We start from the raw sequence: 72,089 nt of genomic DNA, 5'->3' as shown, positions 1-72,089 counted from the left end.
TGCAGCCACTCACTCACAAACCATAAGGTTGCGAGTTCAAGACCAACCAAGGGCTCAGGCTCGACTCAAACTTGCATCCTTCCTTAGGACGCTAAAATGGGTGCCCAGATTGTTTAGGGCAATTAGCTTACAGTTGTAAACTGCTTAGACTCCTTAGGTGGTATGATGCGGTATAATATGGTAAATGGAGCCGGGCTATTGCCTTTCTCCAGGTGATGGTTCCTTTTGTGAAATAAGAGTTAAAGTACAGTACTTGCACTGAACCATGGATAAGTTGAACCATCATTTGAAGGGAGTGTTAGTGTTTGGACCAAAATTTACAGACTTATACATGAATATATATATATATATATATATATATATATATATATATATATATATATATTACATTATATTATTATATTATATTGTATGTATATAAATATAAATTAATGGTTATTAATGATGCTCAAAATAGAGGAGATCTGGGAATTCCTCCTGGACAGAAAGTGGAAATGTAGGCTGTGTCTTGGATGAGGGGGACATCTGGTCACCTTGCGAACCCCTTTCTTTGGAGGTTTTCACAGAGAGGCCATCTGTCAGAGGTGCTTTGATTGTGATTTCCTGCATGGACTGGATGTCCCTTGGTGTTTTATTCCATCTTATTATAGCAGAATCAAACAAACAGTGATACCTTTATTGGTCAAACAAAATGTCTTATCAAACAACAACAGCCATTGTTTTATATCCTGCCTTTTCCTGAAGGATCAAGGTAATAACAATAATAATAATAATAGTTATACTGTACTGTATATTTATATTCTGCCTTTTCCCGAAGGAATCAAAGAGGATTGCAGAACAAAACAACAATAAAATGCAATAGGGAATAAAGGCAGGTTACATAAAATAGGTGAAATACATCATGCAAGACAATCAGAATTATATACCCCGATCCTTTCCCTAAACTAAAATAACAACATTATGATTATATTAACCGCTGAATTAACCACATTATAAATACAAATTAAAACTCAGCAAACAGCGATAGTAGTTTTATTGGCCAGCCAAAAATGCCAATAAAGAAAGGCCCAACACACACACACACAGCTAAAACAGTGAAGGTTTCCATGACAACGCCTGCGAGTCCCAAGAGCCCTTGCGCCACCTCAACCGACGGCGCATGCGCCATCACGGACCCGGAAAGGGTGAAAAAGGGTCCGCCTCCCAGCTGTCCCGCTTCTTGCCGCTAGGGGCGCTCTAACTAGAGCGGACGGAACCATTCGCCGAGGCGGCAAAGAGAGGAAGCAAACGGCCACGCCCCTCTACTTCCGGTTTGGCTTTGATTGGCGCCGCGTCGGGGCCAGAGGCCGGCGGGCTTGTCTCGCTCAGAGGCGCGGCTGTCATCTTCGCGGTCGGAGCGGGTGAGATGGCGGCCGCCTCCTCCTCCTCCTCTTCGGCTGCCTCCACCGCCGCCTCCTCCTCCTCCTCCTCGGCGGGGCCTTCGGGCAGCGGAATGGCCCAGAAGACGTGGGAGCTGGCCAACAACATGCAGGAGGCGCAGAGCATCGACGAGATCTACAAGTACGACCGCAAGCAGCAGCAGGAGATCCTGGCCGCCAAGCCCTGGACCAAGGAGTAAGCTTCTGGGCCTTGGACTCACTTGGGCTGCATCCGCACTGGAGACATAACCCGCTTTGGCACCGCTTTAACTCTTTGTCTCACTCTTTGCTATGGAATTCTGGGAGTTGGAGTTTGTTGTGGGGCCTGGGCCCCACAACAAACTCCAACTCCCAGAATTCCATAGCCTTGAGCCAGACAAAGAGTCAAAGCGTATAGTCCACTGTTCCTATTGTAATAAGATATTTGCTCTTTTCTTTACAGCCACCACTATTTCAAGTACTGCAAAATCTCTGCTCTGGCTCTTCTGAAGATGGTCATGCATGCTAGATCAGGAGGCAATTTGGAAGTGATGGGCTTAATGCTTGGGAAAGTGGATGGTGAAACCATGATTATCATGGATAGCTTTGCTCTACCAGTGGAAGGCACAGAAACAAGAGTTAACGCTCAGGCTGCTGCATATGAATATATGGCTGCATATATCGAAAACGCAAAGCAGGTAAGAAGAGAGTCTTAATTTCCTTCTAGCAACTTAACATTTGGCAAAATAGTTTTGCAATCTCATTGGAATCATGGATACTTATGTTTTTAACTTCTAAACAGTTAGTATTGTGCTTGAAACTTCAGCTGGTATCACTAATACTACTATACATTGGCTCTAAATTTGCATAAAGCGGCATTGAAAGTTGTTTTTTTTCCTAAATTTCTCAGGAAGGTGTTTTGTGTTTGTTGTAGTTGCTTCAACTCCTTTTTATGCATACATTTATTTGCTGCCTTGTTTCCATTTTATGCACATCGTAACTGTTTTGATAATTTGGGGGGACATAGGCAATTTTTCAGTTAATGTCTGCATTTGACAAGTGCATAATGAGTTCAATCTTACTAACTACATACACAGTAACATACATATGAATAGCACATGAGTCCTCCTCAGATTCTTATAGGCATGTGGTGCGCCTCTCTCTGCCCTTCCTTCCAAATATGCTGTACTAAGGGTGCATCCAGAGTGGTTTAAAGAACTGGAAAGTCCCAAATGTGGTTCCTGCTCTTTCTGATTTTATTTTGGCGATGCATATACATTTTGCTTATCCCAGAATATTTTCTGTCAGATCAAAGATTTTTGTATAAGCTGACCAGATCACTTTATATTGAGCCAGTAAAAATGTGAAAAGGACAGGAACGAAATCGGGCTTTTTCTGTCAGTCTGAATGTAATCTAACTTTTTGCCTGGGCCAACGTACATGATCTATTTTGAAATAAAATCTGCAGTTTACTAACTGTCCCAAAGAGGAGAAGGTAACATAGATTGTATTTTTTATAACAACCTGCTTTCTCCCCCTTCTCCATCTAAAAAAACCCACACTTCCTTTAGGTTGGTCGCCTAGAAAATGCAATTGGCTGGTATCACAGCCACCCTGGCTATGGCTGTTGGCTTTCAGGAATTGATGTCAGCACTCAGATGCTTAACCAGCAGTTTCAAGAACCGTTTGTGGCTGTTGTTGTGAGTATAGCCCTGGAATTTGTGCATTAAACTTGAATAGAACAATGACAAATACTGTATAATCTGCTTTTGTTGTGAAAACAGTGTATTTCATTTTACTGGTTTTTCTATAAGCAAGTAAATCCCATTAAAAATGTATACATACTGACTTTAGATCTCTCTGGTTTTCTTCAGAATGTTACTTTCAAAGTTTGTTTCTTTTGCTGTAAACTCAGCTGTACTTTTCAACTGATTATGAGTGATTCAAGTCAGTTCTTGTAGGATTGCTTCTCAACATAAGTACATTGTTTTTATGCTGGCATGTCTTATCACAGGATAAAAAATTTCCCCTTGGTCCACTTTAGTTTAACAAATGGCCTTACGTTAGGGTGACCTGTGTTGCAGCAATTGTGGTGAACTTCCCCAGAAATCACGCTTATGTGCCTTCCATGAGCAGAAACAATGACAGAAGGCAGATTCTGATTCCAACCTGGCATATTTTTAATTGGAGTTTTAAAGTATGATTACAAAGAAAGCAAAAGCAAAATAAAAGCGGGGAAGTGGAAACTATCATAGTGTATCAACAAGGACTAGGCATCTACATTAATATAAGCTGACCACATTTTGAAAATACATTTTCATAAAGAAAAGCACATTCATGGCTAGTTAAAGCAGTGAAATCTTTTGAATAAGATGGTGAATGCTTGACTTTCTAACCTTCAAATACCAGTCTTTTGGGAACAGTAAGATCATCTATGGTCTAACCATGCTGACCATTAGTTAAATTCCACATCAGAGATATGTAACTTTAAAAGAATGTGTGTATGTTTGAGCAATGTATGTCTACAAATTACAGTACAAAGATTTTTTTCCAATACAAAATACATTGTAACACATTTAACCAAAAAGGTGTAGCCACTAACCTTAATTCATTATATGATATGGGGAAAACATTATACATTGTATCATTAATTCTCAATCATGTTGAACAATACAGGAGTTTAAGGAGAGGCAATAAAGAAGATGACTTTGATTAAAGAGGCATAGCCACTATCTCTTTTGCCATGTTTGACAGCACTATAGTCTGTTGTTCTGCTTCCCAGGTTGTCTCAGTGTGCAACAGAGTTTGCAGGATTGGAAATAATTTGTTAAAAATTGATTTATTATTCCTAGTTCTTTAATTTTAAAGAATATTAAAATTAGTTTTCATTCTTAAATACAGCAATGTGAATTTTAATAACAAAATTTCTTATTACTTAAATTAATTACTGGCCAATTTTAGTGATTTGATTAGAGTGTGTGTGTATGTGTGTGTGTATAATTAATTAAAAAATAGTAAACTCATTTTAAATGTTTTTCTCCCCATTTGGTCATTGATGTATTATTTTTGTTAGTTTGCTTGTAGAGGATAAGCGAATTTTGAAATATGCTTTACAGATTGATCCAACAAGGACAATATCTGCAGGAAAGGTGAATCTTGGAGCTTTTAGGACGTATCCTAAGGTAATTTTAATTGCATAATCAAGGTGACAGTTGCATAAGATTGTCACTAAATAGAATTATAGCCCACTACCATTATAAGTGGAACAATAATATGCACTGTACTGTAGATTTAGTTTTTGTCATAACTTGCTATTCCATTTATATTTTACATTGAGCCTTCCATGAATTATAATTAAAAATATCTAGAAATGAATTGTGGCTCTTGGTCAAATGAGAGAGTCATGTTTAATAATTTTGTTTAGAAAACTGATATATTTGAGTTTATGTGCCATTGCATTCTATCAGTTGGACAGATGATGGAGCAGCATCACTAAGGTTTTCTGTGTGCTTGAAGTTTATTAGGGAAACCTTCTGTTTATTGTTTTTGATAAAGGAATTGTGTCTGGAGCTTATCAGTTAAGCATTGTATTTCACATATTCCTTCTTTTAGTATTGGAATATGCCTATTATACTTTAAAGGAAGGAACACTGAATTGTCATTTCAGCAAAGAACCAAAAGTACTACATTTTTCATAAAATAAATTATAAAGAATCAGGACATAGCTATATTTAAATCTTTTAACAAGTTTCCATACAAGAGTGTAAGATTTCCTTCTCAGGGTGGAAAGACAAATCTGGCAAGCTACAGGAACACCTACTACAAGCCTTTACCAACTGTATGTTAAAAATACAAAACAACAGTGCCATATAGAAGCATTCCTTTATTTGAGGACAGGATTCAGAAAGCATGGTTTTGACAATATTGACATAAGAAAGCAAGCATAGTGTGTGCCTTTCATGGGTCAAATATAAATGATAAGTGAAAAAAGTTGATGCAAGCATCAGTTTTTGAATCAAAATGCTGCAACTTGCTTCCCATAAACTTCTAACCCGCCATCTAAAATTGAGGTAATCCATCTAAAATTGAAGTAATCCTAACAATATTTTAAGATTTGCTGTTTTATAAGTTCATCTTCTTGTTTCTTTATCCTTTAGGGTTACAAGCCTCCTGATGAGGGCCCTTCTGAATATCAGACTATCCCACTTAATAAAATAGAAGACTTTGGTGTGCACTGTAAACAGTAAGGAATTAATTTTTTAATGCAGAAATCTTAGTACGTTTGCTAGCTTAAAAAGATATGTGTAGAGTTAGAACCATATAGAAACCTACAGAAGAGGGAAGGTTCTTTCTCTCCCTCCCATTTCCCAGGTCTTTGTGCAGTTTCCTCCTCTCTGCCTCATTCCACTATATCACCTCTGATCTGCAGGGGCTGTACCCCATTAATAAAGAGATTGCAAACCGCATTGGGACCCATATTTTTGTTTTTGGATTTCTCTAGGGTTTTTGTTGATCTTTTGTGCATGAGTGTGTTCTCATTTTGTTCTAATTTAAAGTTTATTGCCCTGTACAGAGAGGTTTATTGTGATATTTCTGTATGATTGTAGGTAATGCAAAACATCTCTTCCTACTATTTTTTAATTTCTTAGGTTTGTCTTACATATCTACTTGTCATACTCCATTTTTCCCATACCTCAAAACTTGTCCCCACTCTTTTCTGTGATGTTTACTGCACGGCTAGTTTTATAAGGAATTTTGATAGGACAGTCACATTAGTGTATTCAGTACCTGTCTATTTAGAAGAGTTTTACACGTGTAATACTTATAATATCTTCATTTAGGAGCTCATTTTAAAAGTTTTTCATAATCTTTTCCTTATGAAATAGGTATTATGCTTTAGAAGTCTCCTATTTTAAATCCTCTTTGGATCGCAAGTTACTTGAACTTCTGTGGAATAAATATTGGGTGAACACTCTTAGTTCTTCTAGTTTGCTTACTGTAAGTATGATTGTGGGTTTTGCTAAATTAAGGGTGGGCAATCGCTTTCAACCAGAGAGCCAAATTAAGTTTCAGAAACATTATTAGGAATTGTATTCCAGCAGTTCGTAGCACCAAAGGCTTTGTTCCCCAAAATGCCAGCATAATTTAGTTTTAAGCTCTTACTGCCAATTACTACAGTTTAGGAATGGTATTTCAGCCTCTTAGAATGGAGATGAGGAGGAACATAACAAAAGCTGGCAGACCAGCAAATGATGGAAGGAGACATGGCAATATGAGTCACTTCAGAGGGCCAGATTATACCCCAGTGACTGAGATGCTCCATTCCTCTACTAACTACAGACCCATAAGGTACTCAGAAGTAACACACAATGTCTGAAGCACTATAGACTTCAGTATCAAAGGAAGCAGGAAAGAATATGGTAAAAGGGAGCAAACAAAAAAAAGGAACTTGGGAGAAAGATACATTGTATACATGCTAATGCACTACAGGAAGTAATCTTATTCTCTAGCACAAAAAACCAGTCCACAAAGTTTACTTTTTACTTATTTTTATTTATTTAAATCCCACCTTTCTGCTGGTATAAGGACTCAAGGCAGCTAACAAAATTTAAAACTTTGTAAGTTAAAAAGCATTAAAACGTAGATAGAAAGTTTAAAAACAATTAAACAATTTTAAGAAGTTAAAAACATTACACTATGTGAGACAGGACACTTAAGAGCGATTGTGTCAACTTCCCTAGCCATTTCTCCATTCCAGAGATCAACCAGGGCTGCAACAGGATCACCTGCCAAAGCAGCAGGAAATTCCCCAGGAGCCATTAGGAATCCATCTGGACGCATAAGCCTCCTGGGTCCCCCACCTCTGCAAAGATTCTGAGTTCCACCATGTCTAAACCTGACCATGAAGTGATCTGTCCATGAAAATGAAACAATAGAAAGTGCCTCCATTCCCAGTTGACCATCATCCTCTGATCACTATCATCCCCCACTGTACAGACCACAAACTGAATGTGTGCATAAAGTAACAAAATAACATCTATGAAGCCTAGTCAGGCCAGGAGCAGATGAACAGGAACAAATGGCTCAAGGCCACTCCAGCCACAAGCAGGACATGCCTGTGGCAACTGCATGGCCCACTGCCACTAGCCCCAACCTGCACTGCCAGGAGCTGGATTATTTTGGCTCCTTTTTGTTCTAGTCCAGAGGACCAGAGTATGCAATTTGGGCCACTTTGGGGGCGTGTGTCATGTAAAGGCCTCACTCCCAAAGCAGCTGGAAGCTGCTTCTTTTGACCCGTCTATTCCAGACCTTTGTCTCATAAGCAGTTCATTAGTTTCATCACATGTCAGACTTTTAATCAATTGGAGCTAGTCTGAATGAGTTCCAGTAGTATTAGATTAATAGAGAGGGGGTTGTCTTCTGCAGTTTCTTCTCCTTTCTCCTGGGCCATCACTCACTACTCCAGATGATTTGGGAACAGCTCTGGAATATTATGGAGGAATCACAAAAATAACAAATCTGCCCCTTTCCTTTCACAGGGAGAGTCTGCTGGATCTCAGTTTCCTCCACAAATGGAAAGTGTTTTTTCTATTTCTGGAGGGCAAGCCTAGATCCAACCCAATGTATTTACTACCTTGTAGATTTTTTTCTTTATGCACTTTTAAATACCTATATACATGCATTTTGGCTCTGTTATATTATTTTCACATTTCTGTGTTTAAAAGGTAGAAGTCTCATAAATTTTAGAAATTGAACTTCCCCTTGATAATTACCATTGAGTTGTGTGATACACAAAATAAATAAATTTGGAAATGGTTTAATGTTGGTAAAGATGTGTTGTATAGCAGAATTTATGGCAGATCTATAACTGTTACATATTTTTGAAATGCAGAATGCGGACTACACTACTGGGCAAGTATTTGATCTTTCTGAAAAATTAGAGCAGTCGGAAGCTCAGCTAGGCAGAGGAAGCTTCATGTTGGGTTTAGAGTCTCATGACAGAAAATCAGAGGACAAGCTAGCCAAAGCAACAAGGGACAGGTAAGATCATTTCTATTCTAGAATTTGTTTTAGAATACTGTAAGTTGTGACCTGGGGGTAGTTGACTTGCTCCCATCTTTAGGAATGAAGTGGGTGATGGAAATTAACTATTTACTGAGTTAATGGATTTTCTTTTTGAATTTTCTAAATCCTCATCTGACTGTCTCAGATGTTTTCCTCATGTCCTTTCATACCATGATATTTTAATCTGGGCTACAGAGGCCTGTTACAGACAGCCAAAATAAAGCTGCTTCGAGTCACATTGAGGTATGGTGTTTCAATGATGCATGCGTCCTAAGAGTCCAGAAGCCACACCAAGCCCCACTCCAGCCCTTAGGCTGGAGCGGGGCTCTTGGTGCAACTTCTGGACTCTAGGACGCATGCATCATTGAAACACCATACTTCCACTGTGACTCGAAGCAGCTTTATTTTGGCTGTCTGTACACAGGCCAGGAAACCAAAAAATGGCATAATGCCTGGTCTAATGCAGCACATGGATTTTCTTCCATGTGTGCTGAAGGCACTAGCGATTTTTTCTCCTCAGTGACCATTTGCCATACTTCAAAGAGTACTTCTTTAAAAAGGCTCCTACAGATTTTTAAAGGGTTCTTTGTGGGATGAACGAGTTTGCCACTAGGTAAATGTAATAATGCATCTTCTAGCCTTTGAATTTCAAACTACATGAATTTGACATGTAATAATCAGAAACAACAGGATGTGGTGGTTAGGAGTTAAGATGCCATTCTGATAATCAGAAGATCAGAAGTTGGCGTTCAAGGCCCAAGTTCGCATGATGGAGGGAGCTCTTGTCACTAGTCCCAGTTTCTGCCAAACTAGTAGTTGTGAAGCATGTAAATGCAAGTAGATAAATAGGTTCCACTTTGGTGGGAAAGTAACAGGGTTTGGCGCAGTTGTGCTGGCTACATGACCAACAGAGTCATCTTTGGACAGCTGTTCTCTTCTGCTTTAGTTTCAGAGATGAGCACCGCCCCTACGGTCAGTTACAACTAGATATCATGTCAAGGGACTACTTTACCTTACCTTTTTAATAAACAGAAACAGGAACCTTGGTGTGGATGTTGGGTACTAAAAGCAATGTTCAGCATTTTGTAGCTTTATTTCCAATAGACCTTTTAAATCAGATTCTAAACTTTACTGTATTGTGTTATATTTGTTTACTAACTACCCTGCTTTCTTCAGATCAGTTTATACATATAGTTACCAGCCAGTCTTCCATCCTGGCTATATGTTTCCGCATGCTATGTTTAAATGCTGAGTTGGTACTTGCATGATTACAGAAGCTTAATATTGTCTGTCCTGAATAGCAGCAGCTTTCTAGGGTTTTACACTGTCTGGAGATGTCAGGGAATAAATCTGGATCTTTCTGCATGCAGTTTATATGTGTCATTGAATTATGGCCCCTACAGACTATTGTCTTTTGTTACAGGCATAAGCAGATGCAGAAAGTACAGTGAGAATGAATCAAGAATCGTATCTGACATTTGTCCCTTTTGTACGTGGTGGTATGCATAAATAAAGGATTTTAAATATTGAGCATCTGGGATTATTCAGTCTTGCAATGAACGAGAAGCAGTAAAGAGGAAGGTGAAGGCAAATAAATGGGAAAAGAAACATACATTATTTCAGTGGTACTGAAATGAAAGTGCATTAGACAGGGGAAGAGTATGTTATTTTGTTCGTGGATTTAGGCTATTCTTTGGTACCTAACATGCACTTTATTGATACAATAGTCAAATGAACGTCTTCCTGGTTGTAGTGTAGATTACACTCATACCTGTAATTTCTGCACTGTGCCTTTAGTACAAAGATTGTTTTGTTTACTTTAAAGCCATGGTTTTTGTTTGTTGGTGAATTGTTGTGCCTGTCTTTTCAAACTGGACGCCTGTATCACTTCATGGTGTTATGGGCACCGTGAGCCCTCAGGCGTTTGAATCACTACTATGCAGTGACAGAGTTGAATTTAGCCAACTTAAATTTATGTTTTTATTTTTCTCTCAGCTGCAAGACCACCATAGAAGCAATACATGGATGATGTCTCAGGTTATAAGGACAAACTTTTAATCAAATTAACATTGCTTGAAGTATATCACCAACTGATATGTATCTCAGGATGGAGAAAGACAATACCTCTTGGACTTATTCAGTTTGTAACATGAAGCCCAGAATGGAAATCTTCAGTTAATTGTAGTACTTTAAATCATTCTGCCACCTCTTTGCCCAGTTTTAAAAACCTTGCTCCAAAATTTTGTAACTCTGTCTTTACCATAAAGTTTTTGTCTTGCTTCAAAAGGAACAGTAATGTGACAGTTTCTGCGATGAAAAGTTTAGAATTTATCTCTTTGTCAATCTGCAATAAAGCTCTCTTAAAATGGCCAGCTGCTTTTTTCATTTTGCTTTGTTTAATTTTATCTTTAATTTCATCATTCATTCTTTCCTCTTGCAGAACTCTGAGCCAGAAATCGTAAATTGTTGCTGAACTAGACCCACCAGATTTAATTCTCCAAATACAGACAATACTGCATATTCTCTGCAGTGCATAATGTGCTCTTTGTAACAATCCAGGAAACTGGAAGTTTCTTTCCTAAAACCTAAACTTCTCTAATCTACACATAAAAACACAGAGAAAATCTGTGTATTTTTTAGTTATGGTTTTCTCACAACCACTTTGGTTCTTGTCTTGACTTCTTAGGCCAGTATTTTCCACAATATTGCTCAGTCACTTCTAGTGATCCACCAATCTGCAAAAGTTCACAGTGATGCGGTTAAAACCTCCAATAAAGGAGAGTTATGACGCCCAGGCAATCTCTTCCAGGTGTAAAACACTTATGATCAGGGATTCCTGTGTTTATTTGAATCTCCTTTATTATATTTGAACCCACTGGTTCAAATTCTACCCTCTGACAGCGCAGAAAACAGCATATCCTATCTTCCATGTCACAGCCTTACAGATTTTAAAGAGCTATCATATCACCTCACTCTTGTCCCCCAGCTAACTATGACCATAGCATTACTGTGGTTGCTTCTTTATATTGGCATTCCAATTCCACCAGAGTCCTCCCTCAACTAGATGTGCCAGCTGCTGTTCCATCAGAGTAAGACCAGCTCTACATGGCGTGCCTAATGTCAGGTAATGTAGACTGAGGACAGTCTTCCACCAGGATCATCAGAGGTCTCAGCAAATGATTTCCTCGTCTTGTCCATCTTTGGGAAGTTAGCCAGATGCTCTTTGATCCCCTGTACCCCAAACCAGCACTAGAATGGGAACAGCTTTGGCAGAGAGATGCTGAGTCCAAGGGGAGGGAGCTTTGGCCATTGTGAAAAGAAGGAGGGCATATCAGCCTCTGTAACAAGACAAAAAAGATATGCAAACAAAAGTGAAAATTACCCTTGCTTGCATCACTAACAGGATGCTGATCTATAATGGAATGCTAGAAATAGGCACTTTAATGGATCTGCTGAAAAGCCAGTTCAATGGTCGCTCCCCTGAACTACCTACACATTCAAGCAATTGTTACAAGAAAGAACTACACACTTCCAGAACTAGTGTCTGAGATTTTTATGTTTTTGTCTTCCCTCATCTTTTTTTCAGAAGTCTTTTAGATTATAATCCTGCCACCGCAGATGTTGTTTTATTGATTCAAGTAACCACTTCAGTAGCCCTATTTTAACTGACGGTCAGAATATAACTACTTATATCAATTCCTATAGGAACTGCAGATTTGATGGAATGGTATGCTTTAGAGGTGTTACACTGTTGTGACTGAGTAGACGGCTTTGGATATTTCTTGCATTCTGATCTGTCACCATACATGAGCTAGAAGGATTCTTCTGGACATCCATGAGTTGGACGGATACATTATCTACATTGTATCTAAAACAAATAACTTCAGTCTGCGAAATACATGGTTGACCAGTCAAAACTGCTTATGAAAACACCAAGTAAGTTGCATTTGTGTATAGCTCTAATCAGTTCACTTCATTGAAATTTATGTTTACTTTTGATGTATACATCGTTTATGGCATCATTTTATTGGCAATGAATATACTTGCTCAGGGAGACCAGGTTGAATCCTTGCTTTGCCATGGTGACCACTAGATAACCTTGGGCAAGCCACATTCTCTCAGCCTTAAAAGAAAGACAATGGCAAACCTCAAATCAATCTTGTCAAGAAAACCCTATATGGATGCCATAAATCAGATTCAACTTAAAGGCACATAGCAACTCAAAGTTGCTGTCTGCTTGGGACACTGTCTGCAACGTTTAATAGTTTTTATAATGGAAATAGAAACTCTTAGATTTTTAGGGCCCTGGATGCATTCAGCCATTACACTTCCTCTTGACCTTTTCCTCTTGCTTTTCCTATGAACCATCTTATTTTGTTCTACCCAAGGTTGCAGGTATTTGTCCATAATACCAGTTTTGCTGAACACTCTTCTCCATTCTTCATAAGGCGCTGATGGCTCATTGAACCATGTTTTCTTTGAGCTCCATTTTGCTCAGCAAGGGACTTTTCAAAAACTATGCCAATTCTGTACTCTTAAACGTGCCGACTTACTTTTGAATTCGTGATTGGTATATTATGGAGATACTCCAACTTTAACAATTTTGACAATGCATTTTCACAGATTGATCTATTCCTTTCATCTAGGTTATATAAGTAACATAAATAAAATGTCTAGCAAATTATTATTTGCTGAACATCCACAAGATTACACAAAGCATAATACAATGAAATTCAGTGAAGCTTTTTGAAAATAAGAGAAGACCCACAGAACATGGAACCATTCTGTCAGGTTTTGCAATATAAATGTGGTATGCTACAGAGGGTTTCAGGAAAACTGCCTGTGATGATAAGATGCCGACCTTGGAATCATGCATACACAGGATTCATTTATGCTTCTGAAGTCTGCACTGTGTCTCTGAATTCATTATATAAACTTAGAGGAAAAACATACTGTTTACCTTTCAGCATTCTCTTGTATTTCTGGGATTGTATAAAAGTAGTTAAACTGCTATGGTAACACTGTGAACAAGGGGGATGGCTTTCCTAGGTACCCAGTTACATAAAACAGTGCTTAGAATTGCATGTTGTTCCATTCATACCTAACATACATTAAAAATGAATGTGGGTTTGCACATATAGATGATAAAGTAAATTAGAACTGCAATGGATTTGCTTATCAGATCAATTTCATCTCCCTTCCCCTCCAACTTCAATCAGTGTTTACACTACACTTGATTAAAATGCGGGGGGAGGTTATCTCTGCTCTCAGATCTGGTTGTGGTAGGTAATTGTGTATCAACCTTGCTGACAGATCCTGCTGTAGGTTTTTGTTGAATTCAACTGAGTGAAGGGATGCAAAATTATTTGGAACACTTCCTGTATCTCACTGATCTGTCTGTTTTTCACGTTTTGGTCTTCTGCAGTGAATGTAGATCTGGATGCCCTTAGGGGAGATTGAACATTTCAGGCGATTGTACAAAGATAGGTGCACACACTCCGTGGTGTGCTGCCATAACTATTGTTTAAATTCAATTAAAATTAAACAGCCCTTTTACATTGTTTTAAATATATATATTGTTCAATAAAAGGTTAAGACAATAATAAAAAGATTGTAAAGGACTTTTGGAATTGTTACAATATCTGAATAAAATGGTCATTAAAAAAAATCCACTACATATATTTGGCAAGTTAAACTGACTTAGGTTGTAATGCATGGAAATCTATGTGAGAGTAAATCTCACTAATACATGGTGTATACATCCAAGTAAACATTGTAAGTTGTACTATAAGACTATCCTGACAAAATTAGAATTGGTTTGCCTCATGTGTGTGCAGGTATTTACTAAAGTTGAACTAAACTGAGTAATGCCTTTTTCATTATCCTACCTCTGGTCATAATCAATACTGTATTGGCATGTGGAGTGAGAAAGGAAGGATGGATGATGGATTAGATAAATAGTGACAGATGGAAGATGATTAACAAACAGAATATTAAATTAAAATAGAATATAAACACGTAATATTTATTCAGTTATATGTACAGTATATACATGTATGCATTTACTCATGTAGTATTTATAGCACAGTAAGAGCTTGTATCTTACTTTACACAAATATAATAAAGTTCAAATTTTATCCAGCATTTTATATAGAATGCTTGCCTGTACCTATCCTGCCCTTTGGCTTTTGGGTAGCCGTGGAAGAGTGTCTCTTCAAGACTACTATAACAAACAACAAAAACAACAATATATTTATTTATATCCTGCCTTTCCCTTTCGGGATCTAGTATGATTCAGTCCTACAACATAAAAACAGCTTTGTAATGAATGACTTAATATTCATTCAGGTGTGATCACTTCTTACAACTGCTTTCTTGTCCTGTATGATGGTTTGGCATAGCCTTCAATAACTGAAACAAATAAAAAATATCCAGACAGGCAGGACCACTCTTTCCCCAGGTATTTCAATCCTGTATAAACTGCTTATCTTCTGAGTTGTGTTTGTTTTCAATTCTGATAACTGATTTAATGCTAACACTCTTTTTATTTTGTTGTTTTCTGGTGTGAATCTTTCTTATTGTAATTTTAACTTTTGAAATCAGCCTGGGAACTGGTATGGAGGTGCAAATAATCACATAAATATTAGTTAGATATGTTTCCAAGCCAGACTAATAACAAAATGTTTGAAGGATTTAAGTAATATGTTTGATCTTATCAATGATTAATGATTGCAGACTTCCCTTTTTTGCCAAGGCATGGCCGAAAACTGTCATTGGGAGTCTCTTGTAGTTAAGCAACATTCAATTTATTTTGGAATAAGCATTGTTACTGAAGTTTATAATGACCTAACACAAATGGAAGCAATTCCTTCAGGGCACCTTTTGATATTAACTTACTATTACAATTTTCAAGGAGTGCATGCACAAAGGAAGTGGTTCCATTTGCTTTTCTTCCCTTTTATCATAAAGGAGGCAAATTAAATGCTTTGTTTGCTCTACTTTATTACTAATGGACTGATGTTTTCCTATGTTTTAGCAACCACTAGAAAATAGAGCTGCTTAGGCCACCTAGAATATGGGCCCAGTAGATCCTCTCTACAAATATACCCTCTCCGCAAAATCAATGCTTTATGAGAGTTTCACTTCCTTGACTTTTTCATATTTGTTGTGTATATGTGTACATGCCTGGATCCAAAAATTGATTTATTGACACTGTTCTGTCGCACAAGAACTCAACCTAGAAAGTGTAATTTCAATGTAGTACACAGTAAACAAAACAAAACTGACACTGTGCATTGCTTAAGTACGTGGATTCTGTTCTATGGATGCACAAGTCCCATTATACGTGGCATAGCAAAATATATAATTTATATAAAATGGAAAATAAGTTGCTATTGGAATTATATTTTTAAAATATATTCAAAAACATCAACATTTTAACGAATCTTCACATGCATATGTAATACATTTAGATTGTGCATATGATGTTGTAATTTGCAGTATATTTATGTTGCTAGTTGTTATGTCACAGCTTTAGCATTACATTCATGGTATATGGGAAAGAATATGATTTACAAGTAACGTTAGTGCAAAAAAGCAATACTAGGTTCTTTGGGTGGAATGAGGAGGAGGTCAATGCGGGGGAGACCCATGGTTACTGCACAAGTGACACCAATCTTAGTGACATCACTGGTTTGTGCTATGGGCAATTTCTCCTATCTCAAGTTGCAAATCTCTCCACTCTTTCAGTTACATGCCCTGTTACTTACCTCTTAAATCAATGCCTCCTTACCTGGTTACTGTTTTGTTAGGCAGTTTCTCTAGGCAAAGCCATGAAGGAGCAGAAGCCCAAAACAAGAGTCTTTTAAGCCAGTTCTGCACGGCTTGGGGGATGGTGTTAGATTACGCATGTTTGTCCATTTTGCTAATAGATTATCAGTGTTCTAGGGGATGCTCATAGTTGGGACAGTTTTTTAAACAACCAATCCTGATTGTGCTTCTGCACATTTCCTTGGTTTGTTTTGATAGCTCCTAGTCTTATGATACTGTTGTTTACATTGCATTCACGTCCAACACACTCTGGGGAATTGCAGATACAAGTACAGTTGACCTTCCATATCCACGGCTCTTTATCTGGATTCAACCATCCAGTCTTGAAAATATTGTTTAAAACACAAATAAATATATTCCAAGCAACAAATCTTGATTTTGCTATTTTATATAAGGGATACCAATCTCACTCTGTGTCATTGATTAATGGGACTTGAGAGCTAGGATTTTGGTTTGCACAGGGAATCCTGGAACCAAACCCCAGCAAACACCTGAAATCATGTGGCACTGGAATTGCACACAGGTGGACTCCATTCAACTATTTATGTAACTTCTGCTATAAAATTCTGGGAATTATAGTTTGCAATTTGATAGTAATTGTGTGATTTTCACAGGATAAACCCCATTTAAACTTCCAATTTTCCTTCGTGTGATAAACTCTCCAGTAAAATTATGTGTGAATACAGCGTTAGATCATAAAGGAGAGGCAGTGCATGAACCCTTCAAGAGGAAATTATATATATTGTTTTAGAAACTTTAATTTTTACTGAAACCTCTGTTCAGCTCCTATGTAATTCATCTATCATTTCCTGTGTAAATTTCTCTGTTTATTTTAGACCTAGTTACCTTAGGGCTTGTGTATAGCAGCAACTGCATTACTGTTAAAAAGGAAATTAATCTATATGCCTGCATGCAGTCTTTTATAATTACAACCATCTGCATTTTCCTAGTTGTTGAAAGCAACTTTCATTCATCTGATGTATCACTTGAGTCAGGATTTAAACAGATCTGGTTTTACCTCTTGTTGTGAATGAAAGGCATTTGACTATATCCATTAAATATTACCAACATTTTAATGGAAATTGCTATATTAAAAATGCTCACAATGTGGAACCATCTTGAAATTCACTGTGCCAACTAATTATCTTGATAAATGTTGCTTTTCATATTTTAAATATATTATAAAACATATGAATGTTGAATCTAAGTCATACTTAAAGCAGACCCACCTGAAGTCACTGGGACATACAATATGACTAATTTATTCACTTATTCCCAACCCATTATTCACTTTTATTAAAACTAATGTATTGTTAAGATGACTGTAGGTTTTTCAAAGATTGAAATTAATCTCTTGTAGTATATGCCTTTATTACTCTTCTTAGGCAAAGAGAGTAAGACAAGTGTTATCACTACAGGGCTTTTTGTTGAAGATACATCATTATGACAGTATTTTTTGACAATACTGTATAACTGCTTCTTAGTGGTCATACATTGAATACTACATGATATGCTTGATGTTCAAGATGTATTTCTATGCTACGCATCAATTTACAGTGTGAAGCTGTGGGGAAACCACAACTTTTAAAAATGTGAGCAAAACTGCATCAGTTTATAACTAGACAAATGTATAATGTTTAGCCAAAAATTATTAAAATATTTCAAAAGCATCGCCTTAGCCAAAAAGAACTAGATTGGGAGGATAAAATACTGCATAAGCAAAACTGCAGCAAATTAAAATATCCTAAGAAAATTGAGAGACCCTAAATATAATGCTAAGCATTAGAAAACCATAAAGCCAGGGAAATTTTGTCATCTTCACATATTATTTATGTAGGTTAAAAAGTATATTTTTATAAAGATTGACAATTTGCAAGTTACATGGCACAATGAGTTCTTGGCACCATGCAATCCTATAGAATGTCCAGAAATAACAGGAAAATTTCCCATCCTTTTTTCAAGAAAACTTATGGGTAGTGTAGATTTGTATTTGTCTCTCCCAGTAATGGTAACAAAAAGGTACATGCACTGCTGCACAGAATTAGCAAGAGAATTCTGCCATGGATTAATCTTTCTGGTTTTCTCATTGTCTCCACCTGCAGACTGAACAGTCTTTGCCACTCTTCAGGTTTCTCAAAGGCAATCAGAAAAGTATCACAGAAGGAAATGGATACCATGGCCAGCTACAGATTTGAGAGGACTGTTGAACCCACTCTTCAGAAGCAAAAGGGTATTTTTTAAAAAATAAATGCTGCAATGTACTGTTCTGTCTACTTCTACCATATCCTGAAACATTTATTTATTTTCAGTTTTGGCAAAATCCTTAACATCCAGAGCAAACACTGAACAAACATTTTTTTACCAGGATGTAAAATTAGTTGATTAAGGCCTAATCTGCACAGCAGAATTAATACAGTTCAGCACTGCTTTAACTGCCATGGCTCAATGCTATGTAAATCTGGGATCTGTAGTTTTGGGAAATATATAGCCTTTGCTATCAGAAAGCTCCGGAGCCACAACAAACTACAAATCTCAGGATTCCCTAGTATGGTGCCATGACAGTTAAAGCTCCAGAGGAGAGGATCAAAATTCAGAATAACCTTTATGGATTAGAAAGCTGGGCCAAAACTAACAAAATGAAGTTTAACATGGAGAAATACAAGGTGCTGCACTTAGGTAGAAAATAATGAAATACACAGATATAGGATAAGGGACAATTGGTTTAATATGTGAAAGGGATCTAAGAATCCTAGTAGAGCACAAGTTGAACATGAGTCAACAGTGTGATGTGGCAGTAAAAAAAAGTGAATGCGATTCTAGTCTGCATCAATACAAATATAGTGTCTAGACTGAGGGAAGTTATCGTGCCACTCTATTCTGCTTTGGTCAGGCCTCACCTGGAATATTATCTCCACCACAATTCAAAAAGGATGTTGACAAGCTGGAGCATGTCCAGAGGAGGGCGACCAAAATGGTGAAGATTCTGGAGACCATGCCCTATGAGGAGAGACTTAGGTTGCTAGGTATATTTAGCTTGGAGAAGAGAAGGTTAAGAGGTGATATGATAGTCCTGTTTAAATACAGTGGGCCCTTGGTATCTGCTGGGGTTTGGGTTCATGATCCCCCATGGATACCAATTTGAATTGATGCTCAAATCCCATTAAATACAGTGGCACAGTAAAATGGTGTCCCTTACATGAAATGGCAAAATCAAGGTTTGCTTTTAGAAATTTATACATTTTTGAATATTTTCAAGCCGTGGATGCTTGACTATGTGGATAAAGAAAATGTGGATATGGAGGGCCAACTGTATTTGAAGGGGTTGTCATATTGGGGATGGAGCAAGCTTGTTTTCTGCTGCTTCAGAGAATAAGACTCAGAACAATGGATGCAAGCTACAGGAAGTTACATTAGGAAGTCCTGGTACTAAGAGCTGTCCGACAGTGGAACACACTCCATTGGAGTGTGGTAAAGTCTCCCTCTTTGGAGGCTTTTAAACAGAGCCTGGATGGCCATCTGTTGAGAATGCTTTGACTGTGTGTTCCTTCATTGCAGAATGCGATTGGACTATAATTTTATAATTCTGTGAATATGTCAGCTATATTCAACCATCTATTGCTCCTCAGAATGCTATGATTAAAAAACTTACTGGGGGCTTCAGAGAAGGCATGAATAGGTCATGCCAGGCTTCCACAGCCTGGCAAATGACAAAGATGACAAATACTAACACTAACTTTGTCTGAACTAATTTATCTGGACAAGGTTCCACAGAGAATAAACTGGATATAAGCTTTGATTATAGTTTAAAGTTTTCAAACATTTTCTTAAACACAAAGGTGTACATCATGTTGTTTGTCCTGATAAGGTAGACCAAGTGAATCAATGTGACTGAGCTATTCAATTAAGAGGATTTACTTTACCAGGGAGTATCCACCAGGATAACTGCCAATCTTCTTTTTTCTAATGCAATAAAAACACATAAGACAATTGGCCAAATGTTCTTTGCAACTAGGTAAGGATCCTATTTCAAATCTTCATGAACAAATATTTTCCCTTAAAACTTCTCACGATTTCTGTTTTAACGAAATTAGTAACAGATACAACTTTAGACACCTGCAAAATCTGCAGCTATGAACAGGTCTGAAGTTCAGGGGCAAGCTAAGTCCAAAATGAAGTTTATTAATATAAATCTATTTTTAATAGATATAGAATTCCCAGAACAAAAAATGTTAGGGGAAAGTCCGTTTGGATTGTAAACTGAAATACAGAAATAAAGTCATCTTGTGGCATTTTCTGTCATTCGATAAATTGACAGAAGAAATTTTCAAATTTGGAAGATTGAAGTTTTAAATCCCAGTCAAATACAAAGAAGAGCAGGAAGTATGAGTGTTAATCTCTATTTATTGTAGCAAAGAACCGGCAAAACCATCCCTGGGTATTCCTTGCCTAAGAAAATCTTATGAAATTAATGAGATCACCATAAGTTGACAGGTGACTTGAAGACACATCTCGATACACAGGAACTGGAATCTGTTAACTGGTTTCTGAAGATTTAGCCTCTGCTGTTCTGCTTTCTTTGTAAGAGGAAACCTTTTTGTTTGTCAACTACGTACCAATAACCATTTTCCAAAATACACAGCATGATAGCTCTTCCCTTTATAATATATTTTTTTAAATGGCCCACCCCCCAATTATATGACTATAGTTGACTTCCTAGGATACCAAAGTCTTCAATGTCCATTCTTGGGCATATTCAGCTCTGCAACTATGGCAAATGATGCATGGATAGTTTGTTATATGAATAGTGCAGCATTCCAGCAGAGATGAAAAATGTGGCAGAACTTAGTCATCAGCTCCTGACTGACATGATGTATTTATTAAATAAATGTTTTGAAATAAATATTTTAAATATGTCTATACCACATTTCCAGGCAAAGCTTCCCTGAGATGTCTCACAAAATAAAACTTCAAAGCACTATAATACAGCTAATTAAATTAAATAGGTAAAATAGCCATAATGGAATAACATAAAAATAAGAACTTTTAATCAATTTGAAACACAATTAGAAAAAGACTAATATTTAAGGACCATTTAGAAACATGTATACATCCTAGTGGTGCTTTCCTTAAGAATGCTGAAAACTGCATCTCTGTTGCTAAAAAGCATATTAATAGCTACTAGCTATGTTCTCCGTGAACAAATCAAGCCTGGATTCACTCTGTAAGCCAAACTGATTAAACTGAAGCTATCATACTTTGGACATATCATGACATGACAGCCTCATGTGCACTGCAGAAATAATGCAGTTTGATGCCACTTTAACTGCCATAGCTCAATGATATGCAATCCTGGGATTTGTCGTTTGTTGTGGCACCAGAGCTCTCTGATAGAGATGGCTAAATATCTCACGAAACTACAAATCCCAGAATCTCATAGCACTGAGCCATGGCAGTTAAAACAGTGTCAAACCACAATATTTCTGTCGTGCAGATGAAGCTGACATGAAAAGATAATGCTCTCTAAAGTTTAAGGAAGTAGGGAAAGAGGAAGAGCAAATTACAGGTGGATGTACTCAATAAAGGGAGCCATAGCCCTGAGTTTGCAACGTCTTAACAGGGCTATCAATAACAGACCATTTTAGACGTCTCTCATTCACAGGGTCACCATGAGTCCAAGCCAACAATCGACAAGAAGCCATGTTGACCAGATATTTTCTCCAGGATCTAAACAGCATGAATACCATCTATTAGGAGGACACACAAGCAAGAGAGTTATTCTGCTCATATTCTGCTTGTGAGCTTTCCACAGATATCAGTACTAGATAGGCCTTCGGTATGATCCAGAAGGGGAGTATTATGTTCTTAAAAGAAAAACAGTCCAGTTTAACTGAGGCACTAAATCTTGTGAGGTGTTACACTTCACATCTGCAGGCTGGGTTCCCATGTTCATGTACAGTACAGTATTATTTTAATGGAAGGACCTTCAGTTACATGAGCTCCTTACATGGAGTCTTAAGTGAAACCGAAGTTTACCACCTCAAGGTCCACTGAGCTGACTGTTGAGCATTTCAAAGTAAATGTGCATACCACACGCTGCATACCCTGAGCACTGTGTAAACATGCATACCACACCTCAAACGATTTGGCTGTCTTTGTCCAGTCTCTGCCCTTGACTTTCCAATAAGAGATTAAACTCTTAAATCAAAACAGAGGCACAGAATTTGGATAATCCACAAGAGTTGAGAGGATTTCTCTTGCTCAGTTATACAATAACCTCAGTAAGCTATTCAAAACCATAGTGTTTAGGCTCAGACCCAAAATAAACATTAGAATGCAAATCTGATTCCACTATTTTATTAATTTACCAGTGCACAATTAAAAATTAATACGGAATTATGTCCTGCTGCTTATTAATAATGAATGCCAGGAGCTGTAGACTATATTTCAGAGGGAGGAACTGGCAAAACCAACTTGAGTCTTCCTAAAGGAAAATGATGGTCAAAATTCTACATCAAAGACTTTTATCATATATGGAGTGATAAACGTCAGATACTTGAGACTGTCACACTTTAGACTATCTTTTTCCACTAGAAAAAGATAGAAGGAAAATATCATATGAAGAGTACACTTAGATTTAGAAGGAGGAGGAGTAAAGATAGTAAAGATAGGAGGAAGGAACATCAACAATGTAATATATACAGATAACACCATACTACTGTTGTTGTTGTTCCTTGCCTCAATCCATGGGGAGAGGCTGCTAAGAAATTATATTATTATTATTATTATTATTATTACTACTACTACTACTACTATGTAAAAAAGGTTTTTTAGATTGTAAGCCTGAGGGCAGGGAACCATCTAATTAAAAATAAATAACAAGTGTAAGCTGCTCTGAGAGCCTTTGTGGCTGAGAGGGGTATAAATACTGTAAAATAAAATAATATTATAATACAATAATAATAATAGTATAATGCTAAAAAAATTATATAATTAACTAATAATGTTAAATAATATATTTAACTAATAATAACAACTAATAATAATAAATAATTAAATTGTAATACAATTATAATATGTAATATAAATAATGATAATACTATAATAATAATAACAACAATATAATACTATAATAATAATACTATATTAAAATACTATTATTGTATAAATGGTAATTAGTAATTAATTAATAATTAAATATATAAAAGTATATAGTTATTTATAAAACTAGTAATAATTAATATATTTAATATAATCAATATAATTAATAATTAAATATATTAATTATATATCATATAAATAAGATGATAACAATAACATAATGCTATAATAATTTTTATAGTATTATATAATTATATTAAATAATTACATAATTAATTAGTAATTAATTAATAATTAAATATATACAATTATATAATTAATAATAATAAATATAATTAATATTTAAAAATAAGTAAATATAATACAATTATAATATATACTATAAATAATAAGATGATTATAATAATATAATATATAATAATATATTACTATTAAATATATATATATATATATATAATATATATATATATATATATATTTATTATTATTAATATATTTTATTATTATACTTTAATATATTATCATTATTATTATTTCCTTCAAACACTATAATTATATCCTCTTTGGGCTTTTTTCCTTGAGCAAGTTCGGCCGCGCGCATGCGCGCACGCGTCCCCTTTCCAAGGGCCGTGGTGGCATGTACCGTCCTTCTCGCTTAGGCAACGAGTACGGAGCACAAGTGCGCATGCGCTCCCGTCCTCCTTCTCTTCCCCTCCCCTCCCCTCTCGGCGGCGCGTTCCAAAAGGCTTGGCGCGCGATCTCGCTCTCAAGGTGTAGAAGAGAAGACCGTTACTAGCCCTATGCTTCCACTTCCCTCCCATGGCAGCGTTTTGATAGGCGGATTCCTATCTCCATGGCAACGCGTTGGCTGCTTCTCTCTCTATTCTCCAGGAGGCGGGAAGAAGAGTGGAGCTGCGGCTGCTGGTGCCTCTCTCAGAGGCGCCTCCTCCTCCTCTTTCTCTCCGCCTGAAGCAGGAGGCGACGACACTTCGAAATAAGGAGCAGCAGCGGTCAGCCACGTCGGTTCTCTGGAGAAACAATGCAGCTTGGCATCACTTTTACTGCCATGGCTCCATGCTGTGGAATTCTGGGAATGGTGCCCCAACAAACGACCATACCCAGAATTCCACAGCATGGAGCCATGGCAGTGAGCAGTGATGCCAAGCTGCATTGTTTCTCCAGTCTGTAGAATCATTACATAGAAAGATCTTGTAGCCCCTTTGAGACCTTGGCAGCATGAGCTTTCCTAAGACTTCGGTCCACTTCCTCAGATGCATCTCAGGAAGTAGACCAAAGTCTAGGAAAAAGCTCATGCACCAATTTCTTTCTTTCAGTGAGTCTCAAAGGGGCTACAAGATCTCCCTCTAAGACTGGCACGGCTGTATCTTTGTATTGTTATTATTATTATTATGCTTTATTTATATAGTAGATTTACACAGCGCTCTACATACAAACAATAATGTTTGTGGGGAAGAGGGAGTTGTGTGTCGCCTTGTTGTGTGATAAGCAGCACCTGTCGAAGTTCCCACTTTTTGCACAGCCGTTAAGGAGTTAGGATCTCCCTCCAGTTTTCATCCCTGTTCTTCGTTGTTGTGTTTGTGCGACACGGTCGTTTCCGATTTAGGGGCCCAAAACACACTGGAGGAATAGTCCAGTTTGGGATGATGGCGGCATCAAGGGACATCGTCTGAAAACAATCCCGCTTTTGTGGGATATTACCGGATCTAATCCCTGTTTATTCACAGGATTTGGACGCTTTGCCTCCCGTGTGATAAACTCCTCTAAGTCTTTGGATTCTGCATGTCCATAGTATGGGAAGGATGGCATAGAGCGGAATTGTAGCCGAATCAAGACGAGAGGAAATGTGGAGCTAAAACGCTTTTAACTTCCCCCTTCCAAAAATAAAATAAATCCAGAGACACTTAATGCTAACAAATAAATAAATCAAATTTTACAAAAGGGCATAAAACAGAACTAGAAACCCTGCTACCACAGAAGGTAGTAGTTCATGGAGTTCAAGTTGGTTTCATATTTCACTCACTAATTTCAAAAGGCCTATTATTCTGTGATTCTATGTTTCTATGCAAAGAGCCAGTTCAAACTTATTCAGATGAGCAATCTCTTTGTTTTTTTGCCTGGCAGTCCACTAAACAACAAGGAAGACTGAAAGATAAGAGTCCTATGTACTGGGGGAAACGATGGGATATAAATTAAATGAGAGAAAAGGTGATGTCTGAAAAGAAAGAAGGATATAGCCCTCCCTACTTTGAATTTTAGCCCCATCCCCAACAGAGTAACCCACAGGGAATGACGCCTGTAATAAATCAATACATTCCCTACTTTGAGCCTGTACAGACAGGCCAAAATAAAGCTGTTTATGGTCACTTTGGAGGTATGCTCTTTAAATGATGCATGCGTCCTAAGAGGCCGGAAGCTGTGCCAAAGCCATGCTCCAGTCCTAAGGAGCACAGCTTTGGTGCAGCTTTTGGCTTCTTAGGACACATGCATAACTTAAGCAGCATACCTCCAAAGTGACCCGAAGCAGCTTTATTTTGGCCTGTCTGTATGGGCTCTTTGTTTGCAAACAGAAATACGAAAGGAAATACATATGTACAGAATTGTTAAAAATCTTAAATGAGCTCTCATCAAGGGAAAAGAAAAATGGAAACGTTCCCAGAATTTTACAGAAACATCAAATCCGTTTTTTAAAAGGCCCATTCCAACAAATACTAGAAATTGTTGACATCTATTTCCAAAGGTATGAGGTGGGTAAGCGAGATACATAGAACTGATCCAGCTAAGTTCATTTCTATATGGGTGAATTAGTTCCCCTACTACAGTTGGACTGTGATGAAAATCCAAGGCACTCATGCATAGGAGTGTCTGCAGGGGCAAAATTCCCAGAGCAATCCTATGCTTGATGACTCCATAGTAAACCTCACAAAGTTCAGCATGCCTTATTTTAGGGGAAATGTACTATATGTAGGATTGCAGTGCTAGCAGTTTTCCAATACACAAACAAATTGAAGAAAAATACCTGTTCTGTGAGGATTTATTTTTCTTTCAGTCAAGAGTCCTATTTTTGCTAGCGTTTGTTTCTGCAGTGCTGTATTGTAATAAAGTAATGTGACGAATCAAGACTATCCAGAAATGAGTCCCATTAAATAGGATTTCCAAGTTAGGGCTACAAGGTTAAATTGATTATTCAGTCAAATAAAGGACTGAACATAGTTGTCTACAATATTGTTAAAAGCAGTACATGCAAATGTAATTTTAACAAGAAATAATAATTTGCAGGAACCCTATATGACAAGTGCCATTTGGAGGCCTTTCCTGTACAATACAGGAATGTTTCTACTGAGATGCTGCAGCTGTTTTATTAATAAACAAACAAACAAACAAGCTTCATTTATATACAGCTTCATACCGCCTAAGCAGTGTCTAAGCGGTTTACAACTGTATGCTAATAATCTGAAATACTTTTAATACTGTATGCAAATATCTACGGATTTAAACAATTTCTCAGTCAGATGTTACCTCTTCTAGGTAAATTTAGTGTGGACTGTATGTGATTTATATGATAGAACTATAGTATATAGAATATTTGAAGTGATATATCTCCATGGAAATGTTATTTGTAAGAAAAATCCAGTAAATAAATAACATATTTCCAACTATTTAACCTAAGATTATAGAAATAGATGGAATAAATAGGTGGAAATTTATTTATTCTTTGTTTATTGCATTTATATCCTGCCTTCTCCCAAATGGGATTTATATGGGGAAAGGAACTAGGAAATAATGCTGTGATGATTTAAAGATTCTTCATAATGAAATATTTTGTAACTGCTTGTTTTTATTTTTAGGGTACTGTATGAAAGGAAAAGAATACCTGTCTGTCAAATTCTTTGACTGGAAAACTGAATTTATTGCAAAACTATGGTTCGGCTGACATTGGAACTGATCGTTAAAAACCTCAGTCAGAAGAATCGCAGGGATGAGTCTTTGGCCCAGCACCTGAGAAAAATAACTCATCTCAAGTTATCTAACAAAAATATAGATATAATAGTAAGAATGTTATCATTATCTGACAATGCAACTTTATTTGAATATCCAACTGATACTTGCTTTGATTATATATTATTAGCAAAAGCATAGGAAAGAAATGTATATTTCTCACCATTACGTTAATTATCATGAAATATATTTATGAATTTATAATATTTAGTTTAGTAATATTTAGTTCAGTAAAAGTGATCATATTTAGTTTGGTAAAATTACTCTTGTTTTCAGAAAAACTCTTTCTGTGTTTATGACTGAAAACAATTACCGTAACTTCCAATGTTTATGGATACAGTAGTAGTGAATATCTGCTTTTCCAAGATTTGCTTGAAGTTTGCAAAGAGAAGTATATGAGTCAAAATAACTACATTCTGAAATCATTTACACTTCTAATATATTTACAGACCAAAAATATAGGCTGAAATCCAAAAGATCTAGTTTAGGTATAGATAAGGGCTATCACAAAATGTAGTGCTTATGAAGGTTTTTTTGTTCATTTTTACACAGAGGTAGCTTGCTATGTGACCCAGGAGACAGAAGATCTGTTTGAAAAGCACAGTGTCAGTGCTGTCTTGAGTCCTGGAAATCAGTTGTGCTATTTTTGTATCCCAGCCCAGCTAAATATACATAATTTCATTAATGTATTTACAAATATATTTCCCAGTGATGATAGTGTTAACATTTTCTGAAAGCATAACTGTTCATACAGCGGGGCAGAGACTGTACCTGGAAAATTTTGCATGTTCAGTCCACTGCTCTGAAGTGAACTTAAATAACAGATTTTAATTCTCTCTCTTAGGATGACCTCTCGTTGTGCAAAAACCTTAATGTTCTTTACTTGTATGATAACCAAATTAGACAAATACATAATCTGGACTTCGCTTCAAACCTAAGACACCTCTATCTGCAGAACAATTGCATTACGCGGATTGAAAATCTAGCATCGTTAATAAAACTTCAAAAATTGTAAGTGAAAATATTTTTACAGGTTTTATATGTAAATTGGTGTAAGAAATACAATAATAAATTAAGTATATGAAAGATAGTATGTACCAAAAATGATGAAATGTTGCACAAACTCTATTGTGATTTTAGTTTCATCTTTTATAAATACAATAGCAGAAGCAAGCCATGATAGCATTTTGAGGATCCATTGATTTCAGTGGATAAGTTAAGCACTCTCATTTAAATTTCTGTAGGTTACAGGCATTACTTTTAACCAGATGATGCCTCCAATTAGTAATTGATAGTATTTTAAATATATGTTTTTCTTTCCAGTTTTCAATAACAATGTATATTTTATATTTTTAAAATGTATATAAATTAGTCATTTTGGCCTAAATTGAATGTTCTGCCTGTGGTAGCATCAGGATTTCCATCCTTTCCTTCTGCAGTTTACATAAATACATACATATAGCAAGTTTTAATAAAAACAAACACTCTGCCCTGATATTAAGAGTTCCCAGATCTCAGAACCTTGCTGCTCTTTTTCAGTCCTCAAGTTGAAGGGACGAGGTTTCAGGATAAGAACAGTACGTTGAAAATATTTTTTTAATGTGATATGCAGGCTATTACTGCTGCAAGCTGCTATAAATATTCAAAGAGGGTTGCCTGACCCCTCCCCTCCCTTTCATCTTCCCATCATGGTCAGCACCAGGAATCAGTGAGGGACAGCTAAGCTACCTGTATGCAGTCACTCTCAGGAATCATTTTATGGTACAGTAGACCCTTGTTATACACTGGGGTTTGTTTCCAAGATCCCCCGTGGATAACAAAATCCGTGGATGCTCAAGTCCCATTAAATATAATGACATAGCAAAATGGTGTCCCTTATAAAAAATGGAAAATCAAGGTTTGATATTTGAAATTTATACTTTTTTTAACATTTTCAAACCGTGAATACTTAAATCCGTGTATAAAAAATCATTGTATAAGAAGGGCCGACTGTACTAGAGGATTCTTGCTTTTTCTGTTTTACTGTTAACTTTCCCAAATCTACTCCCACCTTCCCCAGCCTCACCGAAGTTGTTGAAGCAACAGTACAGTTTCTCTTCTTGATCTGAAAGGTACACACATTGCACTATTGTTAACAAAAAGTGCTGCTGTTTCTTCACCTTTATTTGCATTAAAAATTATTTTTCTTTTAATTACTGAATTCTATTTTTTTCTCCTTCTCTGCTCCCCCAATTTGCAGCTAAAAGTCTTTTTCTTTCTCTCTCTCTCATTCTCTTTCTCTTTTTCTTCTGCTGCCTCCTCAGTTCTCTGCTTACATATGTCTTCTTCGCAGTACCATCACTAGGGGGTGCACACTGCACCAGGTGACACCATGGAAGGGTGGTGACAGCCTATGAGCACCCCCAACCTCCCTGCTGTGAGCCATGGCGTGTGGCAGGGGGTGGAGGACCTGGTGTCCCCAGTCCCTGCCCTGCGAGGCTTGATTTCCAAGCCTTGCAAGGCAGGGAGGTGGAGGACCCAGACTCCCCAGTCCCTGCTGTACGAGGCTTGGAAATCAAGCCTCGCAGGGCAGGGAGGGAAAGGGCCTGGCATCCCTAGTCCTTGACCCTGTCTGTGGCTTTACTTTAGAGTAAAGCTGCGCAGAGCAGAGACGGGGAGAGCCCCATGCGTGGCTTTAGTCTAAAGTAAAGCCACGCAGGGCAAGGAGGGAGGGGCCCTTTTGGTTCCCCTGAAGCCCCACCTCCGAAGCCCCGTTCCCCACACTGGGTGAAACCCTGGTGCGGAATGCTGCTGCTTCTTGGTCCTCCCCCAATCCTTTATCTTTTTTTCTCCATCTGTCCCCACTTCTCCTAGGTGCACTTATCCTCTTCTCTTTCCTTTCCTTTTGTATATTTCCAGCTTGCTCTACTTTGCTCTGTCACCAAAGAATACCTTGAAACCATGCAGATTATCAAACGGGAGGAATTTCTTTTAAATTCGAATGAAAAGAAAGTGGGGCCAGAACGCATTCACTTAAAGTCTCTAGTTTAGCGCAATTACATGAATGCGCATTGCATTCGAACTGGCTTACCATTGCCCGAAAATAGCATGCCATTGCCTGAATTTGTGTGTGGCAGTCTATCATGCAATAACGTGAAACCCCATGATTGCGTTCGGACTGACTTCCCATTGCCCGAATTTGCGTGTAGTGGGTTATCACGCAATAACGTTAAACCCCAGGATTGCGTTCAGATTGCCATTGGTTTATATTTCCAATTTCCCTTGTCTGATAAACTCCCATGACTGAGATACATTAGGTTCTCAAGATTTCCATTAAACTTAGTAGTACATTCTACTCAGTAAACCAACATAGCTAGGATTGCTTTGCTGGTCTGTCATCATCTGTGATTACCACCACCATTTCATCTCTGCCTCCTTGCAATTTTTGGTCATTATTGCAATATTAGCATTATTATAATTATGATTATTTTGGAGATAAAGGAGGATTCTGCAACCTACTGTTTAATAAAATATGCTAAGGTGACTAGTGAAGGACACTGGTTAGTGGAAGTAAGCAATTTAAAGTATAGTTTGATAATTCCTTTTTGCTTGGGAACATTTATTTGGTTGAACTATAAGTTCTGTATGCTTTTAAAAGTATTGCCTACTAAAGTATTAAAAAAAGGCCTGGGAGAAATTTGTTGATTTCTCTTCAAAGCAGAATGCATGTATTGTTAAAAGCAGTACATGCAAAGAAGGTCAAAGCATCTTTAGATTTTGTTTCTTCTGTTCAATATCGATCCTGGAAAACATATCCTACATGTTATTATTTTGTCATTTAATAAGACTCAAATATGCTGTTTTGCTTTCAGAAATAGTGGGTCTGTATTTTTATGCAGATTGCAAAACTATGGCTTGCTTTATATTTTTCTCTTTCTAGGTATCTGGGTGGCAATTACATCACTGTAGTGGAAGGCTTAGAGACTTTAGAAGAGCTGAGGGAATTACATGTTGAAAGCCAGCAACTTCCCCTAGGAGAAAAACTTTTATTTGACCCAAGAAGCCTTCATTCATTGGCAGTAAGAATATTAAATATAGATGACATTAGTGATAGATGACTGTTTTCCTTCCCCCCCCCCTTTTTTTTTTAAAAGTTATAAGCACGATTATGGATGTTTTGTTGTTGTTGTGTGCCTTCAAGTTGTTTCCAACATATGGCGACTCTAACGCATACAGTTACTTTATTTCTGTTACTCAAAGATCTCTGCTCCTGTATGACATAGAATCATAGAGTTGGAAGAGATCACAAGTACCATCCAGTACAACCTCCTGCTTTATACATAGGCTTATATATTTGGCTTCTCTGGCATTAAATACAATCTTGAATATCATTTTGTAACAATTTTCTTTCAAATTATGTGATAACTTAAATTTCATACCCTTTGACCTCATTATTTCCCAACTACTTGAATATTATGTCCAAAATTTTGCACTCACTTGTTTTCTTCATATTTTGTATTGGTCCTATTTCTTCAAGGTCAGTTAGTAACACTCTTTTATTATGAAATAGCTATACAAAGGACTAACCATCAGTTTCTGACAAAGTGCCTCAGAATGAGGTGTTGATAAGATTTACAGTTGTGCTGTGCATTGTTATTCATCTTTCTCACTTCATTCACTTGGGCTTATTTTTAAGCAATTGCATATGACTGTAACCTTTGATTTTGCTTTTGTTAATTTATTTTTTTCTTTGCAGAAGTCTTTATCAGTTTTAAATATCAGCAATAATAATATTGATGAACTCAGTGATTTAGCAATTCTGGAGAATATTTCCCACCTCATAGCTGTTGACAACCAGATTCACCATATAAAGGTAATAAAAAAGAGGTGGGGATTGATAAGTAGCAAAGGAATTAAGTAATACTCAGTTTCTCAGTATCTGAAGTTATTTTCTTAGAAACAGATAAAGTTAATGTGTGCGTGAATATAGGATGTCTTTTGAGTGATTCAAAGGGCTAATGTTTCTTTTCACCATGTGATTTACAATATTGTTAATCTTATCTTAATATTTTTCTGAGGGAACTTGACAAATTAATGGAGTATGAGATTATTGGCAATTAATATTTGCCTACCGTATATACTCGACTATAAGTAAACTTCATGTATAAGTCTAGGCCAGGTTTTGGGGCCAAACTTACAAATTCTGAAATGACCTGTGGATAAGTCAATGATAAAATTCAGGGGCATGAAGCAAAGGATTTAAAGGATGAAGCAAAGGAATACAATGCAAAAGAACTTACAAAATTCCAGCAGGCATAACATTTTGTGTTAACACTAAAGGCTGGATAGATGAGAAAATAAGGGGGGAGTGTCATTGCTTCCAGGACTGATACGCTTTTGCCTTTCACCAGGGGATGGTTCCTCTTTAAGTAGGAGTTAAAATACAGTACCTACATTGACCTGTGGATAAGTCGACTTAGGGTTTTTTAAGTCTATTTTTGACTAAAATTTCTAGACTTATACATGAGTATATACAGTACAGTGCACCTGTGTCATACGCAGGTGCACCATATGCAGCTTTCAGCTTATGCTGAAAGCCGTGTGGCAAACAGTTAATAGCGTGCATGCTGCATTGCATGCACAACCCCATTAGTTTCAGTGGGGCTCAAGCACACGCAGAACTTGCCTTACGCAATGGGGTCCGGAAAAGATCCCCGCGTAATGCAAGGGCGCACTGTATATCTGCCCAATGGCATTGTATATTTAAGCATAAAAAACATAAGAATTTGGAGTGTAACATTTGCAGGCAAGAAAATAAAAAGCAGGTGACTAACAAGTACAGCTGTAACTCTCTTTCTCACTGTTTCCTCTTCTCGATTGCTATAGGTACAACAATTCAAGTATATGTTGTGATTCAGAACACTGAGTAACATTTTAAAAGATCCAAAGAACAATGAGGTTTTCATCAGTCAGCATAATAAAGATAAACAAGCTGTCAGTTGAGCCTCTTTGAGGAGGGCATTTCACAAACAGTTTGCCACCACCAAAAAGCTATCCACAGTAGCCACTCATTTCATATGTTATCTCTAAGAGCAGAAAGAACATGTCTCCAAATATCTGTTGTTGGGGAACAACAGTGTGAGAGAGCTGTAGACCTCGTGTTTTCCTTGTGGCTTTCCTTTGCCATCCAGTTGGCCAACATGGACTAAGTGCTGTACTAAATGGGCAGTCTTTGTGTGATCTGAATTACTTCATTTGCTGCCTACTGTCCTGACAGAAACACTGTGCAGCAGATGAAACAGGTACATGACATGACCAGTATCTAGTGTGCTGGAAAAGCCACTTTGCTTATTGCTTGGCTCTTCAGTTAGGATGATGAATAATGGGCAAATGCCTTTTGGCATAACTTTTTATGGGGAAAGCATACTGAATTGGAGGGCATTAGAAGGCAGGGCTTCACGGGGAAAGTTTCCCCAAGAGGCAGTGTTCTATGGGGCCAAGCTTCTTCCCCAGCCATTGCTTGTAGGTTCAGGTTGTTAAGACTGACACTTTAATATATCTATAGCAGTACAAATCCTGTTTATTTCAGAACTGTTTGAGCTGGTTCAGTGTTCTGAAGATATAGTTGTAAATCTTTAATTTATTCAACCTTTGGCCATTATTGATTATGACAACAAGATATCAAAAAGATGAATTCCTTCACTTCACAATTCAGTCAGGAACAAGAGAAAAAATATAGATTTCTTGAAACAGATAATGACAGACCGTCAAAGTGATGATAAATTGCTGTCTACAGCTATAGTTAGGGCACTTCAGCTAGACACGGCCAATAAAAATTGGAGCATACTGGTCAAATGCAGGTTCTTAAATGACTATCATTAATTGGGAAGAGGGCTACAATCAGTACTACAGATGTCATCTGAGGCTTTCACTGCCACCACCCCCCAGTGTCTCTAGAATATAATTTGCTCTTTAGTATTTTGTAGCAGACCTCTAAGTGAAAGCATGACATGATCATTTATCAAATAGAAACTGCCCCCAAAAAGTGTCTAGTCCCTTTGGTACAGCTTATTGAAAGGGTGTAAAATGAAAGCACTTTATTAGAGACAGGAAGGCAATGAACAACTAGAGCGTATCCAAGAGGTGATCATATTTCAGCATGGGATTAGTACATTCTTAGATAAACATACACTGTTGTGAGCATGTTCTGGATCATTTATCAACTGAGTACTAGTCAACAAAAATTACAAAATTCTGTGGGTGCCTTCATGAAAGTTTGTCTGTATACTTTTCAGGGTTCCAGTAAAAAATATATATATTGTTTGGAATTTCCAAAATCCAGTTTGTGTCATATAAGAGCAGAGCTCTTTGCAAAATAGAAATAAATTTACTTATTAATTAAAGGAAACGCAAAGTGCAAATGCTTACATTTAAAATAAATAGAACTACAGTTGGCCTTCCATTTTTGCAGGGATCTGTTTCGGACCCTCCCATGAAAACAGAGACTTACCAATATTCAAAACCCATAGGCTTGAATGGAGTGCATGCCCACAAGCTTGCGCAGGTTGCACACCATGGAGACGCACCCCATTGAAAATAGCTCACTCCACTGTGAATATTGCAGCCCACGGGCCTCAAGTCCACAAGAAAGGAGGGACGGCTGTATAGATAAATTTAGTTATAATATTTGGATAAATAAGTAAAAGTAATGATGCACCTTTATCTGGTATTTTAGGACCTGGAGCTTGTTCTAGGTGTATGGACCAAGCTTTGCAAAGTAGAGCTGAATGGGAATCCTGTTTGCCACAAACCCAAGTTCCGAGACCGGGTCATACTACAGTCAAAATCTCTTGGTAAAATAATTGTATTGTCAGAATACAATTTCCTTTACAAAAAAATGCTTATAATATGAATATATTGGTGTTACATCATACAAATAATATTTATTGTTTCAGAAAACCATCCCTTACCAGAGTATCTTGATTATATACGTCCACAAGAGTTATCAGTTCACATGGAGTATGTGTGTGTGTGTGTGTTTTAATTGTATGCTGTATACACAAAGTATAGTTCCTATGGTGCATGGCCCACTCATGCATATGGGTAAAATTCCTTCCCAGCCTATCAGCCATGCATAGTGATCAGTAATGAAAATTGGGGGTCCCATGGAGATGTCAGGGATGGTAATGGTCAAAGCTACATGTACCTCCATAGTGAACCAGGGAAAGAAAAGCCTGCCATTAACTCCAAGAAGAATCCAGTGCTGTCAAAGTCCCTGGATGACTCTCATTTGGGAGGTTTTTGGGACACCTATCTTGCCACCAAAAAGGGACACAAGGAATAAGCTACCTCCTTTCCCACACATGGTGGCACAAATGCAACCCTGGTAAATAGGGACCTGGGTTTATGCTGGCACAAGGTCATCCACAGGCTAGTTCTCTTGGCTTGAATATATATAAATAGAAAGCAAGAGAAAGATAATGTATCTCCAGCTTTCTATTAGAAACAAAACCCAAAGGATTAATTCCAGAATCCATCATCTACAAAATGAAGGGCTCCATCCATTTGTAGAGGAAACAGGGACCCAACAGTACCTCTCTGCTGAAGCTAAACCATTTAGAAAGGCAGACTTTATTATTTCCTCTTTCCTCCAGTGACAGTGATCAGTGAGCTTCCCAACCCTCCAAAGAGATTTAAGGGGCCTCCAAGTTGCAGAGAGAATTGGCCAGAGGGGAAAAAAACCTGATCATGGGTCGAGATCAACTCGAGGGCAGTTAACAACAACAAAACCCTTTACCTGCAGGATCATCCTGTTTCCCAATTCTATTACTTGCAACTCTGAAGCTTGCTCAAGATCAAAATACATAATCAAGTCTTCAAAACAAAGGCTAAATTAGCACATACAAACAAGACTAAGATGAAAAATAAGAAATTTAGCAAGAGTATAAAAGTATATTAAAAAAATTAATGAAACTCACTAAAATAAATTGATCTTGAAAGTGAGCAGTAATGGAGCTAGGCAAAATCCTTTAGGAGGCTATTCCACATCAAACATGCTCCTATGTTTCTGATTAAAGATATGAAAACTCCCTCAGAATGGGCAGGCAAACAAACGAAAAATCCTGTCCCATCCCACTCCCTACAGCCCATGGGGAAAATGCTTTTTCCCAATTTTATCCAGAATTTCACATTTCTTGTTTCTGATGAACAATGAAGTTCGTAGGCAAGTTCATATAGGGAGGGGGCAATATTGATGCCTTCATGTATAGTCATTGGTGACTGCAGAGTTCTGCTGACATGACTACTCCATCTGTCTGTAGAATGGAGGCCAAGGTGTTTGCATTGTCACTCTCTCCCCCTTGATAGCATTGCTAGATTCCCCAGAGCACTGGCAGAGCAGCACTAATGGGTTTAGCAAGGTTCACATCGCTGAAGCAAGGAGATGAAGTGTTCTCTTGTGATAAAAAAATAACGATTGTTTAAAAATAAATATGCTACTTTTAAGACTATTTATAATTAATAGAAATAATACAATCTAATACCATGCTGGAAGGCAGAACAGCAAATAGATTACTATTATCAGTAAATTGGATCATCTGACTCTAAATTTGGTTGCTAGAAATTTTGGTTTTAGAATGTAATGTATCTGTATTTAAATGCATAGATAATGCTTCATTCTTATTTTACTGGACCCTGTGTAGCAAACAATATTTTGTTTAAGACTGAGTTGAAGACAGGTTTACAAGTTTCCAATTGAATTTCCAATTGTATTTTGTATTCTTTTCTTGTTCATTGTCTCATCCTCGTCCCATCCTTTCCTCTGCCATGCAATAACCATATTCCTGTTATGTTGTTTCATCCTATACCCAATGCACTGTGGAAGTTAGATCAAACACAGATCTCGTATTGTACTAGAGTTTGATCAAGGAAACAATAAAATGTAACAGCATTGATGGTGAAACAGCAATGCCTGTGGAGTCAAAGGCTTCTCTATGGCATTCCTAAGAATGCCAGAGCTGTGCAAACAACTGGATAATGCAGAGTAAACCTAACTTTTATTGATTTAGATATTACAAAACTTTCCCCTCAGAATTCCTTGATGGAAAAGAAATAAAAGAATTGGAGAGACAATTCCTGATGAACTGGAAAGCATCAAGAGATGCCAGAAAGAAAAACAGGACAGAAACCGTGACAAATGAGCATTCATCATATTCACATTTTGGTAAACACATTATATTTTCATGATTGTTTACAGGTTCAGTATCAAGAGAACATGTTTGAGACAAAAGATGTCAGTAGAAAATTAACAAAATCCATACCATTTTGAAGATTATCGCTGTGGTGTATATATATATATATATAGTATTTTGGTGTGCTAAAAATTGCTTTCCAATAATACAAAAGAAACACAGACAACTTCAAATAATCTTCAAAATAATTTTTATTAGCATATTTATAACTATAATGAAAATTTAGGTAGTTTTATTGTGTCCCATTGAACAGTGTTCCCATGGCTGGAATGTTGCAAATTCAGCTAATGTATGAATATGGTTTTAGTACAGTTTTCATGAACTACTAATTTGTATGAATTTCTACAATTTAGTTGTGAAAAAACCCGCAAGTAATATGGAATATGTTTTCTGCCTTTTCTGGTAATACTAATTGGATAATGTTCTCAGGAACCTGGACCTGCTTTTTTAATAATGTACATTCATATACTGTCAGTAATTTTGTAAAGTTAAATTTCCACAATAGCTAGTTATTCCACAATTTCTGGATATTTCCTTATCTACTTTGGGATAGTTTTCTGAATAATAAATGCTTCCTATATCTTTGCATTCTCCAGATGATAATGAGTCAGAACATACCCATTTTCCTGTTTACTACTTCCCAATGGCTAAAGAAAAACGAAAATTTGGTGTTATGACTGATGTCGATAGATCTGCTCACAATGAAGAATCCCAACCAACAACCTATGAAGAAGACAGAGTTGCTGAAAACATCAGGTATGTTACCTTTCAAACATCTTTCATGACTGCTCTTAGTGAATTATTATTTTTTGAGGTTTAGAAATATGCTTTTTAGCAAGTTGACAGCCTCTTTAAAGTTCATAGAGATTTAGCAAACCAATTTCCAAAAGAAGATTTTAAAATCTTCCAGTATATCTTCCAGTATAGGAATGGAAAGAATATTCATAATTATTTGTTGAAAAAAAAGTTCCCAGCAGTGGGAAACCCTTTGGGAAGAATAATAAACAAGCAAGAATTTTGTGCAATTGTTTTCCTGCTTATTAAAACATCCCAAAGTATTGTGGGGGGGAACTTTTTTTGCACAAAAATCACTGCAGGATGTTTGATTACAGAGAGAATACTGAATAGGAATATTTGTTTGCTCCTGCAGTGGGAAGAAATCTACTATAGAAGTCACAGATTTATATCCTTGTTGCATTGTATAGAGTATAAATGTTTATCATCATTTAGGTAAAACTAGATGAGAGTCATGTTATTCTGATGATGTGAGTGTGAGGGAGCTCTCACCTCTTTTACTATTCCAGAGCATGCTCATGCTAACCTTTCTCCATGGAATTTTAATTTCACACTTGGTATTTGGCAAGAAAAACTCTAGGAGAATGATTTGGATTAAGGAACAGGAGAATGAGAAATGGTTAATCCTGCTGGCTCATGTGCCAATTTCTTTATTTATTTAGTCTCAAAGGTGCTACGAGATCTCTCTACATACTGATTCTACAGACTAACACGGCTATATCTTTTAATTCTGGCTGTTCTCCAGTCCCAGTTGTTTCTCTAGAAATAGTATTCCTAAATTGAAAAGGGCTGATTCGGTGATGTCAACATGTATCTGTATGTAATCTGCAATTTGGTCATTCAGTTTTTTTCTTTACCACTAGCATATTGATGTATGCAGTACGTGCAATGAAATAGTATGTGGAAACATGCAGCTAATATTTTATTATCAGAAAATAAAACCAACTAGAACAGTTATACTTTGCTATTAAGTGGCTATAAAGCTTTATACATGTTATATGTATATGGGGCACGCTAGATGAAAAGCAGGAAACCTGTGTACATCTGTTTGACTTCGTGAAAGTCATGAGAAGCTTCCAGTTTCAGCAGAAAATTATAAGCAGTGAGGGTGCTTAACACTTTTCCTAAAGTAACAATAAAAGATATGAGGGTCCATATATGCTATAAGTAACTTGCAGGACAAAACTCTTGGACAAAAGATGGCTGAATAAGTACATGCAGTGTGCACCTGTGTCTCCTAACCATGTAGTGTACTGTTCTGGATAGTTTTTTCAAAAGACAACTGGGATATAGAAAAATTATTATTGTTATTATTACTCATAAATGATAGCCTGTATGCTGTATTCCATGTGCATCCAATATTCCATGGATGTTTCAGGTATACAACAGTAATGTAAACGTCAAATACCCATGGAATCAAATCAAGATGGATAATGTGTAGTTAATTCAGTGATGGAAAGATGAGTTGGAAGTATTTGGGAAATGGTTTAAAAAATTGTTTCTTGAGCATTGAGAATCCCTGATAAGGAAAATCTTGGACTGACAAAAAATTTCAAAGTGTGGGACTTCTTTTGTGCAAAATTTACACATGGTTTGTTTTGCAAGGAAACAGCATTTTGCCCTTTTTCTTTCTCAGACAATGCTTCTTTTTCCCTGCACAAAAAAAAACAAAGGTAAATTTGCACATAGTAATTCCCCAACTACAACAATGTTCACATTAGAAACAGTATTTTCTGCACAGAAAATAGCATTTATCCACAGAATTATTATTTTCTGTGGTTTCCTGCACACACAATGTTGTTTTCGATGAAGAAAAAAAGTCCATGTGCACATTTAGCACATAATTAGTTTCAAACTGTGAATAGTTGATTTCTTGGAGTGGGACAGTGTGGAAAATGTCATGAGTACACAGTACAATATGAAAGCCCATCAAAAAGGTATAAAGCTTAAGTGGAAAATGCATGCACCAGAGACAGCTAAGACGGAAAATACCATAGAATCATAGAGTTGGAAGAGACCACAAGGGCCATCCAGTCCAACCCCCTGCCATGCAGGAAATCCCAATCAAAGCATCCCTGACAGATGGCCATCCGGCCTCTGCTTAAAGACCTCCAAGGAGGGAGATTTCACCACTCTCCAAGGGAGTGTGTTCCACTGTCCAACAGCCCTTACTGTCAGGAAGTTCCTAATAATGTTGAGGTGGAATCTCTTTTCCTGTAGCTTGCATCCATTGTCTCTTTTTTGTGTCATGTCTTTTTAGATTGTAAGACTGAGGGTAGGGAACCATCTAATTAAAAATAATAATTGTAAGCTGCTCTGATAGTCTTTAGGGCTGAAGAGTGGGGTATAAATACCATAAATAAATAAATAATTGTTCCAGGTCCTGTTCTCTGGAGCAGCAGAAAACAAGCTTGTTCCCTCCTCAATATGACATCCCTTCAAATATTTAAACAGGGCTATCATATCATCTCTTAACCTTCTCTTCTCCAGGCTAAACATCCCCAGCTCCCTAAGTCGTTCCTCATAGGGCATGGTTTCCATACCCTTCACCATTTTATTTTATTTATTTATTTTGATCGCCCTCCTTTGGACACACTCCAGTTTCTCAACATACTTTTTTAATTGTGGTGCCCAGAACTGGACACAGTATTCCAGGTGGGGCCTGACCAAAGCAGAATAGAGTGGCACTATTACTTCTTTTGATATAGACACTATACTTTTATTGATGCAGCCTAAAATTGAATTGACTTTTTTAGCTGCCGCATCACACTGTTGACTCATGTTCAACTTGTGGTCTACATGGACTCCTAGATCCCTTTCACATGTAGTCTCGTTCAGGCAAGTGTTCCTCCATCCTATATCTGTGCATTTCATTCTTCCTCCCTAAGTGCAGTACCTTATATTTCTCTATGTTGACTTTCATTTTGTTAGCTTTGGCCCAGCTTTCTAGTCTATTCAGGTTGTTTTGAATTTTGATCCTGTCCTCTGGGGTATTAGCTATTCCTCCTAATTTGGTGTCATCTGCAAATTTGATGAGTATGCCCCCAATTCTGTCATCCAAGTCATTAATAAAGATGTTGAATAGCACTGGGCCCAGGACAGAACCCTGTGGGACCCCACTGGTCACTTCTCTCCGGGATGAAAAGGAGCCATTGTAGAGCCCCCTTTGGGTTCGGCCGGTCAACCAATTACTAATCCATGTAACAGTTACCTTGCCTTACTGAAATCAAGATATACTATATCGATAGCATTCCCTTCATCTACCAAGCTGGTAATTTGATCAAAGAAAGAGATAAGATTTGTCTGGCATGACTTGTTTCTCTGAACCCCATGTTGACTTTTTGTTATTATGGGATTGCCTTATAAATGTTCACAGACTCTCTGTTTAATGATCTGCTCCAGAATCTTTCCTAGTACTGATGTCAGACTAACTGGACGATAATTGTTGGGATCCTCTTTTTACCCTTTTTGAAGATGGGGACAACGTTTGCCCTCCTCCAGTCTTCTGGGACTTCTCCTTCCAGGAGTTCTCAAAGATTATTGCCAATGGCTCCGATATTACATTTGCCAGTTCTTTTAATATGCTTGGATGTAGTTCATCTGGTCTTGGACACTTATATTCATTTAGCTCAGGGATAGGCAACCGTTTTGAGCCGGGGGCCGGGTTGCTGTCCCTCAGACAACTGGGGGACCGAAGCCGGGGGGTGGAGCTTCCACCCTCCGGGGCGGAGCCACATGCTGGGGCGGAGCTTCCACCCTCTGGGGCAGAGCTTCCACCCTCTGGGGGTGGAGCCACATACTGGGGGCAGAGCTTCCACCGAAGCCCTGCAAGGAGAAGGAGGCGTGTGCCTGGCCTCTCCTCCTCGGTCCCTTCCTTCGGCCGAAGCCCAAAAATAAATAATTAAATAATTTTTTAAAAAATTAAATAAAAAATAAGATGGGAACATATACAATATTTAAAATTAAGAACAAGAACAAGTAAAGTTAAATAAACAAACTTTATTCGGTATTAAATAACAGTGTATTATAAGCATAATATTAACAATATTTGCAAGCATAGAAGCTACCAGAAGGCAAGGCCGCAAAACAGGGAAAATGCATGCACATTGTCTCAAACCACAAAGGAGCAAGCCAGCCCATGTGGAGGGATTTTGCAAAGAGAATACCAAGGGATAAGCATAATAATAACAATATTTGCAAGCATGGAAGCTACCAGAAGGCCACAAAACAGGAAAAATGCATGCACACTGTCTCAACCCAGAAAGGCACACGTAGGTGTAGCTTCCGATAACCTCCCTCCCCCAATGAACCAACCTCTCGCGTGGCAGTGGCTCTGGCTCTCGGTGTGTGTGTCTCTCTCTCTGCCTCCTCCTCCTTTTCCCGCTTTTCCATTTATAGGGCGGAGGGCAGAGCCAGGAGGGTGGAGGGCGGAGCCAGGAGGGAGGAGGGCAGAGCCAGAAGGGAGGAGGGTGGCGCCCATTGGGAGGCCCAGTGTAGCCCTTGAAGCCCTCAAACAGGGCTCCAGCGAGCGCACCAGGCCTCCTAGAGGCCCGCTGCAGCCCCCGTAGCCCTGTTGGAGGGTTCCAGGGGCCGCACTGGGCCTCCCAACGGGCGCCACCATTTTGTTCTTCAAAATGGCGGTGAAGTCTCACGCGACCTTTCCCATCATGCGAGACTTTGCCGCCATTTTGAAGAACAAAATGGCGCCTGGAGCGGCGGCAATCAGCGGCAGGAGCGAGCAGGGGCCGGTCCTGCCACCTCCGCGGGCCGGATCAAGCCCGCGGGCCGGGGGTTGCCAACCCCTGATTTAGCTTAAAAAGGTATTCCTGTACTATCTCTTTGCCTATTCTGTGCAGAAATTCCCCTATTCTGTCCTCTGCTCCATTATTCTCAAATTGAGCATCTTTTTCCTTTTCTGAGAACACAGAGGCAAAGAAGGTGTTGAGTAATTCTGCATTTTCTCTGTCCCCTTTTAGCATTTTGCCATCTTCTCCATGCAGTGGCCCTACCATTTCCTTTTTCTTTCTTTTGCTGCAGACATATAAGAAAAACCCTTTTTATTGTTCTTAACCTGTCTAGCAAGCCTGAGTTCATTCTGCGCTTTAGCTTTTCTGACTTTACCCCTACACAGGCTAGCTATATGTTTGAATTTCCCTTTGGTGATTTCCCCGTTTTTCCATTTCTTATACATATTCCGTTTAAAAGTTAGCTCAGTTGAAAGTTCCTTAGTCATCCATCCTGGTTTCTTAAGACACCTCCCATTTTTCTTCCTTACTGGAACTGTTTGAAATTGTGCTCCCATCCATCCTGAGCTCCCTTCTCTTTTAATATTCCTGACCATGGGATCACCTCCAGTATTTCTCTGAGTTCAGCTCTCCTAAAGTCTAGAATGCATGTCTGACTATGCCTAGCTTCTCCTTTCCATTGTATAACAAATTCCAGGAGAACATGGTCACTTCCACCTAATGATCCCACCACTTGCACCCCATTAACCAAGTCAACCTTGTTGGTTAGGATCAGATCTAAAATAGCTGACCCCTTTGTTGCTTCTTCCAAATGGTTCTCGGTGGCACCATCTGCAGAACCAGTTGTTTACATCTGCTATTTTCCCCTCCTTTCCTGGACTATGCCCTTCAACTGCCAGAAGAAATGAGATGACAACTTGTGCATCCATTTCTTTCAGCTTCCTACCAAGAGCCTCGTAATCTCTTCTGATGTTCTGAAGGCTGTGTCTTGCAGTATCATTGGTTCCCACATGGACCAAAAGGAAGGGGTATTGGTCAGTTTGCTTGACCTGTCTTGTCAGCCTGTCACATCATGGATCTTTGCCCCAGGGAGACAACACACCTCTCGAGACATCTTGTCAGGCCTGCAAATCACTGCTTCTGTACCCCTCAGCAAGGAGTCCCCTACTACGACCACACGCCTCCTACGAGGCTTAGCAGCAGCTGTTCCCTCTGGTAGAACTCTCAGGCTCCCCTGCTCTGTCCTTGAAGTCTGACCATGCTGCTCTTCCTCATCCTCCTTGATAAAGGAAAGAGCTTCAAATCGATTCTCTAGCTGCAAGCTCCCAGAACAATCCCTTGTTGGCCTAGTTCTCTGTGTAACATTTCTCCAGCTGTCTGCCTCCTGTGTATGTGAAGTGACCTCCTCCTCCCCAGCAACTTCCTCTGTGTGGTCCCTGTCCAAGACCGTTTGTTTCGTTCTATCCTGGAAATCCTCTTGCTCCCTAATATGATGAAATGTAGTTACTCTGGACTCCAGCTGCTGGACTTTCTCCTCCAAGAGTGTTACCAACTTGCACTTGGTGCATGTGAAGTTCTCAACATTTGTAGGCAAGAAGATAAACATCCCACAAACAGAACTTTCCAGGTTTGTATGGGGGGGGGGGCCAAAAAAACAAGAATAAAGTGGAAAGTGATGAAAGATCTAAAAGACAGGGGAGGATTCGGCATTCCAGACTTAAAACAGTATTATTATGCTTGTGCTTTCATTTGGATCATAGATTGGATTACACTCAAAGATTAAAAAAATATTAAATTTGGAGGGGTTCAACAAAATATTTGGCTGGCATGGATATTTATGGTATAAAAGAATAATTGCTAACAAAGAATTTGAAAATCATGTAATTAGGAAATCGTTATTATTGGTATGGAGTAAAATTAAAAACAAATTTTATAGAGAGTTACCTGCCTGGGTCTCCCCACAGAAGGCATGGAAAATAGACATAGTGACAAATACAGGAGCGCCACAAAGATACTCAGAATTACTCAATTGGGCTGGTCAAATACCAAAAATTAGAACTGTAGCAGAACTTGAAGCAAAGAGTTATAAATGTTCATGGTTCCCATATAGGCAACTTAAAAAAAGATTCAAAACTGATATGAAGACGGAAGGTATTACAAATTTCGAAAATGAATTAGATAAAATCATCTTTAAATTAAACAAATCCAAAATATCTAAATTAGAATCATAGAATCATAGAGTTGGAAGCTTGAGAGGAAACCCATCAGTATAACCATAATTCAGGTTTCTGCTGCAACCACAGAGGCAGAAGAGAAAATTGAAAGATTATATGCTAGAGTCCCAGAGGAGATTGATCACACACCAAAACAGGACATGTTGGTAACCATAACAATTGAAATGCAAAAGCAGGAAACAGAATAGATTCACTACTGAAAATGGGAAAAATACTAGTGCCTGAACTAATGTTTCCAATATTGGTAGAGGAATGGAAGCAAATAGTAATGATAGATGAGGAAGTTCCTGACCTTACTGACAATTTACAAATAAATAAACAGATACAGATAATAGTCACATAGGAGTTCTTAAAGAATTCAGATGTGAAATTGTCAATCTTCTCTCTATAAATAATCATTCTAAGCTGCCTTCATTTTCATGCCAGGAGAAAAGTACCATATAAATAAAAACATGCTCCTGAAATAAGCTTCTTTGTCTGAGAATTTGAATGTGACCATCATAGCATGAACCTTTAAAAAGTGGGGGAGGGAGTCCAGGAAAGCTTAATATCTGTTCTGAGTAAATTGATAGAAAATAATATTAAAGACAAAATTGTCAAGCATACAGAATAAGACATTCTGATAAAGAATCAGCATAGCTTCTGAAAAGGTATGTCCTGTCTCATGTTTAGAGTTTTTTGAAACACAATGGCAGGACTGATGAGATAGATATTGTTTATTTGGACTTCCAAAAAGCCTTTGACAGATTTTTTCACTAAAGACTCCTGAGCATACTTAGCAATCATGGGATAAAAAGAAGCTGCGTGGATTGAAAACTAGGTAAAAGAACAGGACTATAAGGATGTCACCAATGTAGTCCCCAGGGATTTGTATTGGGACTAGTGCTTTTTAACTTGTTCACTGGTGTCCAAGAGTTAAGGCTGATCAAGCAGGTGGTCAGGTTTGCAAATTTTATAAAATTACTTAGCATGGGTTATTCATGGACAAAGCACTGTGCAGTCTACAGGCCACCACTTATGATGAAAACAAAAGTGGATTGTAAAGAGTTCTATAATGAGCTCACCAAACTTGAGGAACGGACATTAAAATGGCAAATTGCTGTAAGGGAAGGTAAAGTGTTATATATTAGGTCAACAAAACTCAACTTCACATATGAGCTGATGGGATCAGAGCTTGCAGCAACAGACCAAAAAAGGAATCTTTGGGTTTTGATAGAAACTTCAGTAATAATGTCAGTCTGCAGTATATACTTCAATAAAAAAAGGGAGGGAGAAATAACTGAAAATAAAACTGCCAATATTTTATGCTCCTGGTTTGATGACATCTGGAACACAGTATACAGTTCTGTCACCATGCCCAAAAAAGAATATTGTAGACACGTTACAACACTTCATCAAGAAAATGGACAACTTTTCATACTTTGGGATTTTTTTGTAAAAGGGGGGGGGCAGAAAACAATGTCTTATGTGAGAAACATATAGTTTTCTGCAAAAAGAGGGTTTTGCTTTTTTATTTTTTTGCAAAAAGTCCAATATTACAAAAAAAAAGCCAACAGGTGCGCAAAATATTTTGTAGTCTTCTGCTTTATAAATAGTACATTTGAAATTATTTGCTGTTTCATGAAAGAAAAAAGCAAAGAAAAGATTTAAATCCCTCCAAGAAGACCTGGATTGGATTAGGACTGTAGTAGTAAGGTAGTACAACCATTGTAAAGTCCAACCATTCTTCTTTATCCCTTGCCATTTTCCCAAATGAAATTACACTCAACCCTACATATTTGCAGATTTGATTATTCACGGATTTGATTAATATGTTTTCTCTAGGAATATGTAGGTCCTCCAGTGCAACTCTGTGGTCAACTTTAAAAGTTGCACTGAAAGACCTAGAGATACCTAGAGACAATACTTTATTAGGCATTTGTAGCTCCTCCAATGCAGTTCTGTGGTCAGTGTCTGTTGGACATCCACCACAGAGTTGCACTGGAGGACTAGAGATTACTAGAGAGATGTCCTCTCAGGTAAAAACGTGTTTTTGCGGTTTTTCCATATTCATGGGGGTCTTGTGCCCCTAACCCTAGCAAATATGGAGGGACAAGTGTACTATCCTGAAGGTGTTAGCTCCATTGTTAGCAGTATTTTACCTGTATTTTCCCACGCGGACTGAAGTCTATGAAGTGAGAAGTCTTTGAAGAGAAGTAAGTTAAGAACAAAGAATTGAATGCCAAGCACCACTTTCTAAATAACTAATGTTAGTTCATGCCCACTTGTGACAGGGTCCCTTCCTGTTTTTTAAATGCCTTGTCTGGGCCTATAACAGTGGGAAGGGGAAAATCTGGCAAAAATATCCCCTTGAGATCGTTTGGAAGAATTTAGGGATAATGAGATTTGATCAGGAATTTTTTAAAAAACTGACTCCTGGATGCCACAAAAATACTACTTATGGGTTGCACTTTGCCCACCTGTGTCTTAAAGTGTCAGTTAATTTATTAGAATGACTGGAAGATAGCTAGATAGTGAAAATTAAAATAAATGGGAATTTTATTTATGTAGAATAGAGATATATCTATGTAGATGACATGTAGTTGTTTTTCATTTTTACTTCCACTGTCTTTCTCCTACTAGCTAGAGCATATTAAACAATTAACTATTATGGCTGGATTCTTTATCTACATACCTTGTAAATTCAAACAAAAACCCACCAAATAGTGATACCTTTATTGGCCAACCAAAATGCACAATACACTTGTTGCAAGCTTTCAAAGCTGCACTGGAGACTTCTTGAGGAATCCATTGTCCTCTGCCTACAAAGAGGCCTGTGGCCTCACAGGAATGCAGACATATTGGATCGCAAAAGAGGAGTCCTGGTTGATATCCAAATATACTTTAAATTTCTTGGACTTTGGAAATCTCCCTATTGTCACATGGCCAGAGGAGGAGGGGCCAGCCTGGTAAAAAATACCCTCCCTATACCATCTTAATTAAGGACAGAAACAACAAAATGCAGGCATGTTACTAACATCTCCATTTTTTCCTGTTTGGTATGTAACACCTTGCCTGATGAAGAAGCCAGTGGAGCTTCGAAAGCTTGCAGCAAGTATATTGTGCATTTTGGTTGGCCAATAAAGTTATCACTGGTGGGTTTTTGTTTGAATTTACTAAATGGCCAACACAGCTACCTCTGCATACACACCTTGTAGCAGGAACGTAGCCAAGGGGGGGGGTTCTTGGGGTCCGGACCCCCCTTCCATTAGAAAAATGAATGGTGTGTGCTGCTGCGCCGCCGCACCCAAGCCCCATTATAATGGTGCCACTTAGTCTGGACCCCCCCCCTTTCTAAAATCCTAGCTACGTCCCTGCTTGTAGTGAACCTTATTGAACTCCGTGGCACTTAAAGAGGCCTGTATAGGAGTGCAATCTAACATTCTGTTTCAAATACATAGTGTCATTTTTGAAACTTATGATAACCGAACCATCACTTTTTTTTCTTTCAGTCTTTCACTGTATATCACTGTATTTCTGTGATGGTTATGTACCTTATTTAATACTTAGCACACATACTAGGAAATAGGACTTCCTGCAGCAGTGGATCTTTTGATTAAATACGCATTGGATAATACTATTAATGATATATAGTGGGCCCTTGGTATTCACTGTGTTTTGGTTCCGGGATCCCGTGTGGATACCAAAATCAGTGGATGCTCAGGTCCCATTAAATACAATGGTGTAGCAAAATGGTGGCCCTTTTATAAAATGTCAAAATCAAGGATTGCTTTTTGGATATATGTTTTGGAATATTTTCAAACTGTGGATGGTCGAATTTGTAAACAAAGAATACAGTGGATACGAGCTGTACTGTTGTGTGTGTGTGTGTGTTTACATAAACACCACTGTGTATATCTCATACAGTCCTATGCTAGTCTACTCAGAAGTACATCCTACAGATTTCAATAAGATGTACTATCCAGTAAATGTATATTCTTTGCAGATTTCGTGTATTTCTAGAAGTAAAGGCATACTTGTTAAAGGTGATCCAGACATGTGTTAAGATACATACATACATACATACATATGTGTGTGTGTGCATTTATCTTAACACATATCTGGATTGCTTTTAACAAGTATGCATTTAAGTATAGAATATAAATCCATGGTAACAGGTGATATTCAGTATTATTATTGTAGCAAAAGTATTTTTACTTAAATATTTAAAGGTTTGTTTTATAATTTTCATTGCAGCAATTTAACCTTGAAGAATTCTCAACGTATACAGAAAGATCTGTTTGAACCTCATCTCCTTAGACAAATGCCTCTGTAAGCAGGCACTGGAAAGACATTATTTTTTTGTGTTGTCAATGAACAAATGAGTACATCAGAGCCTACTAGGAAGAAACAGTTGGAAAAGCTTTATATTCAGGTGCAGAACACAAAATATTACCAGTATTTTTATTACAAGCATAGCAAATTTTCATAATACAAAATCATTATTTTGTTTAATAGTTCCGATGTATTTATATAACTGAGGATTTTTTTAAAGTTTCAAATAAGGTGTGTAGACTTATTTATGAGTAAAGATTTGATACCACAATCCCCATCTCATTTAAGTCACTGGTGAACCCTGCATTTTATCCACAGACAGGCTGTATACACTAAATAGTGAACATATCCTCTATGTACCAATACTTACAAAACAATTATGACACCATCCCCCAAAAAGAGGGAGGTATTCACATTGGAGGCTGAGCAGAGGAGCTTGAAGAAGCACAAAAATATTAGCGGGGGGGGGGGGGGAAGCTTTGGAGGCAACAACAGTCCCATGAAGACGAAGCCTGGTCAGCAAGCACAGAATGCTGACTGCAGAGGGGGAAAAAGAAAGCATCCTGGAAAAATGCACACAACATAGGTGGCTCCCTTAAGAAAAAAAGATATACTGTGGCTTCAAACAGATAAGCCAACCCCCCCCCCAAAAAAAACCAGCTTTGGGGGTGTGGCATTTAGATAGCACACGGCCTCAAAGTGGCTGGAAACTGTGCTATAGCCATGCTAACGGAAGAGAACAGCTGGACTGAAAAAAAGCTGAAAGAAACCACTCCTTCTGGGAAAATGCACACTTTCAACCCTGCATATAAATGTCCCAATGCAAGACCGGTCCCAAAGGAGCTCTCTATCCTAACCCTAACCGTAAAGTGGCATATGAATGCACAGGTGCAGGTGCGCATTTAAAAAGGATGCAGTTGGGGCGGCAATGGAAAAAAGGGAAAATGTGACAGCTCCAATGTCTATAAGTACAACATATACAAACCAGACAGTCCAAGGTGGAGCATGGGGTGAATGGGGCACGTAGGGGGGAATGATTGTGTATTGCCAGTGTTTTGCTGGGCACACCTCTGCTCTCAGTGGAGGGTCACAGGTGTGACTGTATGATCAAAGGGGGTGGCCATGCAATGGGATGACATCTAGGCAGCAGGCAGTTGCCAGTGGTATGTTTCTGCAACAGTGTGCATGGATGGGGGGGGGGGTTAAAAAATACCCAGCAGCACGGCTTGATGCTGCACCATGTGGTCATGGCATGCTCATGCGGGCTGCCTTGGGAGCAGGCGGTATGGTCAGTGGGGTCTTGGCCTGCTTTTGGAAACAGCTTTAGGACACTCTTGCCCGTGTGCTTGACCCTTGGATCTTATGGGTCCTGTGTCTATGGACTATTATCAGAATTTTTTGTATCTTGTATGCTGACTTATCAAAGTCAATGAAACTAGAGTTAGTTTTAACTCTTCATGGCAATACTAAGGATCAGTGCTGGATGTGTTTCCAAGGACCACTCATTTCACTTGTTTTAACTTGTAAAATGATTTCTCTGTCACTGCTGCTTTGCGTTGCAACTCTGCTTTGTAGGCCATCTAGGCTAATCCACAATTTAGATGAGAAACAGAACCCCAGTAGGAACTGAGTTGACATGTAACATCTTCCCCTGCAGCTGTTGTGGGGGAGGAGATGCCTCAATGACTCTTCCATCTAAAGAGAAGAATAACTTTCCCCCAGTAGTTGGAAAAGCAGTTGGGGGCATGGTTTGATTAGACAAATAGCTTTCATAAAGAAGGGGAAGGACCCAGGAGCCATTTGTGCATCAACTACAAGCTATCTATAAAAGTTAAAGGTCGTCCCTTGACATGAATGTCTAGTTGTAATCGATTGTAGGGGGTGGTGTTCATCTCCATTACTAAGCCAAAGAGCCAGCATTGTCTGAGGACTACCCTGGTGGTCATGTGGCCAGCATGACTGCACTGAAAGCTGTTACCTTCCCACTGAGAAGTGGTACCTATTTATCTACAGTGGTACCCCGGGATACGAATTACCCAGCTTACGAATTTTTCGGGATACGAAAAAATCCCATAGGGATTTATTGTTTCGGCTTACGAAGGTTTTTTCAGGTTACGAAAAAACCCCGGCGCTGTTTTAAATGGAAAGGCCGCCACCGGAGGGCAGCAGAGAGCTATTTTTTCCATTAGCGCCTATGGCAATTCGGCTTACGAAGGTTTTTCGGGTTACGAAATTAGCCGCGGAACGAATTAATTTCGTAACCCGAGGTACCACTGTACTTGCATTTGCATGCTTTCGAATTGCTCGGTTGGCAGAAGCTGAGACTAGTAACAAAAGCTCACCCCATCATGCAGTACTTGGGCCTTGAACTGCCAACCTTCTGATCTTCTGATCATCAGAATTGGCGTCTTAACCACCAAACCACCACATCCACTACATGCTGTCTATACCGGCCATCAATTTAAACTATTTTAAATTTGAAATGACATCACACAGTCCACAACACACCTTTTAGTAAGATGCTCCAATAATTTCAAAAGAATACCAAGGAAATGTGTTTAGAAGTGGATGTCAACTGGTTTAAATTTATTACTTAAACTTTATGAGATTATACACAAAACCAAAATCTCAGAGGAACCATTTATCTTGGAGGAATTATATACACAGTTCTCAATAATTCTTTTCTGGCACAAATACATAGAAATGAATGGGTCTCCTTAAAGAGCATAATATGAAAATTGCAAGCTGAGTGCATTTAAAACTGTAGCTTTTTTTAAAAAAAAAATAGGATCCTGCACCTTGCTGTCCTTTAAATCAACTTCTTCCCCAGACTCCACTTCCTAATTACAAATTATGCTGAAGTTAAAGCTTTTAATTTTCTTGGCTACATAAAGGGCAACAAATAATTCAGACTTTATTTTTCTGCCTTGCTGGGTCAAAGATTTGATTTATTGTGTCTATGTTATCACATAATCAAAATTTCATTCCCAGTGTTTGGTTGGGATAATTCTACACCCTGCCTATTTATTTTGAATGTCTCTTCTCGTTAATGTTACAAAACTGTAATTACAGCCATCTAAAATGGTTGTGTATGTGTCTTTGGCATATACATACATAATCAATGTGATCTTATATGTCTACTCGTAGGTAAATGTGGAATACAGCTCAGTTGTACACTGTAAGTTGAATACAATTGTACTTAAAGGTAGATTTCCAGTTGCACTTGCCTTTAGGGACAAGTACAGAATTACCTTAACTAATTTCTGTTCCAGATTTTTGCAGTTGCATATTTCTAGCACACTTTCCAAATATGCCTCTGAGAGAGATTTTGGGGAAATTGTTTTCTGGAGAAAAACTAACCTATCATGGAAAAAAGGGGTTGTTATTGCTCATTTTAAATAATTATGTAATGATGAAATGGTGCAATTTCAGCACAACTGAAATCAACATGGAGATAAAAATGATGAGCAGAAGTATGTGTCTGTGTTTTGAAAATGTGTTTTGTAAATGTTTAAGGAAATTGTAAACTTTGGCGGGTTACAGACGGGCAGGGGAGGACGTCTTGGAGGTGTATTCAGCTGAGTGCGGAGCCTCCAGACGGCCCGCCCTGGGGGCGTGCTTCAGGTGTTGGAGATTCCACACGGGGGGCAGTGAAGACGCCTCACCTGGGTCCGTTTCGGACCCGGAGCTTCCATACCGCCGCCTCGGAGGACGCTGCAAAAAGAGAGGCAGCTTCCGCACGGGCGGCCCAAACCGCGGCTTTTTTTCTTTTGCCGCATGAGAAGTGAGCCAGGCATGGTGGGAGGAGAGAACAGGAAGGGTAGAATAGAGTAGATAGGGCTGGGAGGGAAGACATGCCCTGGGAGGCGAAATGATGTCTTTATGGGACATCATGGGACCTAGTGCCTTGTCAGTGCTCCCTGCCCCTTGATCCCAGGCCTTCTCTAGTTGCCCTTTGCCTTTGGGGGCAAGTTTAGAGGGCATCAAAAGGTCTTGGGCACATTCAAGCTCCGGGGTCTCTTTTTTTTTTCCTTTGCCGGCTGGCGAATGCGCAGCTGCGCCGCGCTAAGCAGCGGCGGCAGAAAGCCTATGGGCACATTTAAAGTGCCCAAGCCCCTTTAAAACAAAGGTGGTCTCCTGCCAGCTGGTGATCAGCTGGTGTTGGCATCCTTGTCCGTTTGCACTTTGCCAGTGTCAGCAGCATCATAGATGCCTCCTCTCCTTTGGTCCCCGCGCTCCTGCTGAATCTGCAATGTGCAGCCACAGCTGTCTCCGCTGCCACCGCTGTCCCCCTGCCATCTCCCCTCACCTCCTTTGTACATATGTCAATATTTACAGTTTTAGCGTTTTTTATTGTTAGGTGAAAATGGCAGAGGAATGTGTGTAGGGATGCACTTTAAAGTCCAAACTTTCCAAGCAGCGCATGCGTACATGTTGCTCTAGGGTTAGGGTTACGAGGCTTAAAATGCGCCGCAGCTGTGCCTCAGCTTCCACACCTGCATGGCAGCGGACGTTGCAATTAAAGCCTGACTGCAAACTGCGCATGTTCCAAGACCCCAACTCACTATGCGACGGAGCTTTTAAATGGGCAACTTAAATTAGCGGCGTAGCATTTCTGGTGTACCGGTGCAGCAGCTCTTATGGCTTCTTCCACTTCTCAATATGTGTCAGCATTCAGGTAGGACTGCTCCAGTTTCTGCAGTTACTCCAGTTTCTGGGACCATATAGCTATGAGGTCAGCCGTCTCAGTATGAGACCAAGACGTCCCCCTGCCTTTTTTCGGGGTGCTGGTGGATGGCTGAGCCATCCTGCCTGGTGGCAAAGGGGAGCCGCCACACAGCTGTGCCAGGAGCAGCCGAACTGTGCCCATTCCCAGGTGAAAATGGCGCAGGAATGTATGTAGGGGGTCACTTTAAATCCCAAACTTTCCCGTTTCACTTTCTACAACCAAAACATCCGCCGGCAAAAGTTACAACTTCCCGCGGTTCTAGCAACGCATGCACACAAGTGGCTCTAGGGTTAGGGTTACGAGGCTTAAAATGCGCTGCAGCTGTGCCTCAGCTTCCACAGCTCCATGGCAGCGGACGTTGCAATTAAAGCTTGACTGCAAACCACGCATGTCCCGGACCCCGACCCATTATGCGACGCAGCTGACACGGAGCTTTTAAACCGGCAACTTATATTTGCGGCGTAGCAATTCTGACGTATCGGTGCAGGGGCTTACAGACGGAGCTGCGCAGGTACGCATCAAACAAAAAAGAAGCGGAAAAAAGCAGCACCTTTTTAATGCCGCTTCTTCCCGCTTGGGGCGTGCGGGGGGCGTGTTCATGACGGCATTCAGGTAAAGCCCGTCTGAAGGCTCTACCTTCATGACGTCATGAGTACATCCCTTTTTGCCCGTCTGTAACCCGCCATAGAATTCCAATACTAATGGGGACAAATCTGGATTTATCAGCTCCTAGTAAACTGAAAAACAACAACCACACATCAGCATACATATTCCATTCATCCCTGAATATGTACATCAGTTCTATAGTGTAACAAGTAATACTGACCAGTTTCTTTCCTCTTTGAGGAAAAGGTGTCGTACATAGTGTTGAGGGTTTTTCCCCATGCTATTCAATATTCTGGAAGATTCTCAAATTGGTCAGACCTCACCTGGAATACTGCATCCTGTTTTGGACATCACAATTCAAAAAGGATGTTGACAAGCTTGCACCATGCTCACAGGAGAGCAACTAAAATGGTAAAAGGTCTGGAAACCATGTCCAGTGAGGAGAGGCTTAGGGAGCTGGGTATGTTTAGCCTGGAGAACAGATGGTTAAAAGGTGATACGATAAGCCTGTTTAAATATTTGAAAGGATGTCATACTGAAAATAGGGCAAGTTTGTTTTCTGTGGCTCCAGAGAACAGAACCCAGAGCAAGGGATTCACATTACAGGAAAAGAGATTCAACCTTAACATTAGGAAGAACTTTCTAATGGTAAGAGCTATTCAACAGTAGAATATGCTGCCTTGGAGTGTGGTGGAGTATCCTTTGGAGATCTTTAAACAGAGACTGGATGGCTATCTGTCAAGGGTACTTTGACTGTATTCCTGCATGGCAGAATGGGGTTAGATTGGATGGCCCTTGAGATCTTTTCCAACTATGATTCTGTGATTTTACCTTAGGCAACCCCTAGGCACTTGGACATACCCAATATATTTTTTATACTTTTATCTCCTACCGTATTACAAACTACTTTCAAAATTTCCCACCATTGTATAAATGATTTGCCCGTGGAAAAGCTAATATACCTTGAATTAGTTCTATAGTTGTTTGGATCTAGACCTACCACATACCTGTTCTGTGGCACTGCTCAACACACAATTGTTTCCAGCATTTCTCCCTAGTGGGAGCTGTAACTGAATGTGTTTGGAGGCCAAAATATCCCTTATTTTTTATTGAAGCCATATACCTTAGTGGAAACATGGGTCCTTCATTTGGGAAAGAATAATTTGTTCTGAAAAATCAAAGAATTGTAATAAATAAAATTTAAACTTGTTTTAATAAAATGTAAATTGTTTTAATACTGAACAATCCAGAGTGAATCTCACAGCCACTTAGCCACTTATATCGACATGCTACTAACTGGGATTCGAATTGTCTTTGCCTGTTACAGGTAACTATTTATATATGATAAAACTGAACTACTCATACTATCATTACCTTAATTATTAAGTAATCTAATGTATTTAAACAGTTAAATACATTAACTATTTTAATGTAATGCTATTTTCTACTTGGCATCTTAGAAAGAGTCATTGTTTTAGGTATCTGGATTAAAATATTAATATTTATTATTTGTGGGAAAGCAGGGTAAGGTCCTGGAAAATATGTTGACCTCTAGACTTCCACTATGCCAAAGTGAAGGTCAGTACTGGCAAATTCAAGAATAATGGATAGACAGAAAAAAAATTATGAAAAGATTGTTTAACCTCCAAGCCCAATGTTTCAATTACTTCCCTCCAGCAAAATGGTTACTTTATCCTAACCCAAACAAATTTCATAAAGAACAATTTCAACATTTGTACCTAGAGAATACAGGCATTGCTTTCAATCGTGCAAATGCCTTCCAGGCTTCTAATGGAAAGATGATTAATTCACAGAGCTTGTAACTATTTCCTTGTGGAGAGTGAGATAAGATGCTGGCTAATGGTTTGTTGAGAGCGTCCATTCGCATCTCGTAGTCCACAGTTTGGAAAGTGTGGCTCAGTGCCAACCTCAGTTTTTATTCTAAAACAATTTTGGATTTTATATCAGAGAAACATGTCCTCAGTGCTGGTACACTGTGAGGAGCAGAATAAGTAGACCAAAGCAAAAGCAGTAACAAAGTACTGACCAAATAACTTTCATGCTGTAAAGTGCAGTTATTTGTGCAGCTATCCTAAGAAAGATTTCCTAGAAGTGTTTATTTAAAATTGGTGAGGTTTATTTCCAGATAAAGGGCACAGACTAGCCAAAGTTAATGAGTTCAAAAGACTATTGATTTAAATGGGAAAGGTTTAAGCTAGAATTCTATACATATTTACCTGGCTGTCAAATGACAACTGCATGGAACTTGGGGCTCATCCAGGCTGATGGGTTATACTGATTTATATTGCATTACTTAATGTTGGTTACTCCCACACTGCAGAAATAAAGCAGTTTGCCATACTCAGTGCAATGGGATTCTTGGATTTGTAGTTCTGCAAGATATTTAGCATTCCCTGTCAGAGAGCTCTGGTGCCCCACCAAACTACAAATTCCAGCATTGCATAGAACTGAACAATGGAAGTTAAAGTAGTGTAAAACTGCTTTATTTTTGCAGTGTGGCAGCAGCCCTTGTTACTTGAAGCTTGTTATTACCCTGTCCATTGGCTATCCTGGCTTTTAAAAAAAACTCAAATAGAAAGGTGCTACACTGAAGTTCGTTTGTGAGCATTTTGCATCTGACGTAGGATTAGCGGTTAAATGTGCATGTATTAAACCCCCTCTTATCCCCTATGTTTCCATATTGTTTCAATTCTCACATGGTCTATCTCTCCCCTTTGCCATCTTTTTAAAAAAGTTTTCCCCTAGAAATGTAGCACAAGAATCATCAGCTTTAATATTGCTATTGTTAGGTTTTTCTTCTAGCAATGCTCAGCACAGTCCTCTCCATAGATTATCTCCACCAAAACTCACTTGCACATGGATTAAGTTGGTGTGGGCGTGTGAACTGCTTGGAAGGAACCAAAACTAGGAATACCTCCATTACAGGGAAGCCATTGAAATCCACAAACATCTGGATAATTTCAACTGGAAAGAAGAAATCCTTAAAGTGAACAAAATTTGGCTACCAGTCCTGAGGAATAGCAAAATAAGGACTAAGCAAATGCCAGTGGGAAACCATTCAGAGTCAGGGGCTTTCCCAGCAGATAATGATCACCAATTAGCAGACATTAATCCTCGTTTGCATTAGCCTCCCAGGCTGAGGCCTGCCATCAACACTGAACAATACACATGCAAATCACTCCTGCATTCCCAGGCTCACACAGTATATATACACCCAGTTTTTCCAGGCAAAGCATTCTCTGAAGATGCCAGCCACAGATGCTGGCGAAACGTCAGAAAGAAACTCTGCTAGAACATGGCCACATAGCCCAAAAACCCACAAAAAACTAAAGCTCCATTACAGTTTACTTTTAGCACTAAAACAATTCCTTTTTGAAGATCTTTAGTACTTTAACACAAACACAGTAGGTTCCTCTGTTCATAGAGATCAACCTCCAAATACACATCCCAGTCAACTTGTGGACAAAGTAAAACACACAATTTGCCTCTAATGTCCAATCTTGTACTTTCAACTCACGTTTAAACAGACTAGTGAGGGTGGACGTTGCCCTTTCCAAGCACTACTGTTTTATTGCTAAGTCTTTAAAGAGAGATTTTTTTAAAAATTAAAAACATTTAAAGAAGGAAGTGGGGAAATAGGGAAAGAGTAGAAGCATCCTGAAAATAGGAAGGAGGTGACCAAAAAAATCTTTTACGTAGGAAAAAAATTACTTTATAGAAAATACACAGATTATTGTGTATGTTTATCACACAACATTTCCTGTTTAACTCTCGTTTAACTCTTGTTTAAATCCTGTTTGGCCCCTAGTGTGATAAAACAGTATGATGCACTAAAGACTTATGGTTTAATTATGACTTTTCGGAATGATAGACAAGAGTAGAAGAATTTGATTGGATATTTGAGTAACAAATAATCATCACTATGTGCAGAGCACACAGAAATTATTGAAATATTTGAAGAAATGGAAACTCCCCCAAGCAAATAACTTTCTAAACAGCTCAGTCCTGACTTTCCTAGACGGGTTTGAAGGTTTTGTCCCTGAGTCCAAGTCTGACTGTTTTCTCATAGGACATGTGTGGGGTGGAGCATGATGCAGGAAAAAGGCAAAAGCACAATTGCCAAAATGGTTGCTATTCTACCTTCAGGGATTGTCCCACCGCTAATTAACAAACTGGCTGATGGATTTGATTTTACAAGATTTCAAAAACTGCAGAACATGTAGTCTCTTCAGGTGCTGGTGTAGGTGCCTCTAAAATACAAATGCCATGACATGGCAGAGTTGTACTTAATAGATTATCAAAGAACCCAATATTATCTGGCTCAAGAAACACTTTAATTTCAAATCAAGGAATGGGACTTCAAAAGTACAGTAGTAAAGAATGATTCTAGGAATGAAATAAAGAATAAGGACCCCCAAAAGCACACTGGTTCTACTACTGACAACCAATTAGATCATCCAGTGCAATTGCTCCTCCTGCACTGTGGTTATCTCAAGATTTCCTGTCAATCCTCTGACCTTCAGTCCTGTCCTGACTGAATATGTTTCTGCCTCTAGGACAGGGAGAACTGAGACTACCTGATTTCAGACCTGGCAGCACTTCAGAATGCAGCAGGCTTCAGTGATCTGAAGGTTACTGATAAAACTCAAGGAGAGGCCTTTAAACTTTAAGAAAATCTAAAGGACAGTGATTTGGGGAGAGCTTTGCTAGAAGTGAAGATTCCTATGATTTAGGCAATGACATCATAACAGTGCAAAATTAGATTCATTTTATCAGGGGATGAAATAGAAACTAATTAAAGTGATTAATCTTTAGGAGTTTGTGGGACTTAAACTTTCACAAGTAGTAGTCCAACTGTTTCCTCTTACAGTTAATGTCGACTTAATTTCTAAAGCCATAACATAATGATGTAGCAGAGTCCATGTCATGTAATACAAAGGTGTCAAAACATATATTGATTATTAAGTGCTGGCCAATGCGGTATTTTTTATCCACCGCAGATATGATATTGAGAGGTGAACATGTCCTTTAAGGGAAATTAACTAATCTACTGTTCCTTGCCCCTTGCCCTACCAGCCCTTTTGATACCATCAGTTTTTATAAAACAAGGCATTTAGAACTCTAGCAATAAACAGAAGGGGGGGGGGGGGAATTAAGTGGATCATATTTTTAATTTTTATCCTCTTTTCGTGAAGGACACGGTTTTACCATACATATCATACTTACATCTAATCTTGACTGAACAGGATTAAATTCCTGCAATCTGACAGTCTCATGGAATATGGATGTTTCTCTCTTGATAAAGCACTAATCAAGCAGATGCAAAATGTGGAAAGCAACTTTACGTTTTTGCTTGATAAAACTCCAGTAAACATATAACCTTGTCATTAAAAAAGACATATACTGATAAAATTTACTAAAGTTAGTAAAACAGTCCCCAAAAGCAGATACTTTTAAACAACTTAAGGTATTTACATTTGTGACTAAAACAATTACACAAAGAATAAACTATCCTTTACATTTATAGAAAATATCTTAAAATATCTTTTTCTTTGCTACAATGTCTTCCTCTCCATCAAAACAGCTGTGAAGTAAGATAGAAATTGCTGACAACTATAGTAATTATGCATTTAATAAAAATGATTCATGATATGTAGCCATATAATTATAAAATTAAGTTATTAGGGAAACAGCAAATGGTCTTTGCTTCTCTTGTGAATACAAGCAATAGCAAATGGAACGTTTTGGCAAATAAACAGAACACCTTGATGCTTGTCTTGTTAGTTCAGCAAGGGTTCTCTGCCATTCTGTGGGGTTACTAGCTTGCCCTAAGTGATGTTAGTAGAGTAAAACCCACTTCTAGTTGTGAGTGTCTACATTAAATGTAACATCAACAGTTACCTCACACTGTTATGGCCCCACAGCCCCTCATACATCTATGCCTCACACACACACCCTCATTCCTCTATCAGAATCCCCACACCCCCTCATACATCTATCAGAAGGCTGCCTTTGGAGGCCTGGTTGTCAGTTATCTGAGAAACTAATATGCACACATAGGCCCATTACAAACGGGCATAAAGTACGTCCTGGGGACGTACTAGGGTTAGGCAAAGTGCGTGCCTTACGCACGCACCTAACCCCAACACGTCCCTAGGACGTACAAAATGGTGGTGCCTGTTCCACATGGGGGCTGCCATTACAATGTCACGAACGTACCACCTCCAAACGGGGTGGCGCAGATGTGATGTCTTTGTGCTGCGCGAGGGAGCATAGAGCACCCTTTCCGCAGTGACGAAGGAGCTCCGAAACAGAGCTCCTTCCATGGTTTGTGTCACTGGCCTGAGCGACCCCTTTCTCCTCCTCTCCGCCGTCGTCGGGTGTCCTTGGGGCATGAAGCCCCAAGGACACCCCTTTCCAGGCCGCGGGGAAGCAGCCTTTTGCCGCTTCCCCGCGGCCTGGAAAGTGGCAGATCGGGGCATCAGAGGCTGCCGTTCTGGCAGCTGAGGCCCCGTTCCGGCGGGGAAAGGAGCACCTACAGGCCGCCCCAAACAGGCGGTCTGTAATGCGCCATAGTTCTCCAAAGACTCTAGTTTGCAGATAGCTTCTCACATGTTGTTCTCTGCCATTATAGTTACTCGGTCCCTTACAGTACAGGTGGAATAGCCTCATACAAGACCTTGTTGCTTGAGGTAGACAAAATAGTATACCCTTCCTATGCTAGGCTCAGTACAAAAACATACGGGACTGGCAATCCATTCTTACTTGAACATGGGTGAATGGACAAGTGAAAAGTGAAAACACATGCCATTGTCCTCCAACACAAGGTGCAACCAAGAGCCTCTCACCATTGGTATCAACTATTGTTTGAGGTGGTTGTTTCAGTTTGCGAAAGTTAGAGTCAGGGCCTTTGGTGGTGATATGGGTGGATCTGATGAAGGAGGATGGGCAAAATGATAGATATACTAGGACACAAATAAATTGGATAACACTGAATTTTACAGTATGAACACTATTCTAGTTGTTTTGCCTCTCTCTTGCTATCTGTAGGTAGTTCTTCTACTGGAAAACCACATTTTTGAGTTTAATCTGGTATTGACTTGTACTGTTCCTCCATGGTACAGCCACATAAACAAATCCAATTTAAATTTATCTATATTGCTGGGTCCATATAAGGTTAAGGAATGGAAGGAGGGTGTCATGTGCTAGGTCCCCAGCTAGCTATAATGACCCCATCATCTGTCTCCTGTGTTGTATAATTGGACTTTTGTCTATAAATTCTGCTGCCTTGCTATTCTGTACAAAACTGCTTCTGGCAGTTAAAGTAAACCATGAATTGTGGTGGCAGTGTTCTCCTAATTTCTCAATCAAACCCCAACTTGTGTCTCCCACCAAAGTGTTCTTTCCACTGGGTTGTTCTGTGGCATCCCTGTTGTGCAAAATACTTGTTCCCATTGCAGGACCAGTAATCAATCTATGGGTATGGCAAACATATAAATAAAATAAAATAAAACATTTATTTATATTCCACTTTTTGTAAAAACAATCAAAGCAGTGTACAACATGTTAAAAACATACAGTCATATATACACAATATCCCTCCTTAAAAAGAATTAAACAAGTAAAATTAAAATTACATAAATAACAATTAAAAGCAATTAATAATAGGTGGAGCCAAACACAGTCTATAATGTGAGCCATATATCTGTGAGTCTTATCACACTAGATGAATCCCACTCAGAAACGGGGTTTTAAAAGTAGAAAAAATGCAAATGCGAGAAGTTTTTCAGACGTCTGAAGTCGAAGGCTTTCATGGCAGGCATCCATGTTTTTTGTGGGTTTTTTGGGCTATGTGGCCATGTTCTAGAAGCAATAACGCAAAAATAAAGCAAATGTTAAGTGGACAAAAATGACGCTTTTTTACTTTTGGGAGGTTCCCGGAAGTAAAAAGGTGCTGATTGTGCCCACTTTCCATTCACTTTATTTTTGTATTATGTACTGCTGATTGGAAGAAACATCATCTGAAAAACATCCCGCATTAGTGGGTTTTTCTACTTTTAAATCCCGTTTCTGAGCGGGATTCGTCTAGTGTGATAAGGCCCCATATGGGTGAACTAGTGTGGTCCAACAATTACTCATGCAGTCAGCCCTCTGTATCTGTGGATTTTTTAATTCATGGATTCAATCATCCATGTTTTGAAAATACTAAAAGAAATCTACATTCCAAAAAGCAAATCTTCATTTTGCCATTTTATATAACAAACACCAACTGACTATGCCATGGTATTTAATGATACTTCAGCAGCCACTTTTTTGGGGTTTTGTTGTCCATGGGGGGTCCTGGAACCAAACACCAGCAGATAACAAGGGCCCAGTGTATTACACCGGGACTTCAGGGATCCCATTTCAAATCCCCACTGGGCCATAAAACAGACTTAATAATCTTGTACCAGACACTTTCTCTCAACCTGACCTGCCTCAGAGGGTGGTTGTGAGGATTAACCATGATCAAAAAAAGAACATTTTGCTGCCTGAGATGAAGGACAGTATAGTATCCTGCTTTCATACCTGAAGTAGTATCCAGTTTAGGGGTCCCAAGAAGATTGTCTCATATACAAAGCTTTGTCCTCCAGTGGAACAGAAGAGCAGAAGACTTTATGCGAAATAGCCAGGAGGCTTCCACTACTTCCTCCTTCCAGCATTTGTTGTTTCAAGCATTTTCCTAGTGCTCCTAATGACGGCTTTGGACATGGCACATACCGCACCATGGGATCTGAAAAGTTAAACAGGTTGGAGAAGTGAGGGAAGTTGTGAAGTGTGCCTGAAGAGGTGGCACGATAGTGGTGTTTGACTGCCACCCACCCATCCAGCAATTAAGAAATCTAAACCCTTCTTGTGCCACCACACACTGAGATCCTACAGCATGGAGTAGCTTTGTATTGTGCTTCCTCTCCTATGTGAATGCACTGGATTACAATTATGACAGAGCAGCAGTATCTGTCACACTGTGCCTCATCAAGGCTTTAATTGTAAGTGGACCCACCATGCGCACCAAAATATATCAGAGAGATATGCAAAATAAATGTAAATGTAAAGATGCTGTAAAGATACAAAGCATACCAGAGAGATCTCCAGAGTAAATGTATATCTGCAAAGTAAATTGTGTGTGTGTGTGTGTGTGTGTGTATGAGAGATATCTGCAAATGTAAAGATGAAGGAGGCAAATCACATTGCTTACCAGACAACTGGTACAAGACAGAGGTGTCACAACAAACTACAAATCCCAGAATTCAATAGCATTGAACCATATTGGTAGTTCAAAGTGGTGTCAAACTGGAGTATTTCTGCAGTGTGGATACAGCTTTAGATTCCTTGAGGCTTATGCTGTAAATAACTCTCTAACTAATCATTATGGTTCTTCCATTTTTACAAAATCTTGCATGAGGGGGAAGTGGAAACTGGAAGCTGAGGCCCAGTGTCGTCCTCCCTGTCCGTTTTGGCGGGAGATGCAGAGAGGGATTAATTAGCAGAGGCCAGGTCTCTTCCTTGAGGGACAAGAGCTTGATTAATGACCCTTGGATAAAGAACTGGGCTTCATTTATAAAACTAGAGGTCCCTGACCTTGGAGCATATCAGGGCCGCACGGTCTCCCATTCTGAAACCTGATTCTTGCTTCATATCATTGGAAGGAAATGAATAGGACAATTTCTATAGGACAATATAGGACAACTTATAGTTCACCAGCATGGAAGCAAGTGCAGAAAGAACCATCTCTATACTAGTTAAAAATGGTGCATTTCCCCATAATTGAGAAGGGAGTGTGGTGTAATGGTCTGAGTGTTGGACTACAGTCCAAAACACACTGCAGAAGTAATTCAGTTTGAGACTGCTTTAACTGCCCTGGGCCAGTGCTAGGAAATTTTGGGAACTGCAGTTTTGTGAGACATTGAGCCTTCTCTGTCAGAGAAGGCGCCACAATAAACTACAACTCCCAGAATTGCCCTAGCTCTGAGCCAGAGCAATTAAAGCAGTCTCAAAATTGATTATTTCTGCAGTGTGGTTTGAACCCAATATGCTGGAGTCCAGGGTTTGAATCCTATGGACGTTATCAGACAAGGGAAATTGGAAGTATAATCCAATGGCAATCCAAACACAATCATGGGGTTTAATGTTATTGTGTGATAGACTACCACACACAATTTCGGGCAATGGCATGCTAATTTCGGGCAATGGGAAGCCAGTTCATACACAATTCGCATTCACCTAAATTCGCTGAACTAGCGAATTCACATAAATGCATTCTGGTCCCACTTTCTTTTCATTCAAAATTAAGAGAAATTTCTCACGTGTGATAAAGTCCTATGTAAACCCACTGGGGGACCTTGGGCAAGTCACACTCTCTCAGCTTCTGAGGATGGCAGTGGCAATCCCCCTCTGAAGAAACTTGGCAATAAAACCCCTTGATAGGATTGCCTGAGGGATGCAACAAGTCATAAACCACTTGAAGGCACACAACAACAACAAGAGAAGATGCCTCTAATCCAGGTGAACCATATATCTGCTCAGTCCAGTGTCCTGACACAAACCTCTAGTCTCTTTTATGCTTCTTTACTTCAAATCTGGACTTGGGCAGGAATCCCATTGTGGGAGAAAGGCAGGATACAAATCCTAGAAATAAATAAATAAAATAAAATAAATTTTAAAACAGAAGGCTGGACCCTGACCGTCTACCAAAGAGAGGAGTAAGAGAAGTGGTCACCCTGGAAATGCACTCTGCACATGCTTCCCTTGCAATTCCTTATTGCTTTCCTTGCAATTCCTTACTCTGCACATGGTTTCTTTGCAACCTTGCAATAAATAATCAATTATTAAATGATAAGTAATAAATAATTTACTATTAAATGATAAACAATAATTATTCGCCCAAGGGAACCAGACGTCTTCATTTCCCAGCTCCTGGCCTACATTTCAACCTTCTGTCCAGGAGGAATTCCAAAACGTCCTCCATTCTGAGCAGGGCTAAGTCTTACATCTTCCTCTAATTAATGTCCTACTTTTTGTCCTCCTTTGTGGTTAGGACATCTTGGCCACCTGGCCCTCAGGTGAACCTATCCTGGACATTTCTTGGCCATTTCCTTCAGAGGGTGTGTGTGCCATGGCCATCCTCTGAGGCTGAGAGAGTGTGACCCAGTTTCCCCTTTCTCTCTTGGGGGAAGAAGCCTCAGCCCCCCCCCCCCCCCAAACCGGGGAAAAGGTTTGGAGTCTTCTCCAGGAAGCAAGGGGAGCAGATGTCCTCCCTGCAATAGAGGACAAAGCTCCATAAAATGTAGGACATTCAAGAGAAAGGGAGGACATGGCCAAATAAAAAAGACAGAAACATTCCTAGAAATATAAATCCATGCTTCTTGGTGTGGTTATGAAAGGAAAACCTATCAGTGGGTTTTCTTGGCAAGTTTTTTCAGAGGGGGGGTTGCCACTGCCTTCCCTTGAGGCTGAGAGAATGTGACTTGCCCAACCAAGCTCACCTATAGTAGGTTCTATGAGGGAGCCAGGATTCAAACCCTGGTCTCCAGAGTCATAATCCAACGCTCAAACCACTAGCCCAGCTTGCTTCTTAGGTGATGCTCAAAATGGAGGACATTGTGACATCCCTTCTGGGCAGGAGGCTGAAATGGAGGACGCGTCCGGGAAAAGGAGGACGTGCCAGGTCTCTCTGCCAGGAGAGGAGGAGCAGGAGGAGGGTGAGCTCCTTCTATAAAAGCGAAGGACTGCTCCACTCCCATTCTGGGCTAGATCGGATCCCTTCTTCTCCATCATTTCTCTTTTTGCTCCTCCTCACTCCAGAAGATCAAGTAAGTTCCTTTCTTATTAAAGGCAGCTTTCTATTCCTCTCTTTCTCTTTCTTTGCTAAATGCAGTGCCTGAATCTCTCATTTTATTTGCAAACTTGGAGCCCTGCTTTTATTCTGCTTGTTGTGCAACCTCTTCTCTCTTTGCAGAATCGAAAGATCTTCAGTGCACTTTTGCAACGGATTGCAAATGCTAACAAATAAAGAAAGATATCCATGTATAACCTGGTTAGTTTCCCCCAAGAATTTATTTCCAAGTCACTTTGCTGCTTAGAGTTGCTCTGTGTCTCTAACTTGGAAAACTGGTATTATTTCAAAGGGAAAATGTCCAAAGCACAGTTAGCCTAGCTTTGGAGAAAAGAAAATTTCAAACAAGACTAACTTCTCTCTCTGAGGCAAAGAGTTCTGGTTTACATTTAGTTACACAGTTCCAAATGAAGTCTGCCTTAGTGATGTGTGTTAGGAAATATTCTTAAAACTATTGGAAATGACACCGATGGACAAATTAACAATGTACCTGAGTAATAAGACACTACAAACGGATGAAAATGAATGGGGAAAAATAGCTGATCTGTGGGAAAGAAAGAAGAAGTAACAACAAAAGTAATATCTAAGTAAAATAAAGAGGCAGAATGGTTGTTTAAATATGTACATAAAGAAAAGATAACGAGAATACGTATAGGATTAGATAGCAGATGTTACTATGACTATAGGATTGCATGGATAGGGCTAAATTTGTTATTGTTGTTATTGTCTTCTTTTAAAATAAAAAATAATATTAAAAATAATAAATAAATAAGGGGTAAAAATGAAGTTTTGGAAGTTTGTCATGGTTTTAAACAAGGTTTCTTTGGGGCTTTTTGAAAAATTTTGGAATTTTAGGATATGGACACAGAGAGATTTCAGAGAGCTTGAAAGCAGAGGAAGTCAGAAGTTGTTTCCATTTGCTTTTTATTCTCACTGCTGAAAATTGAAGGAATCTTGAAAATTTTGCAAGCCTAGGCTCTCCAGATATGTGGAAACGCAACTCCCATCACCCCCAGTATTGGCCATGAAGACTGGAGGTACTAAAGGTTGTAGTTCAAAAATGTCAGGTTGAAGGACATGCAAAGTTACAAGAGGCTGTGCAAAGAACATGCTGTTTTTCCAACAGTGTAGAGGAAATTGGTGTGTTTGCAGTGTTTTGGTGGGATCTCTTACTGGACTGAGACCCCAGCCCTAACCATGTGTAATGAGGAGCTCTCCATAAACAAACCTTAAATGAATTATTAGAAAGTGTGGCTATGGAAGTATCCGTCGCGCAGGCAATCCCATAAAGAAGACAACAATTAATATTTGTAAATATCTCAAAATGCATTTGGGAGTGGAAAATTTTGTGTCGTTCATTGCCTTGTGAATTACTGCTTCCCTGTAGTGTTTTGGGATCAATTCCAAAGGGATAGCTCTGTCCTCTCTTTGAGTAAAACCTTTTCCACCCTGAAGGTTGCAAGATGTTGGCGTGTGATATTTCTGGGACAGAGACCAGTTCATTGCGTAACTGATTTAAAAAATTGAAGGTTTTGTTTTTTAATCAGTGTAACTGATAAAAAAATAGAAGGACTGTCCTATGGAAGGTTATGCTGTGAAAACATTCTTCCAATGCAAGCTATATGTATTTACTCAGAAGGAACTCCTACATACGTAAGGGTGAATACTGGTTGCACCTTCAAAACCCTTGGGGAGAAATTCAGTGTAAGTCCCAATTAGAGTAGAGTCTTGAAATGAATGGAGCTATGAAGTGACTAACAATTACTTCAATGGTAAAATCCAAAGAGTAGAGCTGAGTTTCGAAAATCCCGAAAGTAAAAAGCAGCGTGATTTTGCCTACTTTCTGCACAGGTTAATGTCGCATTAATGTTCAATTAGACCAGCTTGTCTGAAAACAATCCTGCTTTTGCAGGATATTCCTGGGATTTAAACCCCATTTATCCATGGGATTTGGGCACTTTGCTTCCCGTGTGATAAACTCCATAGTCTGGAAAATCAGTATCCAACGGGATCTTGTAGCACCTTTGAGACTAACTGAAAGAAATAAGCTGGTAACATGATTTTTTGTAGACTTAAGCCTATTTCCTCAGATGCATGTAGGCTATGAAAGCTCATGCCACCAGCTTCTTTCTTTCAGTTAGTCTCAAAGGTGTTACAAGATCCCTCTGGATACTTAACCGCAGTGGGTTGACTCTGGTCAGGACTACGATTGGATATAGCACTTTGTTATTTTCCATTTATTTTCCAACCTTTTTCTAAAAATAGGGCTGCGGTCTTAAGTTCAGTTCTTTCTTAATCGTAAGCCCCCTTCATATCACTGCATCTTGGAAATTAGCATGTTTTGGATGGGAGAAGGGCAAGATTTGATGTGTATATTCCATCTTTCCATCCCAACTTTTCTAATGTGTTTGGAAATAACTCCCCTTGATTTTCTCACTGTATAAACAGTGCTCAGATAAATATTTATGTTTTATTAATGGGAAGATTTTACTTTATTGTTCCTATGACATCTCTGTTAATTCCCCTGGTTAACTGATACTACTCAAGTTAGCATATAAAGGGAGCCTAAAAGCCCAATAAATGCATTGGCTTGGAGGTAATAGGTTTAATTGGAATGACTTGATTAATTGTACTTGGCAGTGTACTGAGTTCTTCTTCATCACAAACAAGCATTTAGCATCTTCTCAAAAGTTTAAGTGGTTAAGGAAAATACATTCCTATAATGGTTCAATTTACATCATGTTGTCTTGGAGGATGCTAACAAAAGTATTTTGCTTGTTGCAGTCTTATGAAAGGACAGACCAGAAAAGTGAGAGTGATAATATGTACATATTTTGTTGCAGTCCAGCAGGTATGCAGCATTAGCAGAGTAGAAACCTGTTGGGCAAATTAATTTCAAAATATCTTCAGGAGTTAGAAAACACATTTTTAAAAATAAAGAAGACAAAACCTGGAAGGAAAATGTTGGAGTGTATGAAAATAAGGGATGGAGGAGAGCCATTGAAATGTATGGCTTGATTCCAAATGACCGTAAGGTGGAATATCTAGAATTTCAGAATGCCCATTGGACTCTCAGGAACCACCATGGCTGATTTCATTGTGACAACTCATAGGTAGGATCTTGTTGAGAGGTACAGATGCTGACCTGCTGAAAACGAAAGTGGAGATAATGTATAGTGTAATAAACATCTCATACAGATCTTGTTGGGTATTTTCATCTAGTGTATGAATACTACTTTTAAAAGTGTCCATGCCTCTCTAAAAGTTATTTTTCTCTCCATGCTGTACAAGTAGAACCACAACAGCAGAAATTGCAAATGAACTCAGTGCTCCAAGTGTGGTTTTTCTCTGTATGAACATATCACTTTATTGGACTGCAGCCAGTATGCCCTGCGTTACTCCATTTGTCTGAAATGTGGTGAATGTTGACATTTATACTGTATATGAACGTTGGCCATCCCAGATGAATTTTGTGAATTCCTCCCAAAATGCAGCAGAGATTTGAGATTGTGAGAATTTGCTTGTCTAAAGTGGAGAAATAACTATCTATTTTTGGCACTGATAAAATAAGTCACAGAGTACGACAGATTAAAAATGAGGAGAAAAGGAGAGAGACAAAGAGGTTTTTATTGTTTGCTTTATCTACAGATTGTTGCAAAGCCATTGTACTGAAATTCAAAATCTACACAACTGCCAAATTACAAAACATGAGTAAATAAAATGTATGCTATAAAACACAGTCAAAAACTGAACAATTCATGTGGCTGTACAGTATAAGTTTTTGCTAAACCTGGGAATTTTTCCCATATGAGTTATGTAGTTCTGAGAGGTCTCCAGAATAATGTTATGGATATTTACTCAAAAAGTAAGTGAAATGGCTTAATCACAATAATTTGGTTTGTGAGTGCAGACCTGAAACTGGCCCAAACCAAGCACCATACTACGTAATGGGAAAATCTTGATAGGGGCATCCACAGTTCTTCATCTGACACCACCCTGCCTTGTATTTTCTGTTTGCATCAAAATTGTTCAGATTTATGGAGCAAGAAAAGCTGCAACTAGGGAACATCTTTGAAGAAGAAGACCCCTTCCTGTGCCACACCTCTTTGGCCCCTTCATATGTTATGTAAACCAAAACACCAGACTGAGCATCAAAATTAATGTATGCTTAGGGCATCAAAACAGCTTGGGTTCGCCCTATTTAGAGGGTTCAGTTCTATAGACTTGTACCTAGTTTTGCTAGCTGCAAGAGATCCTTCTATACAATGCATTTTTGTTGTGAGCCTTCAAGTAATTTCTGATTACCCTAAGCCCCCCTAAAGCAATCCTATCATGGGATTTTCTTGGTTGAATTTGTTCAGAGGAAGTTTGCTCTCGCTTTCATCTGAAGCTGAGAGAATGTGATTTGTCCAAGGTTGCTCAGTGTGTTTTCATTCATTCGTTCAGAGTTTTTATAACCTGCTCTTCTGCTAGAACAGCTTAAAAATTGCTAATTAGACAGTTTTCATGGCCAGGTGGGGATTTGAACCCTGGTCGCCAGTGTCATCACAGTTCATCACTCAAATCACTTCACCATTCTGTTTCCCACAATGACTCTTCCCATTTATAAGGCACCTAATACTAGCTTTAATACACAAACTTTTCTGGGTCTAATTTATTGCCATTATTTATTTCAGTAGCAAATTACTATTTTAAAAAAAGGAGGAGGAGAATTTATATTGTAAATGAAAAAAGTAGATTCAGATTTTATTGCTAGAGTATTTAAAAATCAGGAATATTTATCCTGTGGGTGAAGTTTATGCCTTTTTTTGTTTGCAATTAGATTACCCTTTCAGCATCAACTTAATGAAACCAGATTCTGTGTACATCGCATGTTTACCACAATATATATTCTCAAAATACAGAATGAGAGAGACACAGTCATTTAGATTTCCTTAGGGAGAAAACCCCATCTGTTTAAAAAGAAAGACACCAAATAAACTGGATAATTAATTTAATCACAGATCTTATCTTTCAGAAACATTCTGTAGATCTGAAAGGGAAAAATGATTCAGTAAACACAATCACTGTTCAAGGGCCTCAATTCTAAAGTTGTTTACTTGGGAATAATTCTCAGTAGTTTATTAATTAGCAT

General features: G+C 38.7%; 3 protein-coding genes across 5 annotated transcripts in view; all 3 read left to right on the top strand.

The window, feature by feature from the left end:
* Positions 1–1,305: 1,305 nt before the first annotated feature.
* Positions 1,306–10,551, top strand: COPS5 (COP9 signalosome subunit 5). Its single transcript, XM_042465836.1, has 8 exons — positions 1,306–1,614; positions 1,861–2,095; positions 2,969–3,097; positions 4,514–4,579; positions 5,555–5,640; positions 6,284–6,395; positions 8,290–8,438; positions 10,458–10,551. The coding sequence occupies exons 1-8, from the start codon at positions 1,406–1,408 to the stop codon at positions 10,489–10,491; spliced, it is 1,020 nt and encodes a 339-aa protein (XP_042321770.1). The 5' UTR covers positions 1,306–1,405; the 3' UTR covers positions 10,492–10,551.
* Positions 10,552–24,105: 13,554 nt separating this feature from the next.
* On the top strand, positions 24,106–50,127 carry PPP1R42 (protein phosphatase 1 regulatory subunit 42). Of its 2 annotated transcripts, none has more exons than XM_042461459.1 (9): positions 24,106–24,161; positions 27,257–27,458; positions 28,252–28,418; positions 31,327–31,465; positions 32,143–32,259; positions 35,122–35,239; positions 37,477–37,608; positions 38,233–38,392; positions 49,647–50,127. In XM_042461459.1, exons 2-9 carry the CDS (start codon positions 27,330–27,332, stop codon positions 49,723–49,725), a joined length of 1,041 nt encoding a protein of 346 aa, XP_042317393.1. In that variant the 5' UTR covers positions 24,106–24,161; positions 27,257–27,329; the 3' UTR covers positions 49,726–50,127. The 2 variants fall into 2 exon arrangements, with proteins under 2 accessions (XP_042317393.1, XP_042317392.1); XM_042461458.1 differs by lacking the exon at positions 24,106–24,161 and adding an exon at positions 24,170–24,400.
* A 5,526-nt stretch (positions 50,128–55,653) lies between these two features.
* Positions 55,654–72,089, top strand: part of TCF24 (transcription factor 24) — a 24,060-nt gene continuing 7,624 nt past the window's right edge. The window contains exon 1 of one of the 2 annotated variants that reach the window (XM_042464131.1): positions 55,654–55,707. The gene's annotated coding sequence lies outside the window, so the exon portion shown is untranslated. Of the gene's footprint in view, positions 55,708–66,791; positions 66,933–72,089 lie in introns of those variants that run through there. The other variant, XM_042464130.1, reaches the window with a different exon arrangement.

Source organism: Sceloporus undulatus, chromosome 4, assembly GCF_019175285.1.
Source record: "Sceloporus undulatus isolate JIND9_A2432 ecotype Alabama chromosome 4, SceUnd_v1.1, whole genome shotgun sequence".
Classification (NCBI taxonomy): Eukaryota; Metazoa; Chordata; class Lepidosauria; order Squamata; family Phrynosomatidae; genus Sceloporus; species Sceloporus undulatus.
The sequence above is the reverse complement of the archived record's forward strand: the minus strand, read 5'-3'. Positions and strand labels throughout refer to the sequence as shown.

Coding starts and splice junctions, on each gene's coding strand:
- PPP1R42 (XM_042461459.1), top strand. CDS start 27,330: ATGGTTCGGCTGACATTGGAACTGATCGTTAAAAACCTCAGTCAGAAG. Junction 31,466..32,142: donor GAAGCCTTCATTCATTGGCA/GTAAGAATATTA, acceptor TTTTCTTTGCAG/AAGTCTTTATCAGTTTTAAA. Junction 32,260..35,121: donor ACCAGATTCACCATATAAAG/GTAATAAAAAAG, acceptor CTGGTATTTTAG/GACCTGGAGCTTGTTCTAGG.
- COPS5 (XM_042465836.1), top strand. CDS start 1,406: ATGGCGGCCGCCTCCTCCTCCTCCTCTTCGGCTGCCTCCACCGCCGCC. Junction 2,096..2,968: donor ATATCGAAAACGCAAAGCAG/GTAAGAAGAGAG, acceptor CACTTCCTTTAG/GTTGGTCGCCTAGAAAATGC. Junction 6,396..8,289: donor GTTCTTCTAGTTTGCTTACT/GTAAGTATGATT, acceptor TTTGAAATGCAG/AATGCGGACTACACTACTGG.